General features: G+C 34.4%; 4 protein-coding genes across 9 annotated transcripts in view; 1 reads left to right on the forward strand and 3 right to left on the reverse strand.

The window, feature by feature from the left end:
• Window positions 1–12,719: 12,719 nt before the first annotated feature.
• LOC145616460 (cysteine-rich receptor-like protein kinase 5) lies at window positions 12,720–21,698 on the reverse strand. Of its 6 annotated transcripts, none has more exons than XM_081671181.1 (11): window positions 21,571–21,698; window positions 20,986–21,159; window positions 20,623–20,704; window positions 20,370–20,510; window positions 20,029–20,204; window positions 18,870–19,143; window positions 18,281–18,740; window positions 17,376–17,598; window positions 16,780–16,830; window positions 15,123–15,222; window positions 14,934–15,022 (listed from the first exon to the last, which is right to left on the reverse strand). In XM_081671181.1, exons 2-7 carry the CDS (start codon window positions 21,135–21,137, stop codon window positions 18,369–18,371), a joined length of 1,197 nt encoding a protein of 398 aa, XP_081527307.1. In that variant the 5' UTR covers window positions 21,138–21,159; window positions 21,571–21,698; the 3' UTR covers window positions 14,934–15,022; window positions 15,123–15,222; window positions 16,780–16,830; window positions 17,376–17,598; window positions 18,281–18,368. The 6 variants fall into 6 exon arrangements, with proteins under 6 accessions (XP_081527306.1, XP_081527310.1, XP_081527309.1 ...); XM_081671182.1 differs by having other exon boundaries at window positions 17,376–17,627; XM_081671180.1 differs by lacking the exons at window positions 18,281–18,740; window positions 18,870–19,143; window positions 20,029–20,204; ... (2 more) ...; window positions 20,986–21,159; window positions 21,571–21,698 and adding exons at window positions 12,720–13,291; window positions 13,360–13,513; window positions 13,629–13,866; ... (1 more) ...; window positions 14,465–14,601; window positions 14,728–14,790 and having other exon boundaries at window positions 14,882–15,022; window positions 15,123–15,182; window positions 17,376–17,595.
• Window positions 21,699–25,283: 3,585 nt separating this feature from the next.
• Window positions 25,284–26,078, reverse strand: LOC145617784 (uncharacterized). Its single transcript, XM_081672535.1, has one exon. It carries the CDS (start codon window positions 25,998–26,000, stop codon window positions 25,416–25,418), a length of 585 nt encoding a protein of 194 aa, XP_081528661.1. The 5' UTR covers window positions 26,001–26,078; the 3' UTR covers window positions 25,284–25,415.
• Window positions 26,079–64,446: 38,368 nt separating this feature from the next.
• Window positions 64,447–66,763, forward strand: LOC145618191 (uncharacterized). Its single transcript, XM_081672976.1, has 3 exons — window positions 64,447–64,755; window positions 66,073–66,182; window positions 66,256–66,763. The coding sequence occupies exons 1-3, from the start codon at window positions 64,557–64,559 to the stop codon at window positions 66,541–66,543; spliced, it is 597 nt and encodes a 198-aa protein (XP_081529102.1). The 5' UTR covers window positions 64,447–64,556; the 3' UTR covers window positions 66,544–66,763.
• A 1,933-nt stretch (window positions 66,764–68,696) lies between these two features.
• LOC145618258 (uncharacterized) overlaps window positions 68,697–72,089 on the reverse strand; it is an 11,313-nt gene continuing 7,920 nt past the window's right edge. Inside the window, exons 6-9 of the mRNA XM_081673034.1 lie at window positions 71,972–72,024; window positions 70,240–70,302; window positions 69,053–69,395; window positions 68,697–68,942 (exon numbers count right to left, since the gene is read on the reverse strand). Of these exons, the coding sequence (XP_081529160.1) occupies window positions 69,054–69,395; window positions 70,240–70,302; window positions 71,972–72,024 (458 nt within the window). The 3' untranslated portion in view covers window positions 68,697–68,942; window position 69,053. The remainder of the gene's footprint in view (window positions 68,943–69,052; window positions 69,396–70,239; window positions 70,303–71,971; window positions 72,025–72,089) is intronic.

Consider the following 72,089-nt stretch of genomic DNA (forward strand, 5'->3'; position numbering starts at 1 on the left):
GCAGTTTAAACTGCCTTAACATGTTAGATCACACACATATCTCATGTAATAGACCTAAAGTCACAAAGCAACTTCAAAACTCTGGGCTACACGTTTTAGCCCTTTTAGGCAAAGGTTTGTTAAGCTTAATGGTTATAAATCTTATGATTCGATGTCATATGAACCCTATTATACTGCTTAATATATCTTGGATTTTTGGTTGGACTGATCGAGCAACAAGTTTGCTTCATATATTATGTATTGATTGAATTTAACTAGTGAGCTTTAATTGTATTTTATTTTTAAAAGGTACTGTATGTATTCATTATATTTAATAATATATAAGGGACCATAATAGTTTCTCATAACGTCGTTTAATTAAAGTTCGAGCTAGCCTACATGACAATTGACTCTTTACAAGTTGTGTATTTGAACACTCATGTGTGTTTTGTATGGCACATTGTGTGGGATTTTTTGTGCTTCTTTCAACTATACACGTATAAAATTGAAGGACATTTAATTTCTAGAATCCTTGGGAGATTTCAATTTCATCTATAATTACTCATTGTTTATCCACATTATTCAATTATAACCGACATTCAACATAAATGATTTCAATTTTTTGTTGTAATTGATCCATATAGGTTTTTATGATGACAAATAAATTTCTACTATTGACTATTTAAGTATTTTTTGCAAAGATGACCAATTCATTAGTACGAGTATATGTTTTTCATTTTGGATATTTTCCTTACCTATGAAGTATCAACTTAATTAACTAGCTAGCATCAATAATAATGTGAAAGGGTCGGGTTGTAGCCCTTTTAGGTGATAGCTAGCACATACGATATTGGCTCTTGTGTGGCTTTAGGTCTTATGTGTAGATAAAGAAACTAAGAAAGGCGTGAACCCTTACACCGATCTATTTATAGGCGGCTAATTTAAGGAAGAGATTATCCAAAGTTCTTTTATTCATTCAAAACGTATTTTGTGTTGGATAATACCTAAAATTCCACTATTTGCATGTCAAAGTTTTGTAGAAGCACACTCTTTCTTTCTAGAAATTTTTATTTTTACTATCTGAATGAAGTAGACTACTAGGTTGTTGAAAGTTCCTCACGTCATTTCTTAAGCATTAATATATTTGCTTAAGTGCTGTAACACCAATTGTTATGCACAAGTGTGTTATCTTTTGCAGATAAATTTCCCTTGATTATCAATATATATATATATATATATATATATATATATATATATATATATATATATATATATATATATATATATATATATATATATATATATATATATATATATATATATATATATATATATATATATATATATATATATATATATATATATATATATATATAAAATTGATAATTTGATAAAGAGACAGTAGTTGCTATATCAAACTCTAAAGACATATAATTTAATAAATATATATATGAATCATGTAAGTAAATTATTTCATTAGTTTTATTTGGAGTTGATCGATCTCAAATTTTGCACAAATGTAGCTTAGGTCAATTGCCATTTGTACATTGAGTTGTCAAACTAAAGAGCCTCATGATACTCAATATGACAACATTCCACAACATCTAATGACAACCACAACACCACATACTACTAGAATTAAAATTCATATTTGAAGCAACATCATAATGCAAATTGCTAATTAATTACCTAATTAACATACAAATTGATCATCCTTTTTACTATTAAGGGCACAATTTATGTTGCCAACTTTTCTTTGATATCTCTTAAGATCCTAAAACCATGTGAGGCCTAAGGAAACAAAGCAAAGTGCACTATCAAATGACTCCCCATGCCTTTAATTTGGAGGGATGATGTCCGTACTTTCTTCCTACTTTGTTAGCATTTTAGCGGTCCAAATTAAACCCCTTAAAAACCCTTTTAATTTTTGATGAATGGTTATAATCCTATGTAAAATTCATGTGGCTCCAACTTTGCTACAATTTGCTATACTACTATTTATACTATATTATAGTATTATATTTAATTAGTTTAATGTAATGACTAATGTACTTAGTTTGTAGAATATAATCTTACCAAATGAACCACAGTATAATTTTTTTTATGTTAAAGTTTTCTAAGGTACAAGTACCAATGACACCTTGCTTGGTTTCTTTGCATCTTATTCTCTGTTTGTTATTATTCTCTACTTAATTATTGCCCAAGAAATATGGTAAATAAAGTCATGCTTTCATGGCTTCTTGTCTTTGGCCCTCGTTTGAAAATAAACCTTGAAAATAATAACTTGCCATTTTTTTGGGTCTAAAAAGAACAAATATAGAAAGGTTAGTCCAGCATTACCATTCTATAATCCAACTCGCATGAGTAGTCTAATAAAAATCCACGCTAAAATACCTAAAAAAGGTAACGTAAAAGTAGAAATATTTTTACGTTCTCTTTTACTCTCTTTTAACATAGTTTACGTATACATTTTTCTGAATTTGACATCACGTGTATTTTAAATCTAATTCTCTCGATATTAAACTTTACATTTTCTAAAGAAAGAAATATAACGTACATATATACTACCCTGGCTAAAATGTGATCGACATCTTGATATATCTACATGTGGCGACCCAAAACTATACTTGGATATGAATATATGATGACCCAAAGCTGCAACATAATTAGCTGAATGATTAACTTTCCTGTAAACATGACAAGAATGAGCATTGGAGAAATGACCTACCAGGTGTTTGATGTCATCCAAAAGCACATGTATATATTTCATGGGCAATGAAGCCTACCCAGCAAAATGCATGAAAAGTCATACATTCATGGCATCTTGTCTTTTGATCCTTGTTAAATGAAAATAAACCATGAAATTTGTAAACCATCAAAAACTTGACAAGTATTACATGTACTTGGAACATAAACAAATAAAAGTAGCCATGCATGTTCATACTTGATTCAAGAATAAAAATTAAGCTTTAGGAAACATTTTTGGCACATAAAAAAAGTGTTGGTTAATCAACTAATAACTTTACCCATCGTATCAACAGATTACGCGTCCCTTTCGTTTTTGTTTAATAAGGCCAAATCATTCAATTGCTGCCAAGATTCATTTTTCAGAAAGACATCATGATCACCCCATTTGATAGGCAATAAAGGCTTCTGAGTATGTACGAGTAGTTCTTTCGTTTTAAAATAGTTGCACCATTTTAACTTTATGTGTACTGAAATTTTTGACCATTAGTATCAATAATCATATTTTGATAAAAATTTTGTTAAAGAAAGTTGGTATATTGAAATATATACATTGAGACATGCTCAATAACATATTGACATATATACATTGAGACATGCTCAATAACATAGTATAATAATATTTGTTTTCATATACTTCGTATTAGCTAAAAATATGGTCATACTTAATCAAGTGCATGGTGTTAAATATCAATAATGCGCAAATAATTTAAAATAAAGGTAATGATATAAATCTATAATTGTGAAAGAAAATTCGTGTGCTGGTGAACTAACATTGAGTAACAACGATATGGCTTTTGAAACTTCGAATAGTCAACATACTCAACAGTATGCAACATGGCAAAGCCAATCAAGAATAATGTATTTCATCTACTTAGTGATTAAAGATAAATAAAAGACTAAAAGATAGAGTAATTACTAATTTTTACGAGTATAAGTTGAACTTTTTGTTGGATGTCATCACGAATTTAACACTAATCAACCACGAGTATTTATTTTAGTGTAACCAACTGATGTTACTAATTCAAACCCATGATTTCATTGTTCAAATACTATCACGTAGACACCATAGTAAGACCCTGTTCTATTGAGCTAGCTTGTGGACAAGCATAGCAGAGCGGATTTCAGCAGAGTAGAGCAGATATAGAGGAGATTTCAGCAGAACAGACTACAATAGCTCAAAAGAACAGGACCTAAGTGGACAAATATATGGGATCCTAAATATCGAATTTAAAATTTTAATGGAAATCGAGAATCGAAATTTAAATCTATTGGTCCCTGCAAATTAAAGTGACAAGAAGTTGATCAGCCTAGAGCCCTGGAGTAAAAGTCATTGGTGCATTGAGGAAGCAAACTGCACCAATGCACCATAGTCGTGCTTACGATGGGTTGAGTCAAATGGTCAAACTCTCCATTATGTCCTAGGTACGAGTATAGTATCATAAATTTTGTTGTTAACTCTGTCAAAAAAAAAAAAAAAAAAAACAAAAAAAAAATAAATTAATAAAAATAAATAACATTAACATCCTTCCAACTCTTTCAGTCCTTAACATTTAAATTTATTGAAAGAAAAGTATAATGCACCTGTTCTGAAATATGGGATGTATCAAACTTGCAATGCTAAATACAGTAACTTTTGTTTTCCTATTGTAATATTCCTATATTTTCTCTTTTAAAATCTTGTGAAGTTAAAAACGTCTTGTTGCTTGATCGATATTACTACATCCGTTAATTTTTAGTTGCAACTTTGAAATATTTTATACTAGGTTAGATCCCGTGCCATGCACGGTGATCATTATAGATCATTGATAGATAAGTATTATAAACATAAATTAGTCGAGGATTAATAAAAGTAAGTGATATGTTAAATTGGTATTTGCAAGGCTAATTGTAGTTTCTAATACACAATTAAAATAAAAGTAGGCAAAAAATCCGAGCAATATTTTTTCTTTTATAAAACAGATCACAATATATTCTTAAGAATACAATTTTTGGTTTATAGTTATCTAATATTATTGTTTTAGAAAGATTTGTGAAATCTTTTTATTTTAAATATACTACATTAATATGGAATATGTACAACAAATAAAATAATTTTTGAAATTTTTTTTTTTCCTTAATTAATAGATTTTTTATATAAAAAAATAATAATTAAGGACACACCAGGAGATGACACGTGTCATCGCTGGTGTGTCTTTTAGTATATAGTATATTATAAATAATACCCAAAGTTGCAACTAAAAGTTAACGGAGGTAACAATTATTTAATAGAAGATAATTAATTTCCTCACTTTGTAAAGTTTTGTTCATATCAGTCAAACGAGCAAAGTTTATAATTGATTGTACCTTGCTAACTACAACCGGTCGTATGGTGTATAAAATTGTATAGAAGAAGTGAATGGTCAGGGCTTCATGGGAAAAGTGTAAATAACAAATTAAAAAGGTATGAAGGTGATAACTTTTGGCTTATAAGTATTACAATATCTAAGTAAAAAAAAAACACATTATATATAAAACATAATTTTGAATTAAGTCGCTTAAAAAATTTTGTAAAATTGGAGTGTATTAGATTGATAATAAAGGTACCTTAAAATGATCAAAAGGTACTTTGATATAAGTAAAATTACTTTACATATACTTGTATATAAAAGTTACTTGCGTTTTATTGATCAAATACTAGTAGAAAAATTGAAAGAAGCACCGGTCAATGGCCACCGGTTTTTGAAAACCGGTGGCTTAATAAATGGGCGGTTTGAGGCAAACCTAAAAAGCCACCGGTTCAAACCAAACAAGCCACCGGTTTGAACCGGTGGCCTTTTCAAATTATATTTTGCCACCGGTTTTGAATCGGTGGCCTTTTGTTCTAGGATTTGCCACCCCCCAACTGACCACCGGTTCAAAACCGGTGGCAAAGGGGGGTTTTGAACCGGTGGCCAATTAGTTTTTTCGCCTATTTAAATTACTTTGTTCAAGGAGAAAAAAAAAAAAAAATCTTAGTGTGTGAATGTAATCGTATGAATTATGATCCTTATAAGACTTATTTAATATGACCTATTTACATTAAAATCATATAGATTTAGGGTAAGTTCTCTTCAGATTATTTTCAGTTCAGTTCCAATAAATTTTGTTCAATTCAGTTCAACTCCAATAAGTTCAGTTCAGTCAATCACGGCAGGCCCTTACACTTTCCCAAAACAAGGTTTAAGACGATATACACTATTGTTATTATAATTCGGGTGTACACAACAAATTTTAGAATTAAGTCATACATTTATAGGTGTGAAAGTAAAAAGTTATACTACCTTCGTTAATGGTTATTTGCAACATATACTATAAATGGATACTAACAAATGTTTTTTTTTCCTTTTTAGGTAATCATGTCTTTCTATCTCTCTGATCATCACATACACCCAACTTTTTCTCTCTCCATTTTACTCTCACAAACAAATTTTGCCTAGTCCGCAAATACCCCCTTTGTTGCAAATAATAGTTAACAGAGGAAGTAGATTTAAATAACTTGAGGAAGTATGTTTGTTCTCTTTTTGGGATTAGTGCATAAATATGTCGACGCATTAATTTTTGTTTATATAGATGAAACTTTAGCCTTGTATTTGCATTTGACCATCTTCTTGAGACACATTCATTCTAACTAAACTACGAGAACTAGAGCCTAAGAATCACTTTTTTGTTAAAGGCCACTTAAGCCTAAGAATCAAGATCGAAGTAGGTAATGAACTAATGACTAATTTAAGATTGAAATCATCGAATATTATTTCATGAACCCTATGTTGATTGACAAGCTAAGTTTTAAGTACAAGGGATAGTGAATAAAATAAGGTCCTGATGTTCTTTTGAGCTTTTGAGCAAAGCAGATTTCAGCAGAGTGGAGCAAGTGTCAGCAAATTATTAACAGAGCACAGCAGGGCAGGGCTTAACAGAATAGAGCTAAGCAGAGTAGATTTTAATAGAGCAAAACAGAACAGACTACAACAGCTCAAAAGAACATGACCTAAATATATGAAAGATTGTAATGTAGTCGTGAAAACGAGTATTTTATGAAATTCTTATTTTCATAACCTCATATATATATATTCAAGGGCAATATACATTGTAAAACCATTGGTAATTGACCAATAATGACCATGAATGAATGAATTCAAGGGTAGTGTATACGTCAAATGCTCATATGCGGTAAATTTAATAGAGCAATAGTGATGAGTCAGGCTCGAGAAATGGCTATCTTGGCCTTTTTGTTTTCTTTTACTTGTCCAATTAGGTCGATTTCCAATATAATTGATGGTTGAATAATGTTAAGAGAGACAATAATAATATCAATAGGATTGGTCATAATTCCCAAGTACATCTCTGTTTCTCAAACATGTAAAATGAACCTTTAATACAAACCTATCACTGTATGCAACCCTTATTTTTAAGTCTTTTATTATTATTTTTTTTTTAATTTTATTTTAAATCGTTTGTGTAGATAATACTCCTTCTGTCTCAGAATAATGACACACTTCACATTTTTTTTTTTAACTTTGACCATCTTTTTTTTAATGATATTATATGAAATTATACTTTTAATAAAAACTTGATATTTCAATATCATACATTTAGGTAAATCCAATACCAACTTATTTATTCACATTTTAATTTTTATAATATAAAAAAATAGTAAAAATTGAGAGAAACATTATTTAGGAATCAAGGTAGCAATTTATCAATATAAAAAACAAAAGTATTATGTTGCAATTAATTAAAATGGAGAAATTATGACGTAACATTCCCATGCTAAACCAATGTAGTACAATAATTATTGGAGGACATGTTAAAAGCTGATTATTCTTACTAATGCGGATCAACAACTCTAAATTCTTCCAAAAACTATAAAATATGTGGAGGGTTACAAGTACAAAAGAGGTGTACCTAAAACCTCAAAATTAGCTAGGTATCTTTGCAGTAAGATTCCATTTGTTATTAGTAGATTCGATTTTATTAAGGCTAAAAATAATAAAAAATAATCAAGAAAAGATGATCAAATTGGTAGTAATATAATTAAAAACTAGATTAGAAAGTGATGAATGCTTGCAGAGTTAAAGTAGACACAAATTTGTCTAATTATAAGATTAATAATCAATTAGGCAAAATGTAGTGATTTACAGTAACTAATTAACCATTTTGGTTAAATTGTCAGTGCTAATTTTTGTCATAGTAACATGCTTAAGTTAAGTGAATTTAAGGCCGAAAGTTAGTTAGATACCAAAGAATTTTGAGCAGATTCCAAGTGGTTTGGAGAAGATTCTAAGACTTGATTTTATAAATTAGTTTATTGCTATTTAGGTCAATTTTTAATAGTATCATTTAGTATCAACTAGGGGTGCTTATCGAGCGAGTCGATCACGAGCTGAGGGGTGCTCGACTCAACTCGAAAACTTTTTACATGTGCTCAACTCGTGCTCGCTAAAGTTTCGAGCAAATAAAACATGCTCGACTTGTGCTCGTTAAAGTTTCGAGTCGAGTCGAGTAGCTCACAATCTGCTCGTTAAAATTTTGGTACTTTTATTATTATATGTCTTTATTTATTTTTTGTTCAATTTATATTGTAATCCTTATTATATATGGATATTAATAAAAAATTTACTCTTTCTTTTTTTATGACATAAATTAAGGCTTAATTAGTGTCAAATTTGTTCAAAGATAGTAAATTTGTTTGCAAATTTTATATTAATAATATTTTATTGAGTTGCTCACGAGCTTATCGAGTCGAGTTAGAGCTTGCTCAACTCGTGCTCGTTAACATCTCGAGTCGAGTCGAATTCGAGTGGAGCTAACTCAAGTCGATTTTGACCGAGCGTTGACCGAGTCGAGTACGAGTTGCTCGCGAGCTGCTCAACTCAATTAGCACCCCTAGTATCAACTATCAAGGTATCGTTATTACATGTGAAAATCACAAGGTTTTGTTGCATTGTTGCTACTTGCAATGTTGTGTCCCTTGTGTGCCAGAATGAGATGCCTGAAGTTGTCGAAAAAAAGTTTGTCCACATTTGAAAAATTTCCTTTTTCATATCAACCTCACTCATTAAACTACGGCGGATCTAGAAATTGAGTAAGGGCATGTTCTCTTCAGCTTAATTTCAGTTCAGTTCACTTCAGTTCAATTTTAGCTCCAATCAGTTCAATTCAGCTCAATTTTAGCTCCAATCAGTTCAATTCAGCTCTTAATTTCCTTCTCTCATGAACAATTCATTTCAACTCTATTCAATTCAGTTCAGCTCCAATAAGTTCAATTCAGTTCAATAAATCAGAACATGCCCTAATATGTGTCTTTGAATTTGTTATTAGTTCCTTTGCAGCGATTATCATAAGGTCTTATTCACCTATGCATGTAGCTATACCATTTTTAGTGAACCACATAAAATCTTTTCTTTGGCTAACTTTTAAGGTTTAATATTATGATGTTTAATATTTAAGTATTAAACACTAAAGAAGGTCAAAGTGATGTATGTGAATAGTGCAAAATTTCACATTAAGACATTTATTATAAAACAAAATGAGTAGTAGTATTCAAAGGTTTTAAAGGTTATATATATATATATATATATATATATATATATATATATATATATATATATATAGTAAGTTCAAATTGTATGGATGGAACGAACGCGGGGGGTGGGGGGGGGGGGGGGGGGGGAAGGAATTAATTAGTACTTAGGCCATGTTTAGTTTTTCTTATTTTTACTTATTTAATTTCAAATCAGATGAGGAAAAAAAAGTTCCGATAAGATCATATTAGAAAAAATAAGTTCAAATTAGATCATGTAAAAAATAAGTCTTGATATACTTTATTGTTTGATATGATTTTTTTTTTTTTGATAACTTTAATATGATTTTTATCTCTCTAAATATCTTTAATTTCGTAATTAAAAATTATGAAAATAACATATTAATAAAATATACAATATTATGAATCTAACAAGACCCAACTTGGCATATTATTTTTTTTATTCATTATTGTATACATAAGGTCAAAGTTTGGCCAAACTAAACAATCAGATTAGATCACACCACATCAGATCATATCAAACTAGATAAGTTTAGATCAGATCAAATAAACAAAAATAAGGTGAACTAATAAATAAGCCTTTTGTACGTTTACTGTTAACTCTGTATACAAAGCATTAAGGTTGTATATAGTTTATCCTATCTTAGGACTTGTTTAGTTCACCTTAATTTTTCTTATCTATTTTGGTATAGTTTGATTGTCTGATTTGACCAAACTTTAACCGTATATAAAAAAAATATATATATATCAAGTAGGGTCTTGTTAGATCCGTAATAATATGTATTTATATTAATATGTAAATTTTATAAGTTTTTTCATTACTAAATTAAAATTATTTAGCAATAAAAAAAATTACACATAAAACGACAAAGTGTGTCAAAACTTATTTTTTCTAATTTGATTTTTTTTCCTGAAACAAGTAAAAATAAGGTGAACTAAACATGACCTGGTGGTATATAGTTATACTTCCTCGGTTTCCTAAGTCCTATTCATACTTCATTTTCATACATACTTCCTCTGTTTTTTTTTTATAGTTGCAACACTTCACTTTTCACGCTTGCCGATGCATGTTTTGATTCGTTAATATCTTTGATTACCAATATATAAAAATTATAAATTTTAGATATTAAAATTGTACAAATTGAGACGAATCTAACAAAATCTCACATAACTATATTTTTAGGTTAATTTGTAAATTACCACCCTAAATGAGGACCTATTTTGAAATTACCACCCGTTAAAAATTTCATTTTAAATTACCACCCATAAAATTAAAAATGTTTTCAGATTACCACCTTTTTTGGAATTCCGGTGGAATCTCCATTTGAAGTCCCTACCCAACGGCTAATTATGGCTACATTGCCTCTTCTGACCGTTTTCCTCCCCGATTTTTTTTTATTTTTAAAGTCTCCAACTTCTATTCACAATTTTTGCCCCAATTTTAGCCAAAATTTCTCAAATTTCAGCATTTATTGTGTGAAGAATTTATCCAGTGAAGTTGAGACTCTCAATTTGCATCTAAGGTATGAATCCACTACTTCATAATTTTGGGTTTTTCGCAATTTAGGAAATTAGGGTTCCTGGGGCAATTAAATTGAGAGTTTTTTGCAATTAGGCTACCTGTCTGAAATTAATTGGGCTAATCTGTTAGATTTCTGCTAATTCAACTTGATGGTGTCCAATTTTGTTGAATAATTGTTGATTTCTGCTGATTGGGGGTATTTAAATTGAGGGTTTTTCGCCAATTTCTGCTGAATTTTCGCAATTTATCAGCGTCAACAGTACATGTAAGTACAGTAATCAATTCAATTTGCAGAAAAAGGATAAGTTAGGGTTTTTATGGTTTGTTGGAAATTAGACAGAAAATTAATGGAAGAAAGAGGGAAAAAGATTCCTGATGAGGGAAGGATTTGATGAGGGAAGCTCTCTTTTTTGAGCTTAATACAAAGTCAGAAGGTTAGGTCGAGGGGTAAGAAGAAAAAAAAGGAGGGAAGTTAATATGGTGGGGCTCTCAAACGGAGATTCCACCGGAATTTCAAAAAAGGTGGTAATCTGAAAACTTTTTTGATTTAATGGGTGGTAATTCAAAATAAAATTTTTAATGGGTGGTAATTTCAAAATAGGTCCCCTCTTTGGGTGGTAATTTACAAATTATCCATATTTTTATTTATGTGTAAATCATCAAAGCTAGTCAAAGTGAACACATAAATAGTATAAAAGTCAAACTGTTACAACTATAAAAAAAACGGAGGAAGTATGTTTTTCTAAATTTTATTATATGTTACTTAATTCTTCTTATGACAGCCTATTATTCATTTTTATCATTTAAAACCTCGTTTTGTGACGCCCAATTGTATTTTTTTTCCCTTGTATCTATAAGTTCCATATTCATTATAACTTTTCTCTTTAACGAAAAAAGTACTCATATGCATGATCCTTATTTTCACTTTTCCTTAATTTGCATAATTTTAGTTTAGTTCAGTTCAGTTCAAATCCAATCAATTCAATTCAGTTCAGTTCCTTATTTCCTTCTCTCATAAACAATTCATTTTAGCTCTATTCAATTCAATTCATTTCACTTCACTTCAATTCAATTCAGTCCCAATCAATTCAGTTCAATTCAGTTCTTTATTTCCTTCTCTCATAAACAATTCATTTTAGCTCTATTCAATTCTGTTCACTTCACTTCAATTCAATTTAGTCCATATCAATTCAGTTTTTTTTTTTTTTTTTTTTTTTTTTTTTTTTTTTTTTTTCAGTAAATCGAAACAGGCCCTAAGTAAAACATAATATTATTTGGTTTGCAAGCCATCACCTAGAAATGTGTATCAAATTAGCAATATATAGCCGTAACTTTTAATTGCTTGTTTGTTAGACGATTTCAGATGCAAATTCATGGGAAGAAACTAATGATGAGATAGCTGCAACAATAATTGGGAGGAATTGAAAGCTAATCATCCAAAATTGATCCGGAATTCGAATTAGTCCGAAGGATGAATCGGGTGAGAACACCAAAAAAAATATGATGAAATATTGTTTGGTTGACACTTACTCGAGAGCTACTCCCATTGTTTATACGTACTATTATTCTTTCTAATTTGTCCAATTTTGTCTCACTCAAATATTATTTCAAATAGGAAGAATATCAAAAAGGATGGAGTAAAAGTTTTAGTTCCCACAAAAGGGAGAAATCTACTTACATACTTGAACTAAGTAGAACTTCTTAGGGGAATAAAATTCCAACATCCAACCAAGTTTTAACATTTTCTATGAACAAATTTTCATGGACATTGAATATTCCAAGAAATGTGCTCAGTAATTTTAACATCAAACCAAACAAGCACTAATGATCCAATTGGTAAGTTGTCATAAATCGTGAAAATGATAATGAAATTGTAATTTGTGAGTAAATTTGCAAAGAATTCCTTATTCAAACACACGTTTTCCTTGCAAATTTACATACAAAATTACATCATTCTCACGACTGTCCACAAAACTTTTTAGACATAACACCCACGAAAAAGAGTTGGTACAAAAGAAGTCCAAAAAAAGCAAGTCATTGAATGGATTCATGACTGCCTTACACAAATCAATTAGATTGGTGATCGATGCAGTCAAGGAAATTACAAATTTACATTGTTTTTCATACGTACATTCTAGCAACACTTCACTCCCTACACAAAACAATCATATTAGTGATTGACATAGTTAGTTCTGAGACCAAGGAGTTGAATCAGTGTTGCTTCTTCTTGTTGTAGATTGGTCTGAACTGCTGCTGTACAGGAATGCAGGGGGTTGAGGCGTCGAAAGGGTTCCAGCAGCTGCAGAGTAAGAGTTGAGCATGTGGACTATAGTCGACATCGTAGGCCTCTTGTTAATATCCTCTTGCACACATAACAAACCCAAATGTATGCATTTTATGACCTCATGGTTTGAATATGAGTTTCTCAGCATAGAATCAAGAAGTTTTAAAGGTTCTCCGTCTAACCAGCAACTCCAAGCCTGATAACATGCCATTAATCAATTTCATGAACATAATTATGAATAGAGAACAATGGTTTACAACTTACGTAGCTCAAAAGCTTAAAGCTGCCTCCGGATTGATAGATGACATCGCTGACCTTTCTGCCACTTACTATCTCCAAAACTAGCACACCAAAGCTGTATACATCTGATTTTACATAGAACTGTCCATGAAGTAAATACTCTACAGCCATGTAACCACTGTAATTCACGATTAAAATTAAAGAAAAGTCAGTAAAATAAAAATTATGCCTTAGTCAATAAAATCACCATTCTGCTATTAAAATCTGTTTTTTCTTTTTCAAGTTTAACATACTAAGTTCCAGCAACTTTGCTTGTATCAATATGAGTTTGATCAAAGGCACAGATCCTTGCCATGCCAAAATCTGCAATTTTTGGGTTCATCTCTATATCGAGCAACACGTTAGCAGCTTTAAGATCACGATGAAGAATTCGATCAGGAGAGTCTTCATGAAGATAAAGCATTCCTCGAGCAATGCCTTTTATTATGTTGTAACGAGTTGACCAGTTCAATTGTCCCCTTCTTTGAGAATCTGTCATTTTTTTTATTTTTTTTTTTAAAAAAATAAATCACATTAGCCAGAACGCAGAATGTTTTGTATCTAAATAGTAAAAACTATAGACATAACACAATATGCAGTGAACTATAATATCTACTTACCATATAGAAAGTAGTCCAGACTTTTATTAGGCACAAATTCATACAGGAGTAACTTTTCAAGATCTGTTAAACAAAATCCAACCAGCCTCACCAGATTCCTATGTTGAAGTTTTGCTAACAATAAAACCTCATTCTTAAACTCTTTATCACCTTGATTAGAGGTTCTTGATAGCCTTTTGACTGCTATTTCTTGTCCGTCTGGAAAGCTCCCCTAAACCATAAATATTTATTAGTTTTGAATTAGTTTCTACAAAGTAAAAACAGTCAAACACCAATATGTACAAAAGACAATGTCAAATTTCCTCATTAAATACAAATGAGTTGAACTTGTTGTCGTCTTTTCTCAAGTCAAAGGAAGCTTTTTTTGCCCTATTTTTTTTTTTCATGTAAAAATCTTAATGCTGCACCCATTTTATTAGTGAAATCAAAGCTAGCTCTTTTACAGCTCCACTTGTTACTAGTTTATTTACCTTATAAACAACACCAAATCCACCTTGGCCAATTACATGATCATCAGAGAAGTTGTTAGTGGCAGCCTGAAGAGTGGTCAATTCATATTGCAAGGAGTCGGCTTTCATGATATAATCTCTTGGCGATGGAACTAAAGCTAAAGGAGGCAGAGCAGAAGGAGCCAATTCAATAAGTATCATAATCATAGTCATAAGGATAAATAACATAGCAATTGACATTATGATTCAATGTGCCTAAAGAGTTTGGGATAGCAGTACAGCACCTTTATTTGGATTCTCTGTAACAATTGTTACTGGAAGCGGAACAGGAGGCTGAGTCGGAAGAGCTACAATTGTCAAAACATTTTCATTAACTACACAAAAAGGTATAAATTCACTAATGGAATGCCGCATTACTTGACAAGATGCAAAATTTACCATATTGTGTATTATTTGCAACATTTTGTTCTGTTGTATGCTTCCTTTTACAAAGATATAAATATAAACCAAATATAAGACATGCCACTATGATCCCTGCTAATGGAGCAACAATGGCAGGAACTATTACTTGAAGGTTTTCTGCACAGTGCAAATAATAGCAAACTTCATTAAATGGATAAATAAAAGAAATAATTCATTGAAATAGTCCCACTTTCTCTATGCATTTCATCATAATTACCTTTTTTGGCGGGTGTCTCTGAATGTGGGCGAAGAGTCTGCGGCGATGGAGGTGAAGTAGCTGTGATATGGAAACCAAAATTGTCTTGCTGTAATCCTCACTATGGCAAACATTGACAAATTCATATAAAAATGATCTCCGAGATCAACTAAGAGTTCCTTATGTAATCTACAAGCTAAGAGATTGTACCAAGGCTAAAGACATTTGATAAATGAAGAATGCATGATTATAGTGAATATTAGAGTGCAGAAATTACAAACACCTCCTGTCGGTGTAGGCGGTGCAGGAAAAATTCTGAATGTCGGTGGTGGCACTTGGACATCTAGCTCATAAATATAAAAGAGAGAGGGATATAGACAGGATTAATCTATGATGCTCCATATTATAAAACTAAATGTTAATAAGAAAATTCATGAAAATATAACATGTCAGATTGCACATATAGAAAGGTATGGTCTAGCAGTTGCAGTACGTTATGACTTTGAGTTTAAAGGATCAAATCAAATTAGCGACGCGTGTACTGCTCCTTCCAATTGTAGTTTAGGAATGGGGATACCTTTAGGGCTTGTCACATTTACTGAACTGAACTGAAATAGTTGAAATGAATATTTTATAAGAGAAGGAAATTAGGAGCTGAACTGATTGGAGCTGAACTAAACTGAAATTAAGCTGAAGTGAACAGACCCTTAGTTCCCTAAGAGGGTGCTTTAGGCATGTAAAATTGTTATTTCCCTCACTCCAAAGGAGCCATAAAGAATTTGATCCAATGTGGTCAGTCACCTAATCCAAAAAACTTAGACAACATCTTGAAAAGTCTCATGTCAAATGTCAATTATTCTAGATGCAAATTATTGTTTCTGTTATCCGTTACAGAGTATTAGCTAGGGAAAGATGTTAAAGAAGATACATAATTGACATATTTCTAGAGCTGAATTGACTATTAAGCCATTAAGGTAATAAAGATACGAAAATTTAAAATATTTTAAGATTTTAAATAAGACGCATGTTAAGGTGGATATGCGGGAACACTCTCAATTAATCAATCAATCAAAGCCTTAATCCCAAAAGTGGGGTCAGCTAACATGAACCAAATTTGATTATTGCGGGAACACTCTAAGAGAGAATAAAAAATAAAGTTATTCGCAAGAAAGTACGGGTGACAGACATTGCAGACAAACTAAAGTAAAATCGTTTGCATTGGTTTGAACATGAAAGACGGAGACCCGAGGGTGCACCGACCTGTACGAAGAGTGGAAGAGTGGGACCATGGAAGGGTTAAACAAGGGAGAGGGAGACCGAAAATAACTTGGTGGGAAGGAGTTATGAATAATAAGAAATATATGGATTTGCATGAGGATGAGACATTGGATAGTAAGAGATGGAGGAGGAAGATTTTTGTCGATAACTATGCTAAATAATCATTTTTGGTTCATGTAGCCGACCCCACTTAGGTACTAAAGCTTCGATTGATTGATTGATTTAAATACGTAGTATATACGTACAAAGTTTATACACAAAAATTCGCTAATTTTTTTTTTTAAAAGTTCTTTGTAAGATAAAACTCTGTCCTCTGTAAGACCGTATCTGTAAAACGCACACCCAAGGAATTACGGATAGCATTATACATATAAGAGCTTATAAAGGAGGGCATAATTACCTTGGCAAAAGGTGTTGAGAGAAGCCACAGAATCAGCAACGCCACATGCACCTAAAACAAGGGTAACATTAGGTGCCAAGGAGGGATCTTCAGTTATAAGAGTGTTTACATTACAATAACATTGCTTCTCATTTACTGCACTTTGTTGGATGAGATTACAGCAAAGAAATTCAGTGATATTAAACGAAGGGCTGGATTCATCAAATTGTGCCTCTGTGCTATTTAAATTATTTGAGACGCATTGATGGTATTTCTCCCAGCAGATCCCTGATTGTGATTGAACTATTGGAAGTGATAACCAAGTTATTCCAAGCAAGATCACCAACACGCAAAGTTTGGCCATTATAGATCTCCTTTGATGATCCAAATTAAAACAGATTATATTTCAAGCTGTTTGAGATTACAATGTAAATTGATGAATCTAACAGCATAAAAGGGTGGATATTATTGTAGGTTTGACTTGACCCAGGATTATATAAATTAATTTGGTACTTAAAAATTATACTTTGAAGAGTTCTCTAGTTTGAAATTGATTAGTGATTAAATTGTGCCTATCAATTGCTAATTCATGTTTCCAGGTTGTCAACATGGCATACCTGAAACTTGTTGGCACATAGAGCCTGATGCCTGCCTCCCACTTCTTTCAAACATACACCTAAATTGAAGTCATCACTTGTAGTAATTCTTCAATTTTGCTCAAGAAAATGATGGATCGGAGCTATACTCGTGAGTCGCTTCATTCTTTATATGGACAGAACTTGATTTTACATTGGAACTTTGGAAGACCTTCCTTCAGATATCATCCTCAGGTACAGTTTCCTGAATATTCAAGGAAGGATAATCACATCCTGCAGCAAAACCCAGACAATGCATGCAACATTTGAGGATAATTTATGTCATCCTGACTGAAAGGCTAGATGCCATTGGTGTGGCAGGACTACACAATAAGGCAAACTTCTATCAAATTCCTATAATCAAAGTTTAAGTATCTTACAAAATGATGAAGCAGGAGGCTTGCTTGTGGTATTAACAAACTGATGTTTGAACTAGCAGTACTGTATCTTTCATGCGAAACAATAGTTGATTAAACTTTCAATACCATGCTTTGTAGACAAAATTTGAAGACATCCAAAGTGCACAACATTGTTTTCATCAAGAATATAATTTAGTCACATTTAGATTTATTTTTGTATAAATTTTTTGACAAGACATGCATTTATAAATGATGCAAAATTGCACCATTCTGATTTTGTATCGTTCCTTCAAATATTTATTTCTGTAGATGAATTAACCATTTTAACCTTTACACAAAGTAATAAATACTTTGCATGGAGTTGTCATATGAGAAAACAATTTTACTGTTGGTGATCTTGGCATGCAATAACAAAGTAGACTTGTCTCTTCACTCTAACATGGGCCCATCAAAACATACAAAAATAAATTAAAAATGGGCCACAGCAAGCAAATTGTGCAAGACACAAACCGGTTTGTTTTTACAAACCTGTTCAACAATTTCTTCTTCTAGCAATAAGAGGTTTATCCCAGGATTGGTGACTTCTTTCTTTCACTATCTCCCGTTCAATATCATCTCACTCTCTTTCCCTGTAAGAATCTCTTCCCCTCTCACGATCCCGAGACTTCTGTCTATCCCTGTTTCTGTCTCTTTTTCTATCCCTGTCTTTCACTCTATCCCTATCCCTCTCTGTCTCCCTGTTTCGTTCTCTACTAGCTTCAGTTCTGAGTTCAGGCTTCGACTTGACCATGATGTCCTCTCTTCCTTCACCATCATTTACCCTGTCCTTGGACTTGTCATCGCTTCTCTTAGAATCTTTCATCTTGTCAAGTGCCTGTTTTACAAGTGCGTCTCTGGATCCCCCAGTATCAACATTAGCTGCATCACCTGAAGCCGTCTTTGTCACTCTAGTATCAACACTAGCCACTGGTGTATTCAGGGAACCTTCCTGGAAAAATGTGGAAACTATCAGAAAAGGCAGGTCAACTTAAACTAGGCAAAACTATAGTATAGTAAATAAACATTGCTAGACCTAATAGTAGGGCCAGTATGGTAAAATGAGACAGGTGATGCTTACTTTGGGCACTGCAGTATTCTGTGAATCCCAAGACTTGTTGGATGATGTGAAGGAAACTGACACCTTACAAACAGGTATATGCTTGGCCTTTGGACGACTATACAAATGAGCTAGAACTCTACAGACTTCATCTATGCCAGATTTGTCTGCATCGAAGACCTTCCACCATGGTGGATTCTCAGGAAGGGGGACTCCAAACCTTCTCGCAGCAGCATACACAACTCCACAAGCGACCACCTCACTTTTAAATCGAACACACAGTGTAGTCCGTAAACTGAGATAAAAAGCAAATGCAGAATTAAATTATGATATACAAAGCGAAGAAACTCAGCTATCACAACAAGTACCTAGTCAAACATATACAGTATACATCTTAGAAGACACACTATTAATTTTAAATAGTCCCAAAAAAAGAAAAAAAAAAAAAAAAACAATAGAAATATCATAACCTGCGGAAGACAGATAGGAAGACAAGGAAATAGTCTGGTCAATTTGGTGAACATAGTCTAGCTACAATAACTAGTGGCAGTAGGAGACTAGATGGAAATACAACTACGGCATATTGTGGCTGAAAGCCGGTAAAGTACAGATAGCAATCACAATGGTGATTTTGTATTTGTTGATAAACAATGGCTTTAGCATGTGGTAGTAATCAATTTAATCATTTCCATTGGTAAATATTTGATGAATTAAATTTAACCATGACGGCATATCATTACTAAATGTTAAACACGAGCATACAGACCAGGTAACTACAAACAGAAACACCAACAAAAACTCTATGGCACTTGATACAGAATAGGAATTCCCCTAATTGAATGGCATATAAAACGCCAAGCCAGCCCTCTCCAAAATTGAATGAAAAACAATAATTGCAAGAGATAAGGAGCTGCCTGAGACAGTGAGACTCCTAACCTAAAATTTCTTCTCACTTTACGAAATGAACTATGAATCAATGTAAGCCTATGATATGAATGTGTGAAACTTCACGAAGATTATGATTTTAGAATATAACTCAGGTATTCAAGGCAAAATAAGATAAACACAAATTCACGCACTCTAGCAAAACATAAAGATCCAATAAGTGGCATCACAAGTCAACAAAAAACTAATATATTTACAGAGAACAGAAAGATATATGATATTAATTGTGAGATACCTATCATTTGCTAGATTCCAAGCATCTTGCCTTAACTCTGAAGGTTCTTTAAGTTCAAGGACAGCTAGGTAGTTTGATATGAATTTGTGCGGGTGCTCGACATGACAAATGAAACTCATTTCTTTCAGGAGGTGTCTTTCTGTTCTTATCAAATCCATCTTCAGCTCTGAATATTTCTGTTACAAAAGGGGGATGAAAAATAATAGTGAGTACAAAGTTTCGAACTTAAAAAGACAACATGGGATAGATACACAAGTTAACTAAAAAGAAAAACATACAGCAATATTCTTAGTAACTGATAAGCAACAAGAAATGAGAAAAATACACGACTTGATACATACTTTAGAATAAAGATCCAAATGTTGGAGAGGTAAATGTTCCCTTTGACATTCCATTCGATGGAAGACAATGAGGACTTGTCTGGCTTTCCTTGGACTCTCCTCAAGTTTCGATGCCAGCCAAACACAACTGGCAGCAACTCTCTGAAAATCAGCAAAATTAAGACGCAGCAACAGAATTAGTCGAGGAACCAGTAAGAGAATCACAGAATTCCATGTCCAACCACAATAAAAACAACAGAAGCAGAATATTAACCTTAACATTAAAGCAGGCAAACGACTTTTTGCAGTAAAATCGATGGAACAGAACCTGGCCAGTCGCCATAACAGCTTGAGGTCTAAGATTTCACAATTAAGGACAACAAACTCCATAATTTACTATATAAGGGCACAAACACTCTATATCACCTCAAGCTACATTGGACAAAAATCACAGAATATACAACAAAGCCTCAATCCCAAAATGATTTGGGGTCGGCTAACATGAATTGTCATAAGGAATCGTACCCATGTCCAATGCTAGGACACTTACTTACCCATGTCCGACAAGAGTACCTAAGTATAATTATAATACATGGAGAAATAAAGTAGCACAAGATAGAATGAATGTGAAGGTTACAATCTAAGAAGTATGCCACTCTCCTGGATCAAATCACAGCCATAAACGCGGAGAGTCTTTTCGGTTTCTTCATCAATGGCATCTTTCCTTGAAGGGGAGTTTGTAAGTTGCTCTTCCGTCAAGTAAAATGTGTCGATTGCCGTGTAAATCATGTTCCAGCAATGCCCAACAAAGCTGTAACGATGGTAAATGTTGATTATATACGATTCGCCAATTTATACGCAATCTCATAGTAGTACAAATAAACTAACAAGTACATTCAACCCATGTTGATTTTTCTATCCTAACAAAAGGGGTTACATATAGAATTCCGCGGAGTTAGGCAGAATGATTGATGCCTTGCTAATCATCAGAGGTATAATTTATAGTTGAATTATTAACATTAAAGGATTGTGCAATCAAATTTGGTTCATAATTTAAGGGATATGTGATTCAATTATCAAATTTCTAGCAACACAATTGCTGATTATAATCTTAGTATTTATTTCGGATTTTCGAACCCTACAATTGACAATAAAATTAAATGAAACCCTATATTGTGAGATTGATATGATAATTAGCAAAAGAAATCAACAACAAAATTACCTCGAACAGATAATTTGTAATGGAGAACGTCAAGTGCAATGTTCAGTGCGCTTCAATGGAAAACTCAGAGAGTGAGTAAGGAAGAGCTATGTTCATCCGTTTTTATTGACAGAGCAATTCAATTGTCCAGTTATATATGGTCGTTGGGCGGTTTGGACTTTTTAGTGATTTAAAATTAAACACATCAATTTCGTTTTACACAATTTCTATCACCAACTTTTGTACGGTATAAATTACGGAGTGTACACAGGTTTCACACAAAAAAAAAAAAAAAAAAAAAAAAAAAAAAAAAAAAAAATGGAGTATAATATACCACTACCCCATAATTCAAGTTTTGTTGACGAAAAGTCAATGGAGCATCAGTAGCTATGTTACTTGAACTCGGGTACCCATGTCCAACATGGGTACGTGTTCAAGCGTTCAGTTCGGCTATTTTGTGAAAAAATTCCATGATTTTGAACTAAAAGTGAAGTGTCCGGGTATCATACCAATGTCCGAGTGTCGAGGGTCCGACAACGGTACGTGACGTGAAATGAAGTGTCCAAGTAACATAGATCAGTAGACATTCAAACTGATGGAAAAAGAAAATAACAGAGGTTTCAGAGGATTCGGATCTGCACCAAGACTTCCATAGAGATTATCAAAATTGATTGAGGATGACACTCGGACAGAGCCTTAGAAATAGTACCATTGGAGTCATCCATGGAAACAGGACGATAAGAAGCATACATACTAATGTATGGAACAGGTAAAGTATATGCAGAAGCTACTTAAGCTTTGATTTATCCTTGTATTCCTTCATGTCCAATGTTGCAGACAGCAAAGTTTGAAACTTCAGTCTATCAACTATTAACTCTGATAAGCCCTAAAATTTCAGAGAACAAAACAGATAGAATACATACTGAGGATTTCTAACCCAAAACATAGCTTACTTTTACATCAGATACTTGAACAAGCTATCCATACTCAATTTTAAGCAAACATGTTATGCTCAGCAAAGCCAAGTTAGCCAACAAGAAAATTAGTGAGAGATTCTGATCATTACAAGATTGTTTGAAGCTCACCGTACATAGCTTACAAGTTACAACTAATCAACTATGGAGAAAAATGAATGGAAGATAAAGATATCAACGGGATAGAAAATTAGCAGTTGTCCACGCTTACAGACAGAGTGTTTGAGGAATCTACCACCATTCGACGACTAGAATTCAAGAAAATGACAGAATTTTTCAAAAAAATTCGTCAATAAAGAAACTGAAATTGCAAGATAAGGTGAATTTTGACCATGGCCACTGTATTCTTCAGAAAATTTTGCTAGAACTGGATCATTTCATGAGAAAATAGCAGCAACTATCAATATGTGATATAATCCAATTCCAAGCATCACGTTTATTAATAAGCTAAAGCACAAACTTATTCCCAGGCAGCAAATAGCACAAAATATAAGATACTGGTATATAATTAGCTATCAGTACCTTTCTAGCAAGCTTCAGCTTTTTCACATATCTTCAATTCATCTTTGAAAGGAATGGAAGGTTGGGAATCAAGGCTTCAACAGGCACGACTGCCCGATATCTTTTAAAAAAGTTTAACACTTTAAGGGGGTGTTTGGTTCAAGCATATTAGGTATAAGGTATGGGTTTGGAATGACCAAAACCCATACCTTGTGTTTGATTCTTGAAATTTCATTTTTCAAACCCATACCTCAAACCCCCAAGGTATGGGTTTTTGAAACCCGGGAGGTGGGTATGGCTCATACCCATACCTTTAGGTTTAAAATTAAAAGGAAAACTATCATTCCTAGATAAAAACCAAACACATGAAATCAAGTATCAAATTCCAACCCCATACCACCCAGATTTCATTCCTCATTCCAAACCCATACCATTGTTTGAACCAAACGCCCCCTAAACTTATAATTTGGTGGACAAGAGACATACCCATCGAAAATTCAAGTACATCATAGTAGTACAACCTGAAATGTGCTTGTCAAAGGAAAAAGCTCAAGGTAATGGTATTAACTCTTCATGGCCACAGACAGACAAAGGTAACAAATGTAATTACAAAACAAGAGCAACCTCCCCATGTGCCCTCCCTCCAAAGTGAACCCCGTAAATCATTGTACTAATAATCAAAGTTCTATCTAACTCTGCTAGTACCGAACCATCCGGTGGAACCCATTAAGTTTTAAAATCAAACCTTAAGAATACTTACTTTTGAGGATGAAAAGTCCATAAAGGCAAAAAATTTAATCATGTAAACTCAAGGTATCAGGAGCCCCCAGAATGCATGCACTGGTAACTGACAGAAATTGCAGTTGTACAAAGGCACTACTGGTAGAATATAGCCTATACAAATAATTTTAGCGACAATCTCATCGGAAACAAAATAACCCTAATTTCCCTTGGCCGGTAAATCAGGAAGCCCTCTAAATTCTTTTTATATTTCGCTTCCTTGAAATGTCTTTACCTTGCAGGAACTGAATCATAGCTACCATCATCGTGCCAAAGACAATTCATGTTATTTAGTTAGTGGATGAAGGATGAAATGCAAATTATCTGGAAAAAATAAGAGCCACTTTTTTCTCAAAACTATGAGAAGCAAATTCCCAAATTTCACATTGAATGCAATCCTTATTCAGAAGTATTTAAATACGTAGTACATGTATGTATTAGGATTCTCTATGGTAATCAAGCTCAAAGCAGTAAACAATGTGTGTGAACACTCAATTCTTTTGATCAAACAAAATCTATAAAGATTGAAACAACAGTGAGATTAAAACAACAGGCCATAACTGTATAAAAATCATAAATCTAATCCAGCAAAAGCATGTAGGTGGATCAGAGTTATTACCATCACATACCTGGTAAAAATTGTATGCTTCCCTCTCCTTGGTGTTTCCAGAGGAATATACTGGAGTAGGCAAGTTCTTGCATCGTCAAATGAAAAAGGTATGGACAAATTAGGTTCTTCCGGTGATTCATCTAGCTTTAACTGCATATATTGATTATGATTCCCTTGATAACCATTTTCCTTCCTCAAATGAGACCAATTTATACACATATTTTTGTTTACCTGAGGCACATAATAAATAACTTATCTTATCGATTACATCAATCGGCTAGCCCAGATTCACAAGTTAAGCTTACAACAGGCAATATGCCTTGAGAATTGATCATCCCTCCTATACCTTAACAGAGAAATGTTGTCGATATCTTGCATCTTCAGAACCATTTTTTACGCCATGGAACAATAGTAAGACGTGACATACCTGGTTTTCACCATATTCTTTCTACTGAAATAGGATTCAGCTTCCTAGATCCTACCATTACTAAAGTAATATACAGAATTGTTGAAACAAACTACAAAGTAATTTTGTATTGTAACAGAGCAGAATTATTAGTCGTACTGATTTTTATGTTTCAATTCAGTCTCAGAGTTCATACCAATAATTAATTAATTATATTAGCTCTACACTAAAACAACTGAATTCGAAGCAAAGTAGAATATATAAACTCGAGATTGGTTCTTCCAACCTGTTTCAATTCGACCCCCTAATTCATTGAAAAAATATAGCACCATAATCCCAATCAGCAGCATTCACAGCAATAATATAGCACAATACCAAAAACAAATGAAAATCGAAACAAATTCAAACGCAAATTCTTGCAGAAAATCCAAACAAAATTTTCATTTCAATTCAAGATCTTCGATTTGAGTGTATATTTCTCCAACTACTTCAGATTAACAGTAAACACAAACCAAATTCGATAAACAAAGTAAAAATTACACGAAAAATCGCAACGAAAACTCAACCAAATAACAATTAAACTACTAACAATAATCTACTTTCTAAGAAGATCATCAGAAACAACCTTAAGCTGCTTGCGTTGCTTAGATTTAGCAATCTTCTTAAGAGTTTTAGGGTTTGTAATTTTCTGAAATTTAGTACCAGATTTCAAGATATTCTCTTCTTTCTTCTTCTCTCTCTCCTCTTTCTGCTTCCTCTTCGCAATCTTATGCTGCCGAATCTCTTCCTTCAACTCATCCTTCCTCTCTTTGTACGCCTTCTTCAACTCTCTGTCTCTCTTCTTCTGCTCCAACGACACCGGCTTCCGACTAACCGCCATTGCCGACGACCGATGCTTCCTCGGCTGCTTCCAGTTCCTGCCGGAAACTCTGCCGGCGATAACTCCGTCGTACGTCGGCCGACCAAAAACTGGCTTGTTTGGATCGTCAGAGGATGAAATTGCGGCTCGTTTTGCTGGTGGATTCACGATTTGATTGTCGTTGTCGTTGTCGCTGTCGACCTCCATTGATGCATCAAATTGAGCTCTTTCGGAGGCGAGAGATTGAGCTTCGCGCTTTCGTTTGGCGGTTTTGCCGCCGAAGCCTTCGTCCAAGCATCGTAAATCGATTGTGCACGCCATTGATGAGGGAGTTTGGGGATTGATTGATGAAGAGAGGTTTGGAGAGAATTTGGTGCCGCTAAAACCCTAAATAGTGGTTTAGGGTTTCAGAAAATTGAAAAGAGTATATGGCTGGGGTATTTATATGGATCAGCCTCTTTTCGTAACCAAAGAAATTATTGCCCAAATGACCATTTTACTATCATTGCCCAAATGACCATTTACTGTCTCACATACCGGTATTGCCTTATGGCCTTCACATTTGCTGAAATGAGTTTTAATGAAGTGAAATGATTGGAGCTGAATTGAACTGAACTGAATAAAGTTGAATGATTTGAACAAAACTGAAATGAACTTAATAAAAGAAAATTAGGAATTGAATTGAACTGAACTGATTAGAGCTAAACTAAACAAAACTGAACTGAAATTAAGCTGAAGTAAACATGCCTTAGTAAAATGGCAAAAACCAGCAAAACACGACAGCATACCGAAGTTCAAGGTGTATTACTCATTTAATTAAACATATTATGATATGAGACGTTTAATTAAATAAGACGAACGAAATTAACTTGACTCAACCCACCTAAAGATAAAGGAAAAAATTATGGCATGATGATAAGTAATTTACTGGCGAGCCCCCTTTAATCTCGGATATCTACAATTCTATTTCTCTCAGTAAGCCACGTAAGCATTTTTAATTACTAAAAATCAGATGTTATTTTGGGACCACTTTTCCGTTAAGTAACGTCGTTTGACTTAAAATAAGGGCACTGAGTGAAGACATGAAGACAATGTCGCTCAATTTTAACATCTCCTCCTTCCTCAAGTCAGTGTAGATGGAACTCAGCTCTCGTCTGCAGTAATAAGATATGCGATTCTTCAGATTTTGCCCGGCGTCCCTTATTCCCGACGTTCCTGTATGGTTCAATTTTTGGGTAAAGGTAAGTTCACTCTCGAGCATTCTGACTTGAATTTTTGGGCGCTCTGAATTAATTGCACATAATTGTGAATTTGTGGGCTGTTACTTATGGTTTTTTGCGATTTGTAGCACTTATTTCTGATTTTGTGGCCTGTGATTTTACTTTAGACTTAATGCTACTGGTTCTGATTGGATTATTTGTTAAAATTAGGGTTCTGTTAAATTTAAAGAAATCTTTGATTAGCTTATAGTGATTAATTAGCGGTTGTGTTTGTATACGAATGATTTATTAATACATTAAGTATATATAATTTTGTGGTGGGGTTTCAATTGATGAAGCTTATATGTTTGGGCGCATTTGTTAAACTTTTTTATTGTTGTTATATATATGGTAGTTGTAGATGATGGCTGTGAATTCTGAAAGTGTTAAAGATGAACTAAGTCCCTTAGTAGGGGAATGTCAAGAGGAGGTAGGAAAATTGGTTGAGATTGATGTTCAACATGAAGGAGTTGGTTATTTGAATACAGATGAGTTGGAAAATATATTCCTCACTCAGACATTTGAAAAGATTACACCCTCAAACTTTAAGAATGGCAAATCTTCTACCCCAATCCAATGCCCCTCCCCCAGACAGTTCAGACCATAGAAACCGATGTTTCCACCAATGAAGACAATTTGATTTCCTCTGTTGACCCTCCAGAAATTGGGATGTTGTTTAAAGGGTGGGAGGATATTGAGGTATATTATAAAATGTATGCCGAGCAATGTGGCTTTGGAGTGAGCAGGGTGCAAGGATCATTTACCACCACAAAAGAGAGGAAGGGAGTTACCTGGAGGTGTGAATGTTGGGGTGCCACCGATATGAGGGCGAAGCGTGAGGCAAAGAAGAGGGCGAAGTTGATGGATGTTGGTGGTTCTGCAGGAACTGTGAATGGTTCATCGGAGAGGATGAGCTCGCACGAGGCAAAAGGAAATCCAAAAAATGTGAGTGCTTAGCTAGGATTTATGTAAGTGTAAATGTTGATGGGCTTTGGGTTTTAAAAACTGTGGTGTTGAAGCATACTCATACTCTCTCTCCAAGTATGGAAAATTTGGTTAAAGAGTATCATATGAAGAAGATGACCTCTTCTATTCGCAGAAGGTTATTTTGAGGTGGGTGTCCCTGTTTCTCAAATTCAAGGATGTTTACAAACTGAGAATGAGGATGTACCAAGTGTCAAGGATCTCCGGCATGAGGTGTATAAGCATAGGTGTTTGAAGATGGCCGGTGGAGATGCACGAGCCATAATGGCATAGTTTGGTTACATGCAATCTGACAATCAAAATTTTTACCATGCAAGTAGGTTGGATGAGGAAGGTCGGTTGAAAGATGTAATGTGGGTGGATGCAAGGAGTCGGGTAGCTTACGAAGATTTTGGAGATGTTGTCTGTTTCGATGCAACTTATCTCACAAACGAGTACGAGTTTCCTTTTGCTAATTTCATTGGAGTGAACCATCATGGTCAGTCTACTCTCTTAGGTTGTGCCCTTATCTCACACGAAGATTGTGACACCTATCTTTGGGTGTTTGAGCAATGGTTGGCTTGCATGGGTAATAAAGCTCCTATAGCCATCCTTACGAATCAAGTTGCTGCTATGAGGAGACCAGTAGCTGAAGTTATGCCAAATACAAGCCACTGATGGTGTATATGGAATATTCTAGGGAAATTTCCTGAAAGACTTGGCAAGTGCGCCTGGTAAGCTAAGTATTTCCTGCATCACATGTGAATATTCTTGTATGCTTTCATAGTTGTCTGTTTACTTCAAACAAATTAATTGTAATCAACTTTGAAATTTAGTGTTTATGATTTTTTATTGTATAGTATTTTCAATGCTTTGATGTATTCATGGATGGCTGTCTGGTTACTTCAAATGTCAGGTTACATGGCTTTGTTTTCTACAACCATATATATATTAGTCTACAATTCATTTAGTTGTTCGTGCACCTCATAAGTATTTGGATGGCAGTCTGGCTAGTTGAATTATAAGGTTAGGTTTCTGTTAAGTAGTGATTTGGGTTGTGTCTATGCTATTCCAGTTTTTGTTGAATGCTGCATTGTAGTTGTTGTTATCACATTCAGAGATGGTAATGCCACTATCTATGGCCTTTATTTAGGTTAATTTGTGGTTTGAACTAATATTAGCCTTATGAGGATAGTGACTAAGATGCAAATACGTATCTGACTTCTGATAGTAAATAGGATTTATTACAGTTCATCTATTACAAATGCTCTGTTTATTAAAGAGGTGGTTTTCCTTCTGCAAACACTTTCTGTGATAAACAGGTTCCATGAGTTTAAGAACCCTTTGAAGAATGTTATTTATGATAGTTTCACTATCGAAGAATTTCAAACACGTTGGTGTGATGCGATGAAGTTGTATGGCTTGGAAAATAACAATTGGTTGTAAGAATTGTTCATCGAGAGACACATGTGGGTAGCGGTATACATGAAAGAGTTCTTTTGGGTAAGCATTAAAACCACACAGAGGGTCGAGAGCATAAACATGTTTTTTGATGGATTTGTCACCCGAAAAACTAAACTTTGTGAGTTTCTTGAGAAATACTGCAGAGCATTAAAGAAGAGAATTTCAGATGAGAAAGATGCCGATGACCGTGATTGTAAGTTCATTTGACAGCTTGTTAGTGGCTTCAAAGATGAGAGGTATTTTTAAAAAATATACACTGATGCAAAGTTCCAGGAAGTCCAAAGGGAATGGCGAGAATGCTGTATGTCATTCCTAAGCTTGAGAAAATCATTAGTGAAGAAGAAATCACTACTTGCATGAAGACCGAATTTGGGTAGTTCGGGAAGGTGAAAGTGAAGAAAGCTTAACTGATTATAAGAGGTTTTATTCACTTATCTTCAACCTTGTCACCAAAGACATTACATGTGATTGTAGGAAGTTTGAAAGGGATGGTATTCTTTGTAAGCACATCATTAGAGTCTGGGATCAGAATTTGGTAGTAGACATTCCATCTAAATATGTTCTTGACCGGTGGCGCAAGGACGTGGTTAGGAGACACACATGTGTGAAAGTGTCCTATCACAATCTAACTCAAACAGAAGAAGGTATAAGAAACTTAGGGCATGTTCTCTTACGTTGAAATTCAGTTCAGTTCAGTTCAGTTCAACTGAGTTCAGTTCAATTCAGTTCAACTCAATTCAGTTCAGTTCAGTTCGGCTCAGTACAGTTCAACTCCTAATTTCCTTCTCCTATAATATATTCATTTTTATTCAGTTCAGCTGAGTTCAGTTCAGTTCAGCTGAGTTTAGTTTACTTTAGTTCAGTTCAGCTGAGTTTAGTCAATGAGAACAGGCCCTATACCTGATCTAGAGGCTTTGTGTGATGAGGCTTCAGTTGTTGATGATGACACAATCGAGGTGGTACGTCAAGCTGTGCCTAAAATTTGTACCCTAGTCAGTGTTTGGCATGCCAAAAAACTTGCTCACATATCTAATCCTGAAAATCCAAATACTGTGAAACCTCGCTCTGTAATAGGTTCATCAAATCCGGCCACCTCAAGGTCTAGGTACTCCAATTAGCAAGCCTTCTAATGTACCTACCTGTGGTACTGCAAATGCCCCTAACAACACCCTACATGAAGGCATGACAGGATTAACATCTCACGTTCTAGCTCCCGTACCTCTAAAGAGACCAAGAGGTCGCCCGAAAGGGTCTAGGAACAATACAAAGGCTGAGTTAGGATACAATGTAGGGAAAGCAAAAACCAAAAAGGTAAGACCTGTCAATTATTACCAACAGGGTCTGATTACTCTAATTTTTTTTTGTGTTTTTCCCGTATGCTATCCATTTTTTTTTGGTAACCATAATTGACAGAAAGGGCAATCTGAAGCTAAGGATGGACCTCCTGCTAAATTTGTCCAGAATACAAAGCTTTTGGTAAAGTTCTGACAGATCAAATTTCATCAGTAAAAATGTTAAAAGTAGATTATTAATCCCAATATTGTCACAGGTGAAAAGGAAAAAAAGGAGAGAACCCGTACACTGAGTTCTACACACCGGCTTATGGTGAGAATGTGCCGTATGAGGACTTTGAACTGAACTTGTCTGAACAGGAGTGGCATAATGACAAACATGAGTGGGATACTAACCCATGGTAACTTTGAGTATTGAATGCTTATTTATGCATTAGTACGGTAATTATTCATCCCATTATTTTGGCCCGTTTTAGGCGTAGACTTCAGTTCCCACAAGGATCTTGGTAAAAAAGTTGCACATTAGATTGTTGTACTAGTGATATAAGCCCATTATTTTGGCCTGTATAGGCGCAGACTTGAAGCTTCTTTGTCTCTCTGATTGTTGTACTGGTGATATAAGTCTTTTGAGTGAATCATTTATTGTTTGTATTTTTAGATTAGAAGTAATCATTTTGCTTTTATGTGATGCACGTCAAGGAAGATCTAATTGAGATCACTATCCTGTAGCAATTGTTGACCACTTTACTAGAATAGATCTTATGTTTTATACTTTCTGGTTTGTAATTGTTCATTCTCCTATAGACTATACTGTGTGATTATACTTGTAGTTGTGCATAGTCTTGGGTATCTCCTTTCTCACGCATTTTCACTTTAGAGATTTGTAATTTCAAACTGGGCATCTTCGGCTATATCTTCAAAGGACATTCAAATAATAGGGATTGAGTCTATAAAGTTGAGTGAACTTATAAGGATTGAGTCCATAAAGTTGGTCTATATTTACAAGACATTCAGTTTAGTCTTGATTGAGTCGGATGAATTGTTTATAACTAAAGGCCAATACATTTCCAATATTGGTTTTCATATGTAAATGAGATTAATGCTTTCAAAAAAATAAAAAAAAGATTAATGTGTGTTGCAAAGTACAATACAATAGCTATAATTTCATTACTTAATTTCATACATAAACCATTGAAAATGAACAAAAGAAGCTGCCATGATCCCTACATCTGGGAACAGAGAATTCATGCAGTTGTAGACACCTAAAAATGTCTCCCCAAATCTAAACCCGATGATGAACAACCTTTCACCGCCATTATTGGTCGGGTTGAGTATTTAATATTTGGAGTGCTGAAATCCATGTTCATTCCCAATAAATTTCATAAACAATCCAATTCCTAGCCCATTTCACCAAACTACAACTTATTTTCCTCTTTTCGTGCCTTTAAACCCAAAATAATTCATTACGTGTCCCTTAAAATCATTCATTTCGTGCCCTTTTCATAAAAACATTTAGAGCAGTTTATTTTGGTCCATAATCTGGGTCAAATTATTAAATAGTTGGATGGGGCTTGAAAATAGCTTTCCAACGGTATATTACAAGCCAAATCCGAGTTATAACGAATAAGTTATGACCAAAATACTAAACTGAGTCCAAACCGAACCTAAGCCCACCTTACCTATGACCCAATGATCATGTGGAGGGTCCAAAGGATTTAATCTCATTCTTAAACCAATTAGGATTAACTAGAAGCTTCTATAACTTTCTAAAAGATCTTAATTATCCTTTTCAAAAGATAAGATAAAAGAGTTTAAAATTGAATAAAACTCCTCTTTTTGAAATTCCTAATTCTTTTCGAATTGAAAGACGTTCAAAGATAGTCAGATATAATTTTCGTGCCTCACTATTTTTATCTAAATCTTATATGGTTGGATAGCCCTGAAATTATCTTTCCAATGATATATTATAATATTAATTCCGAGCTATAACGAAAAAGATATGAATGAAATACGAAACTATATCCAAAACTGACACCGTCTCACTATTTTGGTCATATCGTTTATTCTACAAAATATTTTAATCTGATTACAATTGGGTTAGAAAGAAAACTTCAAGATATTTCCAACAACACATTATTTATCTTATTCCGATTTCTAGATCAAAAGATATCAGAAAAACAAAAACCACAAAAACTGCTGTCTATCGAGTTTTATTCCGATTTAATTCAGATCTTATCCTAATTGTTCGACCTTTCTTTTTTCTCTATAAATAGAGATCATATCACTCCTTTTTAAATCATCAACAAGATTGATCACCAAATCATTCTCTCTTTCTCTCTTATACATCAAATAATTCTCTCTTCTCTCTCTCTTGCTCTAGCCTAAATCCTAGCCACCATATTCTTCCATAATACTTCCCCTAAGCACTCTAAGGAGTCCATTCTTAGCCCGAGATTCTGTCCTTAAACCAAGGCATGAAAGGTATAATTAACTGAGGGTTTAGACCAAATCAACTCTACTTTTTATTTAATTTAATTTTTATTTGATTTTTTTTTTTTTTTATTGAAGTTACTAACAATTTATTTATGATGTAGCAATTTAAAGGAATGCACGGAATGTGAGTAATTATTTAATTTAATTACTTAATTTATTATTATATTGCTAATATCATGATTAGGATTATTATTTGATTTGACTAACACTATTATTGTTGAATTGCTTCCCATATTGATGTTATTCTATTTGTTATTTATGATCACCATATTGCTTGTTAAAGGGAATATGTAATTTAAAATCACGCCTAATAAGATAATTTGGACAACCGGTTTAGGTTCTTTTTTAATCTTGTTATTTAATCAAGCGATCACGAATATTTTAGAATTATATGTGTGCATTAATATTCAACCAATTTAACCTAATAATAGTTTGGAGCAAAATGAATCTTTGTTTGCATGCCTTTGAGATCACAGAAATGCTTTTCTGTATAAGAATCGAGTAGAGGCCAATACAGGCGAATGTGACTCCATGACTCACTTCGTACCATCATCTCCGATCCTTCTTTCGTGGTTTCGAACCATATGGAGTTAGTGATCTCATGGATTATGAATGAGGTGTAAGCTTCACGGGTCAATCGTTGTTGCCTATCACTGTCCCTTGTTCGTGGTTGCCTTTTATGATCCGTGAACGGTTTACAAGTTCCTTAAAAACTTGTTGGCGGCTCCCTAATTTCCTTATCTCTAATCGTAATGTCAATTCCCACTTCGTATGAGTGCCAAGCATATTCACAACATGCTTAAACATAGGCGCACTTCAAACGACGCCTACAACAGCCAAACTGAGCTAATTAACAAAAATGACCGACTAAATTAAGTACAGATCTTGATGTCTACTTAACCAAAAATCAAGATGTGTACATAATTTAATAAACCCTTAATATATTACATCAAAAGGGGGTGTCATGCTAAGAGTTGTCATAAACCCTTAATATATTAGATCAAAAGGGGGTTTCACTAATAACCATAATACAAAATAGGACAATTAACAAACTGCATCATATGAGCGCTATCCAAAAACATCCTCATCCCTTACTTAAAGCATAACTTTGCTACTATTCGGGGCATGCTATCACATAGTCCATGTTTTTAATGCCTACTTCATCAACCAAGCTTTAATTCCTTGTTTAACCTAATGTCTTGGTGCATCAACATGATACTATTTGGATCCTTATTAATAATTGCTCCCCATCTCTGAGCTATTCTTCTAAGCTTGGTTGTACGCCTTGCATACACCGACACTTCATGATAAGGGGGGCATGTGTTACGCACGTAGAAGCATTTTTGCCTTGTGTTCAAGTTCTTCCCAGGGCGTTGTTTGAAAACAAAAATCAATCAGTTAGTTAATTGAAAGCTTTAATTTGTTTCGTATTAAAAAAAAAAAAACATAATGGAAGAAAGATAATACCCAATTATTAATAGAGTAAGTGACTAGATTTACCACACTGGAGACATAGATTACATCCCCTAAACGTATTCTCATAGACGCTGCTGTAGCTTCTTCAGCAATAGTGAGTCCGTCCTTTTTCAGAATAATGTCAAAGTGTGCTAGATCAACTTGAGATGTGTAATCCTCATATATGGCCTCAAAGTTTCATCATCTCTTATCACATAGACAACGCCAGTTTTATTACGTTGGTGAGATACAACAAGGATGGAGTTTATTTTGGGTGGAGGTCCATAACCTTCTCGAAGAGCAGCCACATCCTCCTCCGGGACTGGCGAGTTGTGATCCCCTTCACTAGGTCCTGCACCTTGTTGAGCTTTCTTCCTAGTAGCAACTGTCTCTGAAAGTGCCTTACCAGCACTTATTGCTACCAAGACTTTGGGATGAAGAGGGCAACTTTTAATTGGAGGGCTATTCTTGTGAGCATACCCCATTTGCTTACCCAGCCTACTCATGGCATTGCGAGTCAAGGTTTTCGCAAGGAGGCTCTTTTTCTGTCGAAATCTTCTATTTCGAGCCATTAGTTTGATGTGTTTAATGCCTTTGGGTAAGCAAAATGGAGTTGATCGGGTTTGGGAAAGTCTGGGAGCTTGAATTCCCAAGGGAGAGGGCGAAGTTGGAGTTGGAGTTGAAAGAAACATGTTGAGGATGAGCACGGAGAAGGTTGCAAGATGAAGCTAATATTGGATTGGTGGGTAATTCAAGTTTTCCCACTTCTATGCTTTTATATGATGAAAGAATGAATGAAATAGTGACACGTTACAATGAAAATGGTGGGAACTTGGTTAACAAAGTTACTTCCTAATACATCAGTCTAATGACCACTTTTTACACGGATTTGTTATACAACTTAAGCCTCACATTGTTGGCACAACACACGGAGTATTAGTCAATTGTTCTACAAATATCACAAACCAAGAACATATCATAGTTAAGGTTAAAAATTTTCATATGACTTGAATATTTACCATAATTATCCCGTATTTTTATCTTTTGATTAATTTGTAGGATCATCAACAATTTTAATCATTTGAATAATTGTCATATAACTATAAATAATTTGTTATCCAGTAAAAATAGGACACATTGGATTTCCTATCCCAAATGTAAAAGCTAGTATTTTTATATTGTTATTTTAACTACAAAATCATTTTACATTTGTAAAATAAGATTTGTATTCAAAATAAGACTAATTTACTACTCGTGGACGATTATATAAATCTTTTTGTTATATTACTCCAATATTTTGGCCAATATGTTAATTAAAATTGTATGTTAATCTTGCATAAATAAGGATCGTACCATTTTGCATACCATCCAAAACTTGCATAAATAAGGGTTGTACCATCTATAATACCTAATACAACCTTATTATCATATTCTAGGGGATGCATGTCTACTTTGATGAACCTTAAGAAGCTTTCTCTTTTCACGGTTGGGTATTATTGATGGGACAACTCACAACACCTTATAATAAACCAACTCCCGTTTCCACTGAATAAGGCTAATGGAAGACTCTAAGTCTTGTAAACCCTATTGTACATACCTAAAGTACAATATAATTTTTTTGTCTTTATCTTCCCCTTTTCCTAAAATTTCATTAAAAAAGTCTTGTTACTATCTTTGCACAACCATAGTAATGCAGCATAGATCAGTCCATAGCTTTACCCAACAACGTTGCTTAACCAACATTGTTGGGTTTTTTTAAAAAGTTCAGACAGATGTGACAACACATAATTTTAATATCATGCATTTCCTACTGAATAAAACCTATGCTTGGCTGAAACCACTTCTGATCCTAAGCAATACCCCTATCATATTCATTTCAAGATTTGCTTTGCTGGAATTGAGAATATTCGATCAAGTTCAATTTATATTCATTTGGCATCCGAATTAGGGTCTATTTTTTGGGAGAACACGTCAATGTACCCTTGTGCTTGTATAATTAATTACTACACGCAACGTCATGTTGTATTGGGGTAATACTTTAGAAAGTACGAAGTAGAAGGTTACATTGATAGCCTTATTACTCGTTTATCGTATGATAGCATATCAATTCCTTAATGATTAAGGTTTCATTAGTGTTCAAAATTAGTGTTATTAAATCGACGCGACTAATATCAAATTACTATAAACTTTATTCTAATGCAATTATTTTACTACTTAACTGTTCACAATAACAAAAATATTTCATCAAACAAATGCTTGCGTACGAGGGATCTTTTACCAAAACGGCTAATTTGACAAAAATATTTACCAAAACGGCTAATTATGAATTTTAATTCCAAAACTAGTTATTTCTTTTTTTCTTTTGAACCAATTTTGTTCAGAGTTCACTTTATTGATTTTTTTTTATATTTTTTTAATTGGTTTTATTTTAGTTTTGTTTTTAGGATTTTTTTTAAAGTTGGAAATTTTAATGATATACGAAGTAATACAAATTTACTCTTTTTTTTTTTTTTTTTTTTTTGTCTAGTTAGTATCATATAAATTTGGAATTTCAAGTAGTATTCTTCTATCAAAACTATCGCAAATTTATACTACAACGATGAGGTTTTTAAGGTGTTGTTCATCTTTTTCATTCCTATTAATTGTATACTTTTGTATAATGTCAGCTAATTTGAAAATTTTTTAGTTTATGTGTATAATAAATAAAATTTACACATATTTTTGTTATATATTATGGTAGACAATCAATATGTCCTCAGTTGTTATTTATTTATTTATATTTAATTTTTCATTGGAAATTTGGAACAATTTTTTGTTTTTTTTTCTAATTTTTTTTTAAAAAATGATGCTGCTTGCACCTCTAACAAAGTAGAGTCTCTAGAGAATAGTTGCAAATATATTATGTTGAATGTTATTTTTTAAATTAATGGGATTCTTTTTTTTTTTTGGTGTAAAAGAGAGGAGAACCCCTAACAAAAGAAAAACACACTAACAGAAATTAAAACAAAGAAAAGAAAACAAACTATACAGAAAAAAAAAGCACACCCTACGAAAAACAAGCTAGCTACCCTCTTATATATCATTGGATATCTTAAACTATGGCATTAGAATTTCCCCCAAATAAAAAAAATAAAATCTTTAAAAAAAAACCCCTTAAAGTGAACCAAACTAGTTCAAATGAAAATAAGAAATAAATAATTTCATTCCAAGTTAATAAATTAGCTAGTTTTGGAGTTAATATTGATAAGTAGCTGTTTTGGTAAATAGTTTTATAAAAGTAGCCATTTTGAAGCTATTAGAAACAAACATAGTTTAATAAAAAGTACTCTTTACAAGCAAATTAGTTTAGTACATACTCGTACTACTTAATACTGAGTTCATACAATGATTAATTAAGCTAAATTTATCTACTTCAAATACAAGAACATGACATTTTGTGTCCCACTTATAATACTCATCATTACTTTTTTCGGACTTAAATATTAAAAATACTCATAGTCATCGCTGCTACTTGAATTACAAGTACCCTCGACGTCGCTTGACCTACTGCTTTTAGTCCTTCAACCTGGTTGTGATGGCAATACAAAATGTATTAATAAAACTAATCACATAAGCAAATGTAACTATTGTGACATGATTGCTTACAATTATTGTTTTAATAACCACTACTTACAATTATTGTGGTCGATAATATATGACCGAACACCGTGTTTTGTTTACGATGGAAATAGGGTAATGCTCGTCTATCCCATATCATTAACAGCCCTCCTAGCTCGTTTATGGGACCAATAACTTCTAGCAAATAATTTTCATTCAAATGCTTGCGTACAAAAGTTGTAAAAGCTTCGCTCACACTAGCTTCGGTTATCACAACAACCATAGGCATATATGCTGTGAATGTAAAACTAATATTTTCAGCAAAGGACGGACAATGAACGTTTCTAGCATTCCAAATGACCACCTTCGAACGATTCAACAAGCACTTGTTGCTAGTGGTGTCTAGACTCTAGGGTCCTTGAAGAACTAATCCCAATGGTGAAATACCTAGTGCCACTAATTGAACTTATACACGAATGGACATTTAAATTGATATGCGACAGCCTATCTTCTATCTTCAAAACATGAATACTGAACCTATTTGCCCTAAATATTACTTGTCTAAGGTTCAAAGGGAGTGAGAAAACTGGAATTTCATCACTGTTTATAATAATTTTCAAATCGAATATTGGGGCTATGTCCTTAGGAATAAGTAGAGGATTTATTTCACTCCCATTTTTGAGAAACCATTTGACAAAGATCGACACTCCCTTGTGCATATATGCATCTAAGTCATCCACTATAGGAATATAAGCGGGGGCGTACTCAGTCAGAGCATCTTGCACCACCATCACCCTAAATTGTGAGCGGAATGATGAACCATTTTCAAAATACGTAGAGATTTTGGATTTTAGATTAGATGGTAGTAATTTATTGTGAAAGGACAAATCTGAATCATCGTGATAGTAAATTGTGGAGTTGAAATCTAACTTGGCCTTATTGGATGTTTTTACGGGTTTAAAATACAAGGTTTCATTAGTAGGATGATAACATAATGCATTTCTCCGACAATTGTTAATTTCAAGGTTTTGCATTTGAGTAACTATGGAAGTGAGATTGGAATTCATGATATTGAAGATGAAAGGTATTGAACAAGCTGTTATGGATAATAACTACTCCAGCTATAAAGTAATAATATGTACTTGTATGATACTTTTCTCATAAATAAAATATCTAAATTCACATTTGGTGGAAGAAAGCCAAAAATTCACACGAAATTAACTAAAAAGTTTCCTTTTTTGTACCATGTCATCCACCATTTTGTCCTTTGCTATTTTATGACATTTACTAAAAAAACCCTTAACCCTAAACCCTTAACCCTTAAACCCTAAACCCTAAAGACCAAACCGTAACCCCTTAACCTTTAATCCAAAATTAAAAAAAAGAGTAATTATCAAATGATTTGTTCAAACCATAATAACCCATTTAGTTGAAAATTTATCTATATAGTTCCTATATCGTATGTCTCTAGCACAATTACTATAACAATAAGAGTAACAACATGATAATGTTTAGTAAGTTGTATCAAAGTACATTATAAGATAATTTTAAATTCTACTATGATCAATTGTAGTTATTAAAAATGTTACAAAATAAGTTTGATTTCATGTCTTTTTTGAAATTAGATTCTGCACATGTTTGATGATTAATTGTGTCCCGATTAACCATTAACCCTTAAGACCGAACTATAAACCATTACCCCATAACTCGTACCAATCACCCTAAACCATCCAAAACTTATTTTATTTTTGATTTAATAAACCCTATTAATCCACAATAAGATTAACAATCATTAGTGGGATAGTGTTTAGTAATTTACGCCCATTTTAAAATCTTTTGAGTAAATAAATATAGCGAGAATCTTCTACATTCAGAGGAATATTCTAAATGTAGGGGGAATATTATCATTCTACATTTAAAAGGAATTTTCTAAAAGTAAACATAGTTATTTGAGATAAACCCTTTAATTCGTCTTGTCGAGTACATTATTAATATCAAATCTTTATAATCTATACTAGGAGTGAAATTAAAGATATCAGCATACAATAGATTTACATCTATATACGTAAATGATACTAACATTATAAAACGGAGGGAAAATTAAGAAAAAAACACCCTTAGTTTAGGTGAAAAAATAGGTAATTTCAGTACATGTAAGATAAATTCATCAAAAATAATTTAAGTGAAAAAATAAGTTTTTAATTTTTTTTTTTTCGAATAATGATTTTTTTTTTCATTTACCTTACTATGAACAGATGGCAAAGGAAGTTGATTCGTGCTCATTGTTATCAACCAATAGCAGAGGCTGAAATTATTTTAGACCAATTATCATCATTCACACAACTTGCAAACATAAGCACCCAAATAACTAGTTCTTAATTATGATAACAAGAGCTAACTTTTTCGCGAGCATCGCGCTCGTAGGAAACCCTAGTAAAAATAAAAGTTTCATTTTACATGTAAAGGACATTTGGCGTGTAACACTAGCTAGTACCTCTAGTGTGTGAAATTTACACAGTGTTACCTCATAATCATATACATGATTACATTGTTATTCCACTTAAAATTAAAACCACTAAAGACCGAAATAAGTGTCAGCAATACTCCAACATCAAAACTTTGTATTAAGAGATACTTTAATTTACTTAAGGAATCAACTACATATGAAAATAAAACAGGCGTAACAGTTGACTATCTTATTTTTAATAATTAAGCTGACAATTTTAAAGTAGTTACCGGCATTTCATAGTTTCATTAAGTACAACTAATAAGTCAACCAAATGACTAAATCCCCTACATTGTGATCACTACTTCGTTATGGATCCAATTAGTGTCAACAAATTAAATAGCAAAAATCTCAATTATTTTCTGCACGTCAACCACTTCCATCCTCCACCCCTCCCTTTTTTTTTTTTTTTTTTAAATTAATAAACTTGTAAAGATTTTGTACCTTTTACATTGAAAAAAAATATGTACTAGCCAAAGTTGAATAAATTCCATTATATGACATTTACCAAATAACCCTAAACCCTAAACCCTAAATCCTTAACCCTAGACCCTAAACCCTTAACCCTAAACCCTAAATCCTTAACTCTAAACTCTAAAACCGAGTTAGTTTACCCATCACCCTAAACCCTAAACCTTTTATTCCAAACCATAAACCATATACCCTAGATCGGTAATCGTAAGGCCGCAGTCCAAAATTGTTATTTTGATTCTGATATGATAAACTTGAATAATCGCTCTTTTGATTTTGTTTATGCGCTTTTGTATCGGTTTATAGTTCTTCACTTGTTTAGACATGTTAATCAGATATAACCTTTAGATCATTAACTTAATATTACGGAGGCTTGCATAGCCTAGAAAATTAAGTACCTCGAAAATATAATATTTTGTGTGTATTAAATTAGTTTATACATTATTGCACCCTAATGTTACAAAATAATTTTGACTTACAACAAATTTTCATGGTAATTATTGTACCTACTAATTACGATAAAAGATTAATTAATGTCAAGTTCGGATGCCTTTAACAATATTATAGTTTTATAATTACATTTACATGCATGAGTCTCACTAATCTTCTAAATTTCGTTCATTTTGCCCTTCAACTCCATTCCCTTAACAATTATCAATCATATCTGTACAAATTTTGTATCCTAGCCTATTATAGTTGTAGTTGCTTGCAATCCGTGTACATTGTTACCGCCCAATCATAAATCTTGAAATTTTATTTGATCAATAAAAGTCATTCACAAAAATTGCACACATAAGCACCTACTCATTACCTTTAAAATCTACTTTACTTCCAACACCCCATTTCTTTCTTGTTAAATCTTATGCCAAGAGACATTACTTGTGCCACCATGACCATAAGTGCTAATCAATGATTTTGTCACCATAATGTTCATTAAAAATTTATGTACATGATCAATGATCCAATTTGAAGGACCGAGGCTTCTATTTATTAATTTAAAAGACATTGATTGCGGAATATTATATACAGAGTATGATTTATTAAGTGAATTTAAAGATTTAGTTTATGACTGACATTTGAACGATTGACATAACTTATAATGTAGCCTAATTGCCCGAATTGATTAAAATTAAATAAACACTCCGGCGACAATTTAGTAATTGAAGTTTAGATTATGCGATTATATGGTCAAAGAAACAAGCGTAAGCAATAGTTAGTCCTAAAACTTTAATATGTTAGTGTCTAATAATACACCAATAAACAATAAAATAATTTAACATATGTATACATAAACAATTAATTAACTTCTTTGATTAATCCTATTTACTAATTGTGAATTTGTTCAAAATCATATAAAACACCTCAACCAATTAGATAAATTTTTTTAATGTCAATATTATAAATATTATAAGAAGATAGTACTGACAAGATCTATAGCAATTTTGCTACCTTTACTCTAAATCTTGAGTATTTTCGAGAATTTAGTTGGGTATGTTGCTAAGGAAATTCAGTCGGTGCATGCGTTATATCTACTCTATAACCATTGATATGACAATACAATACTTAGCATTACCTCAACATGGGAAACACGCAAACCCATGAGTTTTGAAAGGGTATGAACTAACCAAGCACTTGTTAAACAAACTGTACTACTTTAGTTCCAAAAATTAGTATAGAATTAACCTTAGTTTCCTTTGGCACGTGTCAGTGACATCTTCCAAAGTTATGGACAGTTGTCATTTTTAAATTTTTTTGTTTAAATAGTGATGATAACATACTCAATTAGGTTACATTGCCACTTAGTTTCTTGTATCTCTTCTGATTTGGGTAAAAATACCGTAGGCCAGTTGGCCCAATCAGAGTCCGCCACGTGTCACTGAAAGGAGCGCCACTTTGGACCTCTCAGGGAACGACACATGGCAGACAGATAAAAGGACCTGGGATTGGCGGCTTTCAGGCCCAAATCCCGAGGTCTGCAAAAGCTGCGTAAATATTCCCTAGGGCACGAAACCCTAGGGAGTGCACGTTTTTCGAGAAGCCTATAAATAGGAGATGACTTCCTCATTTATGGGGACGTCCTTTTGACATTCTTTACGAGGTATATTCAGTGATTGCCAATTATTGTCAGAACTGTCACTCTCAAGAGAACAGTACACCCGAGCTCGGAATCCGAGCAGATAACCCTTTACATTCCGCACCTTATTCTTCGAATTTAGACTAACTTAAGCTTCGGAGGCGGACCACCGACCATTCGGTGCTCCATTGTTTTGCAGGTACAGGCATCCAAGCGAGCATCCAGTCTTAGTGTTGTAACTCTCCCAAGGGCCTCAAAAAACCCCGAAAAATCTTCAATCCTAACTTTTAACCATAAACACATTGACTATCATCACCCTAACATGGATAACCAAGCTTTTGACCCCGAAAATCCTGTTTACCCTGAAGGATGCCATGCTGTTCCTTTACCCGAGAAGATGACATTTTGTGTAGGGAACACCAATGGCGAATCCGAAATGAATTTCAACGAATTCATATATTTTACCAAAAGGAGTGCAACTGGAGCTCAACAGATTGTGAGGGAGAGTCATTTGGAGCGCCAGTTGAAGGGAATGGTGATGGTTGGTCCAGACAGTAAGGTAGTTCCTACTCATCTCCCTAATTTAGTTGACCTTATTAGCAAAATAGATCTTGTTGAGGTGTTTTATCTATTTAACTTCAAGGATGGAGCGGTTATACAGTACAATACTAAAGAAATTGGTGAGATAATCCCCACTTTTCTTGAAAAAGTAATTGATCCAACACCAAAAATCAATGTTAGGGGCCCTGTTTACCCTTTAACTGAGAGGAAGGTCCATACTGAATTTGCTTGTTAGTTAGATGGATTTCAAGTGATGTACTTGCATGCTTTGATTAGTACATTTAATGTGTTTGCTTGTTCTGGAAGGTTTAGTATTGATCCTTTTGTTAGGCATATGGATATTACCCTAGAGGCAAAGTTTGATGTAGGAGAACAACCTTTTGAATTAGGCTCTTCCATAGTCATGTGGAATGCTCGTGGCATGACACGCCCGAGTTTTAAGTCCAATGTTGCAGAGATCATTACTTTGCACAAGCCTATTTTTATGATAATTACTGAGGCAAGAGTTTATCGTGATTCTTTTGATGAAGTTGTTAAGGTGTCTGATTATGAGGTCAATTGGTATTTAGATGAGTGTGTTGGGTGGGCTGGAGGTGTGGTCGTCATATGGGATGAGAGGAAGGTTAAAAGTGATGATTTCATGGTGACTAATAGAAGAATGCCCTCTAAGGCTCATGGGTTGTCTGAAGGTATTTAATTCTCATGATATAGTTAGTTTTGAGATTATGTATTGTAGACACCCATTTGTGTCTCCCCAAAACCAAACCCAGTGATGAATGCCTTGCACGTTGTGTTATTATCGAATTAGGTGAAAGTGATTTGAAAGCCAAGTGTTGCGGTTTAGTTTTAATTAAATTCTTTTCTCTCTGTTTTTGAAAATGACTTTATTTATTTGAAAACGTCCAATTCAGTTTATTTTGGTCCATGATAAGGGTCCAATAATAGTGTAGATGGATGGGGCTCGAAGAGACCTTTCCAACGATATATTATGAGCCCAATTCCGATGAATAATGAGGAAGTTATGGCCAAAATACTAAACTGGGCCCGGTTAATTATTTTAATACGGCCCAATGATCTAGAGGAGGGCCCAATATTAATTATTATTCCTAAAATTATTAGGATTAATTATAATTTTCTAGAAGTTTCTAGAAAATTCCTTTTAATTCTAATATTGTTAGATTTAATAATTAATTATCTTTAAAAGATTTTTATTTGGAATAAAATATTGTTTTGTTATCTTAAAAATATATATTTTATCTTCTGTACGGATTCCGTAGATCAAGTTGATTAAAGATCGGATTCCGCGTGAAGAAAAACGCGCTAATACAGGCTGTCGCCAAACGACAAGTCTGTCGCCGCGCGACAGACCCTGTCGCGTCGCGACAAAGTTGATTCCTGGCGACAGCGTGGAGTTTTATTCCTTATCAAATTCTATGATTTTCCGGACTATTTTCATTATAAATAGAGTCCGAATCCCCGTTTTCAGAATCATCAACTCTCAATCAACTATCATCAATTCTCATTAACTCTTTCTTAATTCTCTCTTTTCTCTCTTGAGCAATATTTGCTTTCTTTCTCCCTCTCTTTCTAAACTATTTTTTAAATACAATATTCCGCATTCACAAGATCTTGAATCTCTTAGCCAAGTTCGAAGTTGCCTTCGCCCTAGACGTGCAAGGTTGATAATTTCTGAGGGTTTGGTCCAAAACTAGTCAAAACTTTATTTAATTTGATTTCAATTTGATTCTATAACTATTCTTTATTATTTTCATTGAAGTTTACTAACTTGTGTATTTTGTTATTAGAAAGAGGTACGAGGCTTCAAAGTAAGTAGATTAGCTTACTTCCTATTTCTTTCACAATGTAGATTGCATGTTTCTTAATGTTTAATTCCTAGTATCATGTTAGGATGTTATTTAATGCTTTCTAGAATCATGTTTAGGTTGCCTTTTATTTCTTTACTCTTTCTAATAGCATGTTAGTACCATGTTAGGTTTAAAGCTTTGATCTTTATTGTTTAGTGACATGCTAGGATTTGTTATTAATCTTGTTAGTATCATGCCTAGGATCTTGCTATTATAGTTAAGCTTTATTATTATTATTATTATTATTTATTGATTATTATTTATGTTGCTTGATATATTTTATTGTTATTGCTTGATCACACCTTTTATGCAGGTTTAAAGGGAATTTGTACTTGAAATCACGCTTAATAAGATAATTAATAATTTGGTTTAGGCTAATGTGATTTTAATTCAAGTGATCGCCAATAATAGTTTTGTTTGTGCATTAATATTCAACCAACATAGATAAACAGGGTAGGTTCAATATAATGTTTGCATGTTATTCGAAAAGCACGCATGAATACGAACAGAACAAAGTAGAGGCCTATTTTATAGGGCGGGTCCTTTCTTTTGTAGATTGGATTCGTACCCTCATCCCCGGACCCTGTTTGGTTCAAGACCTTATGGAGTAGTTGATGGTCCTTTTGGATTGTCTTTTGGGTTTACAAGTTCCTAAAACTTTTTGGCGACTCTTTTTGCTCTTTGTCTTTCCCTTTGAAACGCCACCGTACTTTAGTGTATGATCACAGTGGGGTTCAAGTTTGGGGTTATTATAATGCTTGAAATATTCCCTACATGTATATTTATTGTTTCCTTAAAAAAAAAATTGTTTACTTATTGTGCCATGTTGATTATTGAACTTATTAATTTGGATGGAATATGATAGGCTGTCGAGGCGCTGGCTACCAAGCGTCATGATGCCAAGGAAGAAGTATAGGAAGGAGCCGTGCATGGAGTTGTAGTGCACGAGGTGCTTGGTTGGAGCCTTTGTCAATTGTTGTTCTAGTTCTACGTAGTTTATTATGTAATTCATTAGGTTATGGTTTGTAATATCTAAAAACTAATTTCGTGTCAGAACTCTATTTGCTAGTAGTGCATAACTAGACTTGGTAAGGTTATGTAATTATTAAAGTAACATGGGTAATCCATGGTACATGTGTTTAAACTATGTGGGTGCTATGCTATGTGATTGGTTAATGTTGTTGTTTAATTGTGTTAATTGCAAGTAATTTTCTATTAATGATGTTTTTTCAAATAAGTACGAATTTACAATTTAGTTTTAATGAGAAAATGCTTTTTACCACTAAGTTAGAGGTAGGGATGGCAATGGGTCGGATTTGGATCGGATGGACCTTCACCCGAATCCATCCGCACCCGCCATCTGCTCCATCTGCTCCACCCACCACCCGCTTACCACATCATCCATATCCGATCCACCCATCATCCGCGAGTAAAACGGGTGGATTGGATGCTAAACAGATGAAAGCTATTAAACTTGCAATGAAATTATAATTTACCGAAACAATAATTTATTGTCGAAAAACAAAAGCATTACAACCTTCAATAAATGTATGATATTACAGTAGTACAACAACTAGGTGTCAAATTACTCAAATATGTCAGTAACATAAAAATGAACTAATGACTAAAACACAATTACAGTAGCAAATTAGCAATGAACTCACAATGAGCCAAAGAGGTGAGATTTGTCATCAAGTCCCTTTTTTTCTTCAAATATCCATGAAATCATCATCAACCTACAAGAGTACAAAAATGTAATTAAGACCATATAATGAATATTAACACAATTTTTTTTTAATAAGTTTTGATTATTACCAAATCCAAGTCCACAACCTCGCATAAAAGTTGAAGTTTTTAGATCTAATGTTAGGGCCTATAATTAGTGTTTATATTGTATAGTTAACGGGCCTATTTCTTGAGCCCTAATCTCTTGTATAAATACTCTATTCTACACTCTAATGAAACTACGGAAAATCATTTCGTGACATGGTATCAGAGCCAATCAAATTCTAATCCCTAAATTTCTACATTCTAATTCCTAATTTTCTCAATTTCTACTCTGAATTTCTACTCTAAATTGCTAAATCCGAATTTCTACTCTAATTTGCTGAATTTCTGATTTATTAGTCTGCAAATTTTATTTTTTTTCGGGCCTATTTCGCTGAAATTACTCTACAATTCTACTTACCAACAATGGTGAATGGTGGATGTTCTTCCTTATTTTCTGCTGCATTGAATCGACATGCCAAGTCTCAATTGTATTGTACCCATTGCAATCGCTCAGGACATGATTTTGATAGTTGTTTTCTCGTCCATGGCCTACCCGATTGGTGGCTGGACAAATATGGGTCTAAAGGGCGATCTCCGTCACCGGTGATGAGTGCTGCTGCCCCGATGAACGTCGCCGCTGCTGCCTCTTCTTCGCCTCTTTCTTCTCTGTCGGTTGCTATACCAGGTCGTGGGGAAATCCCGCGACTCTGTCCCGTGGGGACTTCACGAGGCCTAGAGGTTCTGCCAGGCCGCGGGGTTCTCCCGCGACCCATTCCCGCGGCCGACGCTTCTCATTTTGCCGTTGCTTTGACTGCTACTTCCCCTACTACATCTAATGCTACTTCTTGGTCTGACTTTGTCACTTCTTCTTCTACCATACCGATGCACTCTATTCCTATTACTACTCCTAGTTTAGGTGGTGTTTTCGGTCCTTCTACTGATTATATTGATGATGATTATTTATTGTCGACATGGATTATAGACACCGGTGCCTCTCATCATGTTACCAGCAATGAGAAATTTCTACAGGATGCCCACTTAATCAATTCTTGTCCTGTTGGTCTTCCCGATGGTGCTAAGGCCATGGCTACTAAGGAGGGTCGTGTTGTCTTAGCGGATGGCATTACTCTTGAACATGTTCTATTTGTTCCGCAATTAAATTGCAATTTGATTTCAGTGTCTAAGTTGATTGATGATTCTAATTACTTTGTCCGATTCACTAATTCTCTTTGTGCTGTACAGGATCAATCCTCGGGGAGCTTAATTGGAGGCGGTGAACGGATAGATGGACTATATTATTTCCGGCGTCTCCCAACAGTATGTGCACTCCCGGGTCCGGAGATTTCTACATTTGAGTTGTGGCATCGACGTTTGGGGCACCCATCGGAAAAAATTGTCAAATTGCTTCCTGCTATTCGAGGTACTACTGGTACTAAGTGTTTACATAAAGCTTGTGAAATTTGTCCTCTTGCTAAACAAACCCGAGCCAGTTTTCCTGATAGTGATAGTCGTGCTAGTCGTATTCTTGAAATGATACATTGTGATTTGTGGGGACCATATAACACAGCTTCTACTTGTGGTGCTCATTATTTCTTGACGATTGTTGATGATTTTTCACGTGGTGTTTGGGTTTATTTATTGAATGACAAAACCGAAGTTTATTCTTCTTTTTGCTCTTTTTTTGCTATGGTTAAGTGTCAATTTGATGTCCATGTTAAGTGTGTGCGGAGTGACAATGGCACAGAATTTAAACCCATGATCCCATATTTTACTGAAAATGGCATTCTTTTCCAAACCTCTTGTGTTGGCACACCTCAACAAAATGGTCGGGTAGAGCGTAAACACCAACATATATTGAATGTGAGTCGTGCTTTGATGTTTCAAGGTAATTTGCCGATTACTTGTTGGGGTGAGTGTGTCCTTGGGGCGGTTTATTTGATTAATCGTACTCCTTCTACTTTGCTAGCCAATAAAACCCCATATGAAATTCTCTTTGACAAAGAACCCGATTTTGATGCTTTGAGGGTGTTTGGTTGTCTTTGTTTTGCTCATAACCAAAAAGCTAAGGGTGACAAATTTGCACCTAGGAGTAGGAAGTGTGTGTTTGTGGGTTATCCTCATGGCAAGAAGGGTTGGAAGTTGTATGATTTGAAAACTGGTGAAATTTTTGTCTCACGTGATGTGAAGTTCTATGAGAATGAATTCCCCTTTGTGTTTACTAGTGACTCTATTGATGCTAATGTGGGTACCGAGGGTGTGTTACATGATAATGTGGTAGTTGATCATGATTTTTTGGATGATTTGGAAAATGTGTTGGAGGTCGGTGAATCCTCTATAGACCCCGAGTCACCACATGCACCGAGCACCCCTGCCACCGCTTGTGATGCCACTACCACTACATGTGTTACCCCCCATGCTCCTCACACTACTGCACCTTCTGTGCCCTCTACTACTGCTTCTGCCTCGGCGGCTGCTGATCTGAGTCACTCCTCTGAATCATCTCTTGATCTTGATCGTGGTCAACGACATAGACATCCCCCGGGTTGGCATCGGGATTATGTTGCACATACTATTTCTGTTCCGAGTCCATCTATCACTCCTGGTTCACCGTCTACTCCATGCTCCTCAGGTACTCCCTATCCTTTAGCACATTTTGTGAATTGTGATAAATTTTCTGTGCGACACCGTGTATTTATTGCAGCTGTTGATACGATGGTAGAGCCTCGTAATTTCAAGGAGGCAATGCAGGATGAGGGGTGGAAAGCGGCTATGCAAACAGAAATTGATGCATTAGAAAAAAATGGCACTTGGGTAATGGAAAAATTGCCTCCGGGTAAGAAAGCTCTTGGGTGTCGATGGGTTTACAAGGTCAAACTTAATTCTGATGGCACACTCGAGAGATTGAAGGCTCGTCTGGTTATCTTTGGTAATCATCAGGTTGAGGGTATTGATTACAATGAGACTTTTGCTCCCGTTGCTAAAATGGTCACTGTTCGTGCTTTTCTTGCTGTCGCTGCTGCAAAGAATTGGGAATTGCATCAGATGGATGTTCACAATGCATTTCTACATGGTGATCTTGATGAAAAAGTTTATATGAAGCTTCCCCCTGGATTTCATGGCTTTCAACCTGGTATGGTGTGTCGTCTTCTGAAGTCGTTGTATGGTCTTCGACAAGCACCTCGTTGTTGGTATTTTAAATTGGCCGCCTCTCTGAAAAGGTACGGATTTGTGCAATCGTACTCTGACTATTCTCTTTTTACTCTGCAATCTGGGTCTATACAACTGAGTGTTCTGGTGTATGTTGATGATTTGATAATTTCTGGTAATGATTCTTCTGCGATTTCAGCATTCAAGTCATACTTGAGTGACTGTTTTCATATGAAAGATTTGGGTGTTTTGAAGTATTTTCTTGGTGTTGAGGTTGCTCGTAGTCCGGAAGGCATATTTTTATGTCAACGGAAATATACACTTGACATTATTGCAGAGTCTGGTTTACTGAGTGCTCGTCCGGCAGGAACTCCTATTGAGCAGAATCATACTTTGGCGAAATCAGAGTCCTCTTTCTTTTCTGATCCAGAGCAGTATTGACGGCTTGTGGGCCGTTTGATTTATTTGTCTTTTACTAGACCGGATTTGGCATACGCGGTGCATATTTTGTCTCAATTTATGCAACAACCGCGACAGGACCATTGGGAAGCAGCTCTTCGTACTGTGCGGTACTTGAAGGGATGTCCGGGTCAGGGAATCCTTTTGAGTTCAGATTGTGATTTACATATTACAGGTTGGTGTGATTCTGATTGGGCAGGTTGTCCCTTGTCGCGCCGTTCTATCTCTGGCTGGTTGGTGTTTCTTGGTGCTTCTCCTATATCTTGGAAGACTAAGAAACAGGACACTGTGGCCAAGTCTTCTTCAGAGGCCGAATTTCGCTCAATGTCTAAAACCACTGATGAGTTGAAATGGTTAAAGGCCCTTCTTCTGAGCTTGGGTGTCTCCCATCCTCGTGCTATGAGTTTGTTTTGTGATAATCAATCTGCTTTGTATATTGCGAAAAATCCGGTTTTCCATGAGCGTACCAAACACATTGAGGTTGATTGTTATTATCTTCGTGATGCGATTCAGGATGGTATCATTAGTCCGTCTTATGTGAGGACAACGGACCAATTAGCGGATATTTTCACCAAGGCTTTGAGTAAAAGTCAATTCATGTATTTACTTGGCAAGTTGGGCATTTGTGATTTGCATGCTCCAACTTGAGGGGGGGTGTTAGGGCCTATAATTAGTGTTTATATTGTATAGTTAACGGGCCTATTTCTTGAGCCCTAATCTCTTGTATAAATACTCTATTCTACACTCTAATGAAACTACGGAAAATCATTTCGTGACATCTAAAGTTGAAAACATCAGACACGTTAATACAGAAGAAAAAATAAAACAAATTTCAGAGCTACTACTTATTTGAAAATTTTGAATGCAACTATGTACAAATTAAATACATATTAAAAAACTAACAATCTTTAATAAAAAAATGGTTAAATTGAAACACACAAACATAGAATCGATTCTTGGATTATAGATTTATAGATGGTGTGTCAAAAGAACAAATTAAATTAGGGAAATTAAAAAAAAAAAGTATAAAATTATACCTTAATCGCTGGATATCGTAGGTGACTAAGGTGAGATGGAATTGCCGGTGGAGGTGGAGTCTCCGGTGAGGGTAGTATCTCCGGTGAGGGTAGAGTCGCCGCCGGTGAGGTTGGAGTCGTCGGTGAGGGTGGAGCCTAAAGAATGAAAGGTAGAGAGAGTAGACTGTAGAGAGAGATTGAAAATGAAAGAAGGTGTCTGCTTGAAATTTAAATTAGGGTTTATTTAATTTCAGGGCATATTTTTTTATTATCATAAAAATTAAACGGGTGGATGATAAACGGGTGACGGATGACTAAAAGTTCCACCCGAATCCGACCCGATCCGTCATCCGTTTCATCCACCACCCGCCTTTCATCCGTATAAGTCGAGTTTTCATCCATTTAATTAGAGCGGGTGGAGCGGATTATTGGATATCCATATAAAATTGCCATCCTTAGTTAGAGGGGTGTAGTCAACTAGTACTTGTTAGTTTATTTTTTTCGTTAACCATTGAGGGAGTTGTAGTTGTCTCCAATTCTTCTCATTTTCAACATCTTCCTAATTAATTCAAGAAGAGTGACAAGTTGAAAAGTATGTGAATGTATGGATGAATTTGAGTACCTGTTAAACGTAGAAATCAGATTTTTGTGGATGTGACATTAAATTAAGGAAAATTTCACATTTGCTACCAGGGAAAGCACCCTATTTCACATTTGCTACCCCTATAATTTTTTATTTTATACTACTACCACCTAAATCAGAGTTTTTTAAAAATCACTACCACTTGACAGATACCGTTACTATTTCCGTTGCCACCACCCAACCACCGTCCAGCCACCACTCCTTCCCACCCACCACTTCTTCTCACCCACCACTCCACCAGCTGTCACCGCAACCACCACTCACCGTCCAGCCAACCATCCGTGACTCCCTTCCCGTGACTCCGACCAAACTAGCCACCAGCGAGCCCCTTTCTTGCTGCCGACCAGCCACCACAACGAACCCCCCTTCCCTTTCCCCGTTCTCGCAGCAGCCCCGACCCCGCGACTCCAACCACCCACCCTGTCGGCGCCGGCGTCGCGTTCCCAGCCCCCTCGAAAACCCCATCTCAGCCCCCTCTCTCCCCTCGAAAACCCCCTCGATCCCAGCCCCTCTCCCCTCGAAAACCCCCTCGATCCCAGCCCCTCTCCCCTCCCTTCGAAAACCCGATCCCAGCCACGGCCTCGTCCCCCGTCCCCTTTTCCGGCCGCGTCGGCGTGCTTTATCAGCCACAAATCGCAATTCCCTGCCACCCAAAACCACCCTAAGCGAAACCCTAAAACTCGTCTAGGGTGGTTTCGGGCAGGGAAATAGGGTTTAGGGTTGTCGGTTTTGGGTGGGGAAGGGGAGGGGTTTGATTCCGATGCCGGCCGCCGCCTCTTTGGGCGCTAACCGCCGGCAGGGGGAGGGGGGAGGGTGGCTGACGGGGAGGGCAAGGGTTTTTGGGTGGCTGGTTTTTATTTTTTGTTTTTTTTTTTTTTTTTAATTTTTTAATTTATTTTTTTTATTTAATTTTTTTTTTTTTTAATAAACTTAACGGAAATCCTAACGGATTCCGTTAAGTGGTAATGATTGTAACAGTTAGTGTGTTTGTGTGGTAGTAGTATAAAATAAAAAATTAAAGGGGTAGCAAATGTGAAATAGGGTGCTTTCCCTGGTAGCAAATGTGAAATTTTCCTTAAATTAAATTATGAGTCCATTTACATAGCCCAAATACATAGGGGTTAACCACAAAGTCTAATTCATGTTAGCTCAAATGTTATATCTGGTGGTAATTCTTCTTCTTTTCTTAATCACCCTAATTAATTCAAGAAGAGTGACAAGTTGAAAAGTATGTAAATGTATGAATGAATTTGAGTACCTGTTAGACGTAGAAATCAAATTTTTTGTGACGGTGATATTAAAAAGACTATTAACATTGAGTCCATTACCCATAGCCCAAACACATAGGGGTTAACCATAAAGTCTAATTCATGTTAGCTCAAATGTTATATCTAGTGGTAATATACTACAATAATTGTTAAATCGGAGCCATTTTACATCAACAATACAAAACTAACATACACTAGTAAAGTTATTGATTATTACAAAGGCTGTATAATTAGGACAAAGAACTACATTCCTCGTTACACAATGAAAGGGCAGATTCTTAAACCAATGCTCATAAATGATTGCAACAACTTGTCTTCTAACTGAGTTATACAAAAGAGAAAAAATATATATATTAGCTTAGTACCCAGACTGTTGTCAATGGAAGGTGATAAACTTGTTATATATGGCCACAAGTAACTTACCATAGTATTAATATAATGTAGAACAGGGGCTCCATGACCAAGCCGCAACAAGCACACCTCCATTGGATTTCCTACTTTGGCAACTAGCCAGAAAATGCTACTGAGGGGACTCTCTTCCATGCCTCCAGAATACATCTACGCATAAGTCAATACCCTAAGCTACATTTACCAATCCAATTCAATTGATTATGTACAAAAATCAACTTACTTAACCATACCTCCGAGACAAGGGCCATGAATTGAGTTAATTAACTATCAAGAAATCTGTTCAAGCACCGTAGAAGCAATTGCACCCCATCAATCCCACCACCAAAGAAGACCACCTTGGTCTGAAATGATCATATCCAAAATAAAAGTTGTTAAAAAATTTGAAGGTCATTTAACTAAAGTGGCTGCCCCTAAAAGCACTATTTACTGAAGCATCTGAGTACAATCCAACCGTGATGGATTCATCCATTTTTTAAGGATTCCAATTAGTTTCTCTCATTTGCATCATATACAACCTGCGAAACTGTATTCTTCCACATAAGAGACAGTACACCAAAACATTTAAATTACCAAAAAGTATTTGGTTAGAGCTCATACCCAGCAAACCAACCGTTCCAAAGTTGTCACTCGTTCAGAAGACATACACCTATAAATAAAATCAAGGAAAACAAGATGTATTAGTGTATAATGCACATTTGTAATGCATATATCTCGTATTTAAGCCAATAGACTAACCATTTCAAACTAGATCCAACTTCATAGTGTGAGCCACAATGCATTATATTACCTAACTCTGGAGTATCAGAACAAGGACATCGTTTCTTCTCCAAAGAGGGATTATTGAACAATGACAAAGGCAACGTTGAACCAAAATAACCACTACTACATGCATTACTCTTAGCATTTTTAGCTTCTTGTGGAAATGCCTTGGGTGGTGCACCAAGCCTCCTCTTTAGTATTAGGCTGCTAAAAATGTTTTCAAACATAAATTTAAAATTACCAGGAATTTAATGCACCCAACAAAGAATGGATTGCAATTACAATACTTATATAAAAAAAAAAAAGTCATGTAACAAGCACCTGTTTGTTACATGGTGTTTTATTGGTATCCCTAGCTTCCTTCGGGTGGTGCTCACCGTATGCAACATCCAAAGTCTACAAGCGCAACACATTTTTACAAATTTACACATATGATATCCATTATACATACCTAATCAGTTTAATAGTTATATTTACCCCTATGGCACCATAATCACCACCACTTGAAAAACGATCCTCCTTGCTGGCTATACTAATATGAGTCATGTTCAAGACCCTAATCCTTGGGAATTGACCCCACTCAACAGGGAATCGATTCAGCTTGTCCAAATAAAAAACCTAAAAATGCAAAGTCAAACATTACCAAAGTATAAAGATGTAACATAACTAAAGAGGATAGTTTAACCGATGTTTCAAGAACATACCACAGCAAAAATGGTACACCCGCCACACCCACCAACTACTCCTTTTGAGTAGAAACGACGTGCAAAACTAGCAACATTGACCATCAGCTTATTTAGAACAAGTTCACACCAATTGTAGGACACGGCATTCATTGCGCAAGTAAGGGCTGGATTCAAATCACAAGCCAAGCGGGGGGTTTGAGTAGGACATAACACCATCTCCAGCGATATTAATAGAAATAGTGTCTTAAATTCCTCCTCCTCATTTTCCTCCCACCCTCCCTCAAGCCTTTCCAACACCTTCGAATGGACAAGAATGCCTACAGAGGTATAAGCACGACCTACATACTTCCGCGAATTTGTTATGAAGGCTTAGCCATATTTATGTTAGATTTGATACACCTTTTGTTGCAGGTCAACAGACAAATATTTACTAGTAGGAACATGTAACCCCCCATTAGGGATGCCTAAGACCCAGTGCACTTGGTTTGGTGATAACCTAAATTGTTTAGCATTGGGAGCAATAAGCAACTTATTTAATGGATCAGTTCGACTCATTAACCAATAACCCAATTGCCGGGGTAAGTGAATGTCAATTGGAGCACTCAACAACCCACCGAACCCTATTTCATTGACCCATCGAATTCTTCTCTCATCAAATGTCTGACATATTCTAGAATAAGTCTCAATACGACGGTTCATATTCGGTGCATGCCTACAATTAATAAGCATAAATAAGACTAAAAATACAAAGTAATAGAGGAAACTATAAAACCTAATTCATTAATCACATACCCTCTAAAATACAGCAATTTGTTGCTTAATCACTTCACCCTTCCCCTTCACTTTACCACCAATGCTAATACTATCATCCTGCACACACCCATTTAACTAACATAATAAGTACAACCTATTATCTTGTAATACCCAAATAATTTATGATTTTACAAATTATAAAATTAGAGTTGTATACTTTAAATTTTATTTTCTTATCTTATTTGATAGTATTTATATCCTTTAACCCTACATTATTATTTTATTAAAAAAAAAAAAAAGAAAAGAAAACTGTCATTCCGTTTTTTGTGCGTGAAGTTCTTATATATATGAAACCCAAATCTTTAGTCTTATTCTGATTCCTTTTTATTTGGCCATATTCTTCCAAACATTTATTTTCCTAATATTGTTAATTTAGTTCACAAAGTTTGGTTGTGCGATCAACTAGTTTGATCTACAAGGTAATCACACATACCTTAGAAGTTGTTTGTTAAATTTACGATTAAGTTTTATAGTGTTGTTGATTATTTTATTTTCATGTTTTTGATCAGATTTTATTATATGTGTAGTATGATGTGAAACTCGTGTATCATCATTCTTTTGTGTCATCGTGTGATGATTGTGTTATTATTTATAAGGTTTCTAATGTTGTTGTTGCTATAGGGAGTATTGTTTTGAGATTTAGGGTTACTAATTTAATACGGAGTATTATTTTTGGGTTGAGATATGATTAATTTTGAGTATTAGTTTTATTGTCCAATAAGAGTTGAGATATACTATAATTGAACAGAGTTCGAATTATTATATTATTTGGGTACATGTGCCATTGTTAAGATACTATCTAAGTTTGTGAATGATTATTTGTTCAAAGTATGAGATCAAAAGGGTGAAATTATTATTTTGTTCTTGGCTTGAGGCTCGGCGTTATATACTTTAGTCCTTGGCATGTTGGTAAAAGGATGATAATCATGGGTTAAGAATGAGGTACAATCTATATTATTTATTTTTCTATGGCCCCCTACAGTGGGAATTGACCCGTATGTGGTCTGGTTCAAGGTGTTTTTCTAGTTATTGGGAGTATTCAAGTTTTTACACTTGTTGGTTTGTTATTCGAATTACTCATGTCCAAGGCTAGGTATAGAACAAAGAGCGTGGCACACTTATGGGTTATAAGAGTTAATTGAGTAAAGTTCGTATTATTATTCGAGGTTACTTTCAGAGTGTGAAGTTAATTTTATCCTTGTATATTTGTGAATGTAGTTTCGGGCTACATTGCTAAGTGAGCTAGTTATGTTGAATTGATTATTATATTGTTTAATTATATTTTGGTAAGTTGTGATTACTCAGCTTTTTGCTGACGTGTGTGTGTTATTTTGTTGTGCTACTTGTGTTTGCGGCCATGTCTTTTTCTTATGGTGGCCCTGCGACGATCTATTTTGGAATTTATCCTTAATGGTGAGCAGTCAAGATTTTCTAAATAGGTTAATGAAGTGATGTAGCTAAAGGAGCTCAAGTGTTTCGATTAGTATGTTATAACGAGTTTGTAAAGTTGTAAAAATAGCTCACATAGATTTATTGGGTTGTAATTATTGGGATTTTTGTAAGCTTAACACTCGACAGGTTGTGAGTGTGGCGGTAATACCTCCGATTTAGGGGTATGCTTCCGCAATTTTATTTAAAGATCGTTAATTTTCCTTTAATTCTTGTTTATTATTAATTAGTAAATCGGGGGTGTTACATATATATCTACTTCAATTTCATTAACATTTGATCATTAATTCCATACCAGGAACAAATCACTACCTAGCCCTTTCCTGTGAGGATACAGTAATCCATTATTTGCCTGTTCAACAAACAATTTCCAAAATTTTGTCTACACAGATACAATCAAATTCAAAAGGCTGAATCACACTAAATCAATTTGCATAACTGATAAATACCATTTTTTGGTTGGCAGCACCATCATCCACAGAAGACATTTTCCAACACCAAGTAACTCCAATTGCCCTACATCAACTAGCTACAATAAATTTTGCATATAGACCAAGACCTTAATGTTGATTTAATACAAATCAGTTATCACACACACATGTAGAATGTTTGACACAGTCATGTAATCCAACAAGACAAAGTCATAATCATTGAATTGGTACAATACACTGAGCTTACATTTATTAGATCAAAAACTAACTGGTTATGAATAATGAATCCAACAATCCTACATTACAAAACTAACGAGCAGGATTCAGAACATATTTGCCCATTCTTTACCACCACCAAATAAAATTTTTGGAACATTAATAGCTTTTAAAACTTATAAATTTTCATTTGGAGAAGGTAATGAAATATACTTTTTTGGGTGTCTCAATTGATGAACAAGGCACAATCAAAGAAGCAGGCAGGATTACCTGTAGAAACTGAAGAGGGGGGAGGGAAGCAGGCAGGCAAAGTTAGGAATTAGAAGTATCAATGACTCACTTGATAGTATTTGAGCATCTGTGGCCTCTTCTTTTTAAATGTTGGGGTGAGAAGGTCACGCTCAAGGTCGAAGGGCACCGGATCCAGATGAATAGCTTTGATAAACTCAAAGCCTTTTAGCTGTTGTCAGCAAAATGAAAGTCATATGAGCTCAAAAATTTTGAGATTTACTACCAACTTCTACAAGGAATGATTGAAATTCAATTCAATATAGGCCAATCCATCACATCAATAATTCAATAACAACGCACAATCAAACAATCCTAGATTCCAAAGACAGACGACAAGAATTGGGATCAAATATAATTCGTAACAATTCGTTACTTACAGAGAATCCTTGAATACACCAACAATCGACCAGAAAGATGAACGAAATTGTTAAATATATCTGAACCAGACTTAACAATGACTCCAAAAGCCTTGAATTCAAAGGGTCTGTGAGAAGATTCACCCACAACAGCAACACCATGTTCTCGGCTTTTCTCCCTTTCTCTCTGTTAATGTTCTCGAATACTCTCCCTCTTAGGGTTTCGTTTGTTCATACGTTATCCACGCTGTCTACTATGTAGCAACTATGAAGTATCAACATTCCAAATATACCCTTACTCATAGTTGTGAATTAACCTTTAGACCCACGAGTGTAATCCCCCGTATTTTTAAATATTTTATAAATGAAAATTTATTTTATTTATAATATTTATTTGTTATTTTTCATAATTTAATTTCAAAAGTTTCAAATTATTAATCTGGGTCGAAAATTATTTGAACAAATTATTTTACTCACCTTTATTCTACAATTTATGTCCAATCATACAAGCCTAACCCATTTGTTTACTTAACCGACCCATTATTTTTATGAGGCCCAATCTTTCTTTTTACCCTACAATAATTCTCTCCTATAAATATCCCATGAATCTCCAAAAATTTCCCACACAAAAAGGTTAGTCTTATTTTCATCCTCCTTTGTTTCATTATTTTGCTTAATGTTAATTTAATTGTTTTGGGTTTTGATTTTAGTATAAAGATTATATTTTAGGATCATATTATATTTTAATGGTATAAAGATTATAAATTTCAGATTATATTTATGTTATAAATTTCATATTTTATGAATTATAAACCTAGGGTTTCAATTTATTGAAAATCATGATTTTAGGGTTTTTATGAACAATTGATTTAGGGCTTTTATAGTAATGATGTTTTGAAATTTTGGTGATTATAACTACTGATTAGTTTAACTTAATTCCAGATTATTTTGAACACATAGATTCGTGTTTTAATTTTTAGATTTCCGTTCGTTAATATTAATCCCCTTTTAATCCCGATCAGGTTCTAAACTCATCCGATTTTGACAAAAAAGTAGTGTTTTCCATGTGGAAACCACGATTTAAGAAAGAATCACTACCTTTGGTAGTGAGCACCACCCTCTCGAGGCCAAATTCAGCCTCTAAATATGATTTTCGGGCAGTTGTTGATTTTAACGAAGTTTTTACATACTTAAAATATTATCCTTGAGTTTGATTAATAAAATTAATTATGTTTAAAGTTAATTAAGCATAAATATATGTTTTTATTGAAGTTTCAAGTGTTGGAAATAGTTTCGAAGTACTACTTTTGATGTTTTATAAAGAGGGTTTAATCACCCATTAAAAAGAGAGATTTTAGGGGTTTTTACATAATTTTCAGATTTTTATTAGACTTTGAACTTGCTGTAATTTCATGTATAAGAGTGTATTTTAAGGTTTTATGAGGAAAAATTTAAAGAACTATATATAAGCCTTTAATTTTAACAAAAGGGAAGGTTTTAAAGTGTTGTTTGATTTGGATTTTGAACGTTTTAAAGTAAGTTAGTATTGCTGTAAATTTAATTGATTGGGTATTGATTGAGATGTTATTATTTGGCTTAGGAGAGGAGTTTATTGAAGGTGATTTCTAGTTAGTAAAGTGGCATACCAATTCGTTTGCTCAAGGTACGTACAAGTTACAAAACCTTGCTTTTAGGTGCATGTTTAAGGACGGATCGAGAACTTAGTATCATGTCTAGGGATGACTGGGTTAAATTGTTTGGTTATACATTGTGAATTTCCTTTGACGTGCACTATTCCTTATTCTAATTATTGGTTATGTTCTAATTATGCAAGGTGCGCTTAGAGGCAAAGGCATGTGATTGGTGAAATGACTTAATTATTACTCATTCATGATTTAATGAAATAGGATGAGTAAAGGAATGGTTCATGTCTTATAAGACAAGGTTAAGAGTTTGGGGTGCCTTATGCACTCAAGGTGTTTATACACCGAGGTAGTAAAGGAATAAATAATAAATGTTGCTTGCCACTAATAAATCAAGAATTGAAATTGAAAAGTTGCTTTACTTGATTGAATTGATATTGGATTGATTGTATTGTTATGCATATGAGTCATCACCAAGTCTAAACCTGTAAATCACGTAAAGTGCAAGATGGATGAGCAATAAAACTCTGGATTGGTGCACTTCTGGAGTAATGACAATCAGGGGTTGGGGTACATGGGGTATTAGCCGTGTACTTTTCTCGAGGCCGTCTGATCTACGAGTCTCTTATTTCAAATATTTTTCAAAACTAGGAGTTAGGTGAGATCTCATACTAACTACGGTCACGGAGTCGCGCCCGTGGTCGTTGGATGTTTATTGATGTTTCGGAAAGGAGGCATGGGGTTTTTCTTTTATTGATGTTCCAAATGGAGCATGGGTTGGACAACCTTGTCTATTGCGTAATCCAATGAATAAAAATAATGATTTACCTATTATTAATTAATGGAGTCTTAGTAATATAAATAGTTGAGTCGTGTGTTGAGTCTATAATTTAATGATGCATGATGATTGATTATTAGTAGCAGGTTATGGATTTCTTAATTTATTTTGCAGCTTGTATGTACTCAGCTTTGCTGATTGCGTGTTTTGTGTGTCTTTCTTTGGTCATGGCCTTCGCCTTTCAATGACCCTGTGACGATCTAATTTTTACACTTGTAATATTGGGGAGCAGAATTATCACAGGTTCTTACACATGCAGCATTCATCAGGGTTGTGGGATCTTGAGTAGAGAGTTGGTTGTTTGCATTTTATTTCTTTTGCAAGTTTGAATTTATTTTAATTCGATTTTATTCGACACTATTTCTTTTGGGTTTGAATTTATTTGAACACTGAATTTAATCACTTACTACTTTTATTGGGTTTTGAATAAGGGCCTTAATGGTTCCAAGTTGTATGACTTAATTTGGTTTCATTCGTTGGTTTTGAAACTTATTTATAACTGATTTAGTTTTTCCGCTGCTATTTTCTGATAAAGCCTTAACGTTTGAACACGTGGCGGTAGCACGCCAGTAATTCTCTTGAATATTGTTCAGGGTCCTCACAGGTATAAAGAGAGAATTATTGGGGTGTTACAACGAGATAAACGAATTTTGTTTCTCTTTGAGATAAATATGAATTCGCCCGTAATTTACACAAGACGAGTATGTTGTAGTATTACTTTACAATACAACACGAATCAGACATTGAAAAGAGGGTTAGTGTCAACGATTCCTGACAAACATAGTTCGGGTCAATATTTTCATGTTTCATTTAAGGGAATGGATTTAATGTTAGGGTTCTCAAACTCGTTTTTTATCGAACACAAACAAATGCACCGAACGGCACGATGTTTGTCTTGTTGTTGTTTTTTATTATTTTTTTTATTTGCAAATTTATAAAGTTATATGATGTAGTACTTATGGAAGTTAATTAGGTCACAAGTTGTAAACGATTTGAGATAAACGTGTCGCAGGTTGCAAACGATTCAAGTTAAGCAATCACGAGACGAAAAGTTTAATTCGACGGGTTGAATCACTAATGGGTGTATTAGTTTAATTTCAGGTTGGTTTCTCATGGGTCGGTTGGAAATTACGCAGGAGTCATACATGATTATTCGCATATTCTTAGGTGCACACTCATGCACCTAGAAATAGGTGTACTAACAGCACAATATGAACATTAACTTTTCAGAAAGTGAACATCGGTATAAAAAATATGAACATTAGCTTTTCAGAAAGTGAACATAGGCATAAAAATGTGTGATTGTCGATTTCTTATGTGGTGACTTTGTGATTAACTTCGATTGAATAGGTTATACTACCTCCGTTAACATTTAGTTGCAACTTGGACTATTTTATGTCTCTCAAATAATACCCCAAAGTTGCAACTAAATGTTAACAGAGGTAGTATATGATTTTCTTAATTCTAACGAATTGAATTTTTTCTGATTTTCTGCATTTTTTATTATCAATGAACATAATCATGCAAAATATGAACATATGTATAGGTTCCCTTAAATATGAACATTAGCGTTTTAGAAAGTGAACATAGGCATAAAAAATATGAACTTATGCATTTCAGAAAGTGAACATAACATTTTAAAATATGAACGTAAGCATTGGTTTTCTTAAAGTGAATATAAGCATTCAAAAGGTGAACATATACGCAAAAAAATATGAACACAAATATTTAAGAAAGACAACATATGCATAAACAGATTTAATTAATATTTCATGAACAACACTACATATTTACATTATGAACATTTGAAATTATATATGAACATATAAAATATTATTATGAATATAATGCATTTAATTATGAACATAAAAATTCAAAGAAATAAAAAATAATATGATTATGAAATTTATGCATTATAGGTATTAAATGTTCATTTTTTTACGTGTTCATTTATTATTATTAAATGTTCATTTTTTTCATGTTCATATTTTTTTTTACTAAATGTTTATATTTGTTTCATAAATGTTCATTTTGCAAGCGTAGTGTTGATTTTTTTTTATGTTGTTGCACATATCTAAGGTGCACAAACTTATTGCATGAGTATAAGGTTTGATTTTGAGTTGAACAGATCAATTTTCAATTCTAAAAAGTCGGGTTCGAAGTGGTTAGGTTTTCACTTTATCGGATAGGTTTGGGTTAAAAATAGACTAAGGGGGCGTTTGGTTCAAACAATGGTATGGGTTTGGAATGAGGAATGAAATCTGGGTGGTTTGGGGTTGGAACTTGATACTTGATTTCATGTGTTTGGTTTTTATCTAGGAATGATAGTTTTCCTTTTAATTTTAAACCTAAAGGTATATGTATGAGCTATACCCACCTCCCCCCTTGGGTTTCAGAAACCCATACCTTGAGGGTTTGAGGTAAGGGTTTGAAAAATGAAATCTCAAGAAACAAACACAAGGTATGGGTTTTGGTCATTCCAAACCCATACCTTATACCTAATATGTTTGAACCAAACACCCCCTAAAGCATTTGGTGTCTTCAATTGTTCTACATTGTGTCCCTCTTCAACCCAACACCATCAATCGTGTCTATTAGTGTACTGCAAATTAGGGTTTATCTTCACTGAAAAAATTGGGCATTTCTACTACGTCTCTCTCATATTTTGTTGAAATCAGACGATGAAGAACGCTAATCTCAAGAACAACGATTCCGGAGAAAGAGGTGGCTTCAATCCCAATAACAAAATGAACAACAACAACAACAACAGTAAGATTAAGATGAAGAAAAATATGCAGAGATTGGGAGGCACTGGTCTTTCTCTTGAAGCATTTGCCAATGCTAAATCCAGACAAAATTCCTATAATCCTGCTTTGTTAAGTATGTTCCTCTTTAACTCTTCTCTAAATTGCAATCTTTTATGAATTTCTTGTGATTTTGGAATATGGGTATTGTTCTAATGCTTGATTTTTGGGCGAATTTAGAGTATATTGAACTTTGTTGATTTCATGGTGCTAATCGTTTTTGGGTTTCGATGATATGATTGTTGATTGTGGGGGTGATTTCTTGTATTATTCGAGGCTTAAAGCCGGTTTCGTGGCGTTGTAATTGGACTAATTTTGTATTGCTTGTATGACATATTGAATGGGGATTGACAATTCTAGTATGATATTACAGATACTTGCATGATGGTAGACATAAAAATCTATACTTGTATGATATTACAGATAATCTCATCAAATATGTATCAACAAAGTTTACCAACTACCTTTAAGCCCAATCGTAGAAGCTTTTCTTCTACTTTGTTAAGTTCAGCTGTGAAATTTTAGGGTAGTTTAATCAATTGAATTTATTTGATGAACATTCATTATGTCCTTGCTGTTTGTCTCAGCCTGGGACTAACAGGTTTAGTGATTTTGTGGTCTTGTACTCCTATTGCCAAAAGAATGTTTGCTTGTGTTCAATGACTACACGGAATAATCAAATTTGGTTCATGTTAGCCGACCCCACTTATGGGATTAAGGCTTTGATTGATTGATTGAATGAGATCTTTTGTGGCGGAATGATTGATGATTTGATGCATTACTGCAATTCATATCTTGTGGATAGCAAGCAGACGTGCAGAGTGTGGTTTAGTGATTGAGGAACTTGCTATTTCCAATGAGCTTGATGCCTCCTCCCAGATCATATTGTAGAAAGCTGATTTGCTATGAGTTATGGGAGTGAAATATTGTTGTTTACTTGTAATGTGTCTTCTCTTAGGGATTGAGAAAAATGGTGACACTAAGGCATGCTTTGTGTGTGCTTGTTTGTTGTTGGGAAAGAAACAATTTATGCCTTGGCCAATGATTTTACACTTGTTTTGTTGCACACTAGATGACTACGAATTAGCTATTCGTAAACGTGCTGTACTCTTGACACATATGGAAGTTTTGCATTTTCTGTCATTGGTAAGGGTCGGTCAAGTTTCCTTGCCATGTAGTTCTTGACGTGCCTTGCTCTTTCAAACATGTAAGCTGATCTGGATAGAGTGATCCTGTTTTTCAGTCTTATCCTGAGTTGAAAACAGCCTTTTCTATAATTTTATTTATATGTATTGGTATTGCAAATATATGTTACGTAGTTAAATGTTGACTGGGTTTTGATTTGACTATATCGGTGATATACTAATGTATATACATTTTTGCATCATTTTAGAGAAGAAAAGGGAATTTTACACGAATGCCAAACATGTAAGCAAGTACAAGAAATTGCTGAAGCAACAAAATCAACCTAATGATCAATCCGTATATGTTGAACCTGTTGAGGTATGTGCTCCTTTTTGCTATTTTAAACTGAAACCTTGGCCTGAGTGTAACATGCTATCCTGCTCACTTGCAGGCGAATGATGGTGGTCCTGGTGAGACAAGCAAGGAAGACAAGAAAAACAAAAAGGGATCATACAGTTTGCAAGAGTTGTATGTGAAGAAACATGAAGAACAGGAGAAAGCAAGGATGGAAAGGGAAGCTTTCTATAAAGCAAAAAAGGAAGAAAAGGAAAAGGCTGAATCCCGCAGAAAAGATTTACGGGAAAAGATGTTTAAACGAACACGGAAAGGTCAGCCTGTCATGAAATACAGAATTGAGCACATATTGGAGACCTTGCAGGGTTCTACTTCAACATCATAGTTTTGTGCTTTTTGAATGGAGCTTCTAACTGCAAAAAACCGAATGATGGATTAGCTCTATCGTTCATTTGATGTATCTCTGTGTCTAGAGGGACATGATGATACAAGTCATTTTAGTTGATTCTAGGAGATGTGATGCTCTGTTGTAGTTAGATTATCAGTCCCTGACCTTGTAAAATTTTGCTCTATAATGCATAGCAAACTACACAATTTTGGACCAATCTTTATTTGATTTTTTTAATTATCCTTTCAAGTAGTTTCAATATCCTTGTTTAGTAATATTTTAATAGGATAAGAAAGAAAGACTTATTCACGCTGGTGTGATCCTTCAATTTAAGCATTATTTGAAATGGCAGCTCCTTTATAACATAAAGAGCCGGAATTGCTCAGTCAGTCAGTCACTGATATGTTTGGCTGCTACAGTATGAGAAGATTCAGATTGGTGTTTTCTGTTATGATTGTCTCTCTAATTGTTTCCTTTCTACTATATCACAAACCTTGGCTTAATACATACTTAAATCAACTTGCCTTGCCCAATTCTTAATTTTTGTTAAGAGAACCCCTTTAGTTTTCTCTGGTTTTGATGCTTATTTCCAAATGTAAGAAAAGCTATGTTTGTCGTCATTCCAAACTAAGCAAGCATATTGATAGAACATGAAATTAGAAGAAATTTATGAATGTGCTTGCAGAAATACACACAACTTGTGATGATTGCCATTGTCTGTGGCATAACCATGAATAATTTCAAGTACCCTTCTTATCTCACAGGCTATCTCTACACCATAATGCAAAATGTTCAGCTTTCTGAGTTTTTGCATTGAAGGTTTGTTTGTGACATTGATTCTGGTGGCTCAAACTCTTTGATACTTTGCCTTATTCCTGGTTAGCAGAAAATGTGTTGTATAGGATAAGACCGGACTAGATGGCAAATCTTCCCGGAATGGGCAAAACAATCTGACCCTGGGTAGATAGGCTATGTTGTGCTCGTAATTTGGATAGGTGTGATGCTATCTCATATACTTGTAGTAATAGACTAATAGTGATGGCTGTGATACTGTCTTAAATGATATGGTTATATTTTGAAGTTGTGATGACTGTGATGTGAAGTACCAAATTTAGTACCTCCTGAAAAATTCTATCATTGCTTCCTACTTAATCTACCCTTAACTAGACATTGTGTTAAAAATTGGATTACCTTTGACTGATCACCAATGTTAATGAAAAGGGCATCAGGAACAATGGGAACTTTCAAATTGCTGGTTATCTTTCTGAACTTGAAGGCCTTTTAATCTGTTTGTCTTGCAGGATAATGGTAATTACTGAAATATCAGCATTCAGTTTAAGACCTAAAACATGACTTGGGCTCGAACATAGTGGATACTACGGTGCAAACGAGGGGCTAAGCTCCGGGAAAGAAAAACCAAGCAAAAATAGAACTAAGGTGGAATGAAGCAGGGCATAGCCACTCCAACCACATCAGTAAAATACGACCTAATGCTAGAGGCGGGACTTAAATCAACTCAAATTTGTTGTTCTGTGTAACTCCTTGATTGGCTAGCCAATCTGCAGCCTTGTTAGCTTCACGATAAACACTTGAACTTCCCATTCCATTCTTCCAAGCAGATTTGTACAAGGCTGAATGTCATGCACACACTCACCATTGTAATCATTCGAGCTAGTGAATATTTGTACAAGGGCTTGGTTATTGATTGGACTAGAAGCTTCTTTATTCCCATTTTCTTTACAAGCTCCAAACCATACTCAGCAGCCAGTACTTCAGCTTTAAAAGCCACGCAATTCCAAGCTTCAGAGAATATGCATAGGAAATCCTTCCTGTGTGATCTTGAATAATACCCCCACCCCCAGCTGGAGCACCCCTCACTGAAGATTCATAGTACATTCTCTATCTTTATGCAATTGATATAGAATGGTTTGAACTACACTTCTGTAAATTTTGGATTATGAATTCGATTGATTTTCATACTATGTTTTTTTTTTTAGAAATTTTGTAAATGTTACTCCATTTTAGATTGAGCTACAAAATATTATAGATTGTATAGTGTGTGATAGCTTCCTCAATTTAATAGCTAGTCCTGGCGAGACATTCTTTTTCAAACAAGGTGAACACTTGCACAGAGCCACATACAACGCGGTGTATAATGGTTGCATCAGGAATATAAAGTTGGTTCACTTTAGCTCTCATGATAAGGCAGAATGGTTAACATCGTTAAACTAAACAATATAAGTTTTGAAATAAGATCACAATGCATTAAGAGCTACAAACACATGATCATGCTATTCCTTTTTGGCTGCATTATGTATCAACATCAAAGTTATCGAATGCTGAAGTAGTAATACAATGTGATACGATTTCTCTCCGGGTTCAAACCCTGAATGCCGCTGCAAAATTAAGCACCATAAATTCTCAATTAGCTACTTCAAATGGCAGCACTGTGAACATTGACTACGCTGCTGCTTAAGATTGAGCACTAACAGCAGCATCTGCTCACATTAAGATTGAGAATTGTTGGGCTGAGAATTTGTCTCTGATGAACTGATGATCTCTTCAAATGTTTCCATGTCAATGGTCATACCATCATCCACTTCAGCATCTACTTCGGACATTACTTCATCCCTGTCTCCTCTCATTGGTTCCCCACCATTTTCTACTGAATTGGATTGTGGAGGAGACTGAGGCTGAGGTTCAGGTTGAGACTCAGTTTCAGGTTGAGGCTCAGGCAGAGGAAGGGGCTGGGCATCTTCAACCTGCTCTCTTGAGGCATCTGCTAGTTGGACAATTGGGGGAGGATATGAATCCGTGGATTTCGTTAAAGTACTAGTCACCAACAGGTTCTGTAAAACATAAAATTACATCACAGATTAGTAGGAAAGTCAACAAAGTTATAGAAAGTAATTGTAGTCTTGTAGATGGTAAGCACTAGTAAATATACACAAAATATTTATTGTATCATGCTAGGTTGTACTGTGTCCATATCGCAACAAACATTAGAAATGAGCGAACCACAACTTCAAAAGGAAGCTCAAAATCAAAACATCACTGGAAAGATTCACACAGAGTAAAGACCAATCTGACACAGAAATGTTTGCCTAAAGTCATGATACTAACGAATCGAGAGAATGCTTTCTCCAGGAAATACTCTAACCGCAGACAATCGGTAGCTAAAAGACTCCCAAACTAGCTAATTTGATCTTGAATATGTATCAAATATCATTCCCACACAGAGCAGAGCTGTAAGCTTGTTTCATGTACCTAATTCCACAGACTTCAGTACCACACTGGTTGGTTATTCTACTTATTCATAAAGGATTCAGACAGAAGCAAGATTGCATGAACAGAAATGATTGTTGCCAAGGAAGAGCATCCCTATGAGAACTGACAGCTCAAAGCAAGCTAATTTTGCTTACTTGAGCATAGATATAATTCTATGTACATGATTTATCAGTAATATTATATCGATACAAATTAGGTTCTACATTCAGACATAATTCTAGGAGTCTTAAAAATGAATATGGAACCTAATTGTATCGATATAATTCTATGTACATGATTATCAGTAATATTATCCATATATTTAGGCATTAATGATGATCAAACCATATTGGGACAGAAAGAATTTTCAAGAAGCAGATAGACAAGTAATTATGTAAAGTGAGAAGCAATAGAACTATAATATACCTTTTCTAATGCCAGAACAAGTTTTGACAAATTTGGATAGATAGTCTGCGCATCCAGTAATATCTGTTCAAGCACAAGGTTAACTTTCAATGCCCATAAAATTAGCCACATCAAGATTAGCAGAAGATGGTGTAAAAAAGACACAAAAGCAGTAATACATCCAGGTGCAACACTTTTTTTTTTTTTCAATAGACAATATAAGTTCCCCTGGACATCGGGGAACCAAACAGTAAATAATGTGACGTAGCAAATTACAAACATTGGAAAAATATACAAGTCTTCAGTTTACTTTTGACCCACCCAAACAAGAAGAATCAACCAGCAAAAAACAGGATACTGGAAAGTAAAAAAAAACAGCCTCTGCATTGTTTAGAAAGCTTTTTATCACAACACAGGTATATTATTCAGTGTCCAGCAATGACACAAGATGGAAAAATATTTAAGAATAAAATACAAATTCTAAAAATAAAAAAATAAAAAAAAAATAAAAAATAAAATAAATAAAAAAAACCCAACAAATTCTAAAATTTTTGGAAAACTAAATCATACAGGATATTCCCAAAAATCTTTGAGTGATATCAAATGGTAAAATTACACGTCTACGTCCTCTTTTGCCGTCTACCTATTAAAGCATAAATGATATTCCCAAAGAACATTGAAGTATATCAAATGGTAAAATTACACATCAGCATCCCTCTTTTGTTGTCTACAATTAAATTTCTAGAGATGGAAGCTCTTTTATCTTCTCCACATAAAGAGCAAGGTGATAGTATTACTAACCTCCAATATGGATTTGAAATATCTTTGAACAAGCCTAAGTAACAAAGACTCAAAGAGCATAATATATACCAATATATGTTCCTGAACAAGCCTAGGTGCTTTGTGGAACTCTCTTCGGGTGTTTTATACCATGTCATCGCACACAATTAAAAAGAATTAGAACATGCTTTGTTCTTTGTACAAAGTTTGATGTTGAGACCTCAAGTTTATACATTAAAATCCTATTCACTAAATCATGCAATATTGGATGTTATCCTTATATATATCAATAAATGAAAATGTATTGCCTGGGCCTAAAGGTTAGTGGTATAACACACTGTTGCTACAGCTATGTTTAAATCAGCTTATCAGCCCATGCAGTTTCATGCCTAATTGAATTACGAGTATAATTCAAAAAAACTACTGCACCTGATAAAGTTTAAGAAAATGTGTTCAATTCACAGACTGTCAATACAAAGAAATAGTAGTGCCCAATTAAGAGTTCCCAGTTTTAAAGTTCTCACATTTTAGCTCTTTCCAACATCAAAAGATGATATAAGGATTGGCAAATGGCATCACTTAAAAGCACATATACATGTTTAGTAATGAGTCACAAAGTCAAATCTATAGGCCCAAATTGTAAACAGCAAGAGAACTGGATAAAAAACAATATATACTTAAATTATTTTACAGTCACATGTGGCCATGTGGGACAGTGAAGGGCCTTCATTATTTTCTGTTCTGTTATACTACCTCCGTTTCAAGTTAGTACTAAACTTCAGCATCATCCAAAATTTGAAAGACTTAAGTCTGACCAGATTACAGATGCAGTTAAGTAACTAACAGGAATAAACTTCTAAGCATTAAAAATACAAAGTAGAGCCTTGACGCTTCAGATATGGCAACTCTTTACTACTATTAGTACAAAAGTAAAACAATTGGCAAGGATTTTCAATGTATAATAATCAATTACCTCACAAAGTCTTTGCAATGTGAATGGTGGCCCATCTAGAAAGCTGAATAGAGCTGTACGTAAAGAGAAATGCTTCAGAATTGAAATCTTATAAATCCGCTTTATTCTATTTCCTTCA

The sequence above is a fragment of the Chenopodium album genome, chromosome 26 (assembly GCF_948465745.1).
Source record: "Chenopodium album chromosome 26, dcCheAlbu1.1, whole genome shotgun sequence".
NCBI lineage: Eukaryota > Viridiplantae > Streptophyta > Magnoliopsida > Caryophyllales > Amaranthaceae > Chenopodium > Chenopodium album.

Excerpts from the sequence above, each read along its gene's own strand:
- LOC145618191 (XM_081672976.1), top strand. The coding sequence starts at position 64,557 with ATGAAGAACGCTAATCTCAAGAACAACGATTCCGGAGAAAGAGGTGGC. Across the intron at positions 64,756-66,072 it reads CTATAATCCTGCTTTGTTAA|AGAAGAAAAGGGAATTTTAC; the intron begins GTATGTTCCTCT and ends GCATCATTTTAG. Across the intron at positions 66,183-66,255 it reads TATATGTTGAACCTGTTGAG|GCGAATGATGGTGGTCCTGG; the intron begins GTATGTGCTCCT and ends GCTCACTTGCAG.
- LOC145617784 (XM_081672535.1), bottom strand. The coding sequence starts at position 26,000 with ATGGCGTGCACAATCGATTTACGATGCTTGGACGAAGGCTTCGGCGGC.
- LOC145616460 (XM_081671180.1), bottom strand. The coding sequence starts at position 17,430 with ATGTTTGAAAGAAGTGGGAGGCAGGCATCAGGCTCTATGTGCCAACAA. Across the intron at positions 15,023-15,122 it reads AGAGACACCCGCCAAAAAAG|AAAACCTTCAAGTAATAGTT; the intron begins GTAATTATGATG and ends TGCACTGTGCAG. Across the intron at positions 14,602-14,727 it reads TACAGAGAATCCAAATAAAG|CTTTAGTTCCATCGCCAAGA; the intron begins GTGCTGTACTGC and ends TGCCTCCTTTAG.